This window comes from Enhydra lutris, unplaced genomic scaffold, assembly GCF_002288905.1.
Source record: "Enhydra lutris kenyoni isolate GAN:26980312 unplaced genomic scaffold, ASM228890v2 scaffoldscaffold12, whole genome shotgun sequence".
NCBI lineage: Eukaryota > Metazoa > Chordata > Mammalia > Carnivora > Mustelidae > Enhydra > Enhydra lutris.
The window spans coordinates 19,409,336-19,481,424 of record NW_019154096.1 but is presented as its reverse complement, the minus strand read 5'-3'; the positions used below and the strand labels follow the sequence as shown (position 1 = coordinate 19,481,424).

General features: G+C 34.3%; 1 pseudogene; it reads left to right on the top strand.

Moving 5' to 3' along the window:
• Positions 1 to 71,450: 71,450 nt before the first annotated feature.
• The window catches only part of LOC111145144, a 1,076-nt pseudogene continuing 437 nt past the window's right edge, over positions 71,451 to 72,089 (top strand).

Below are 72,089 nucleotides of genomic sequence, written 5' to 3'. Positions count from 1 at the left end.
GAGGAATATTACCCAGCTATAAAAAAGAATAAAATCCTGCCATTTATGACAACATGGATGGACCTACAGAGTATTATTCTAAATGAAATAAGTCAGACAGAAAAAAGTAAATACCATGATTTCACTTATATGTGGAATCTAAAAAACAAAACAAACAAACAAAAACAAACACAGGCTCATAAATTCACAGAACAAACTGATGGTGCTGTGGAGAAAGGGGTGGTGAAACAAGTGCAGGGAATTAAAAAGTATAAACTTCCAGGTATAAAATAAATAAGTAACAGATGGAAACTACAGCCAATAATAATGTCAATAATAATATAATCTTTTCATGATGACAGATGGTTATTACACGATCATAGTGAGCATTGAGTAATGCATGCAACTGTCAAATCACTATTGAACACCTGAAACTAATTCAGTATTGTATGTGAACTATGCATCAATACAATTTTTTGAAAAAATATTAAAAAGTAATAAATACAGATATGTCAAATCAGATATTATAGCCCATCATAAAGCACTTCCAATTTCACTCCCCCATGGAAACTCCTTCAGTCTTCATAATTCTAATATTTATGGTGGTCTTCACTTTACTCTACATTATATTTTATTGTCTCTATTCTTAATTTGCCACTTAAACAAAAATCCACTGGCTCTGAACAATTAAAGACAAAAAACCTGAGTCAAACTGACCACTATTTTCCCTTGACATCTTTTGATAGTCAGTAAATATACCATGTTTAGTATAATTTCATGTAGATTAATTTAGCACCTTAAGAAAAATATATAATAATATAATATAATATAAGTAGGTAGTATAATGTAAATATAACATCATAACATAATATAATGTAATAATGTAAACTATTTTATTGCACCTTATAAATTGTTCCATTAACTTATATCAGTATCTCTTAATTCACCACATCCTCACACTGGAAAACAAAGGTCATCATATTTCTATATAAACTCTTCTTGTTCTTTATATCTTCCTTTCCCTTTCTCATTTCTGTCATTAACATTTTAAATTACTAACATATTCTACATCTACTTTCTTCACTGCAACCATAACTGTTTCAAATATTGATTCTTCCATAGGTTCTAAAGTTGAAACCCATTAGCAACACTTATACCATTATGATAATGTAAATATTATCCACAGCCAAACTAAATAAAAGTATAAGCCAAACTAAATCAAAACTATATATATTTACCCTTACTCCAACATATTGACATCACAAAAATGAAAATGTTTATTTCTATTTTTAAATTAAATGCATGTATATTTTTAAAAACACTTTTGCAACAGTTTGAGACAGCTAATTTTAACAAAAATTTTCTGAATTTTTTGTTTCACAAATAATTTACTATGAAAAATGCAGTTCCATGTGGTTTGAATGGGAGAGTTAATCATATGTATTCCTTTTTTCTTTTTTTTTTTTTTAAGATTTATTTATTCAGTTGACAGAGAACACAAAAAAGGAAAGCAACAGGGAAAGGGAGAAGCAGGCTTCCCACTGAGCTCCCTGGGAACCTGATGCTGGGCTTGATCCCAGGACTCTGATATCATGACTTGAGCAGAGGGCAGAAGCTTAACTAACTGAACCATCCAGGCACTCCAATAATATGTATTCCTGATAGAAAAAGAGAAAACAGTGGTATGGGAGAGAATGAAATAATAACCGTATTGGGTTTGTAGTAGATTCTGAGCAAATGTTTATAAATGAATAAATAAATTTATTTTTTCAAAATAAGTTCCAATGTCTAGATACATAAACATTTTAAATCCAGGAATAATGTTCTATTATACTAAATGCAGCAGGTGATAATATATTATGTTTTATATACTTTTGATATAGAGAGACTAAAAAAGAACCAACTGGACTTTTTAGATCCAGGGCTTCAATTACATTATTCAAACCCTAAAAAGCATTTACATTAGAAATATAAAAGTATCATGTTATAAGAATATTTGACACAGGGCACCTGGGTGGCTCAGTGGGTTAAGCCTCTGCTTTTGGCTTGGGTCGTGGTCTCAGGGTCCTGGGATCGAGCCCCGCATCAGGCTCTCTGTTCAGCAGGGAGCCTGCTTCCCTTCCTCTCTCTCTCTGCCTGCCTCTCTGCCTGCCTCTCTGCCTACTTGTGATCTCTGTCTGTCCAATAAATAAAATAAAAATCTTTAAAAAAAAAAAAAAAAGAATATTTGACACAGATTTAGTAACATAATATTATCTAATTAAAATAAAGGAAGATTTCTAGGCAGATACACATGAAAATTAAAGCTAAATTTAAGAAAACATTGTAATTCTTTTTTCTTTTAATATTTTACTTATTTGACAGAGACACGGCAAGAGAGAGAACACAAGCAGGGGGAGCAGGAGAAGGAGAAGGAGGCTTCCTGCCAAGCGGGAAGCCCAATGTGGGGCTCAACCCAGGATCCCGAGATCATGATCCAAGCCAAAATCAGATGCTTAACAACTGAGCCACCCAGGCACCCCAACATTGTAACTCTTTCAAGCAGTAGAAATTATTAATGTTTTCTTTAGATACATGCTCTTGATCTCCAAACAAAGCGTAACTGAGGTGGGAACCAGATAGCAGCTACTTTGAAAAATGGCAAGGCATAATAATACAATTGCTTTCTTTTTATGAAATATATTTTTAAATTATTGATGGTTTTAAGAATTAGTAAAAAATAAAACTATCATTTGTTATTAAACCATACAAGTGGTTATGAAAGGAATATTAATGGCAATAAGATCACCTCTTTGATTTCATGTTAAAAAGTCTGAATGGAGGGGCACCTCGGTATCTCAGTGGGTTAAGCCTCTGCTTTTGCCCCAGATCATGATCCCAGAGTCCTGGGATCGAGCCACGTCTAAGGCTTTGCACTCAGCAGGAAGTCTGCTTCTCCTTTGTCCTCTGTAGCTCCCTTATTTGTGCTCTCTCATTTTCTCTCTCAAATAAAGTAATCAGATCTTACAAAAAAAAAGAAAAAAGTCAGAATGGAATTGTAGATAGAGAAGGCATTTCCTCCTAACCCTACTATATGGAAATGCCTCCTGAGCAGTGGTAAAATCATTGACCCTGGACAGAGAGACAAACCTTCTTGAGTCCCTGGTGATGGAGGTGAGAAGCTCCACAGGAGAGAGGTGGGGGCAAGGCAGGGGGTATAAAACAGTGATCTTGCCATATCATATTTGTAGTTTTAGAAAAATTAACAAATGCCTGTAAAATATATGGGAAATAAATGTACCCATAAAATGATAGGGATATTTTTTCCATGTAACATGGATTACTCCTTATAATCAATGTGATTTCACTTTCTGACTATGCATTTTCAAGAATTTCAACCATCCTGGTATCTTCTGGATTGTTTTCATCTTTATAATCACTGTCTAGCTCACCCTATTTTAATTGATTTAACACATTGCTAAAACAGGACATTCAAGAATGGGCTAGATAGGAGGGCCTGGGTGGCTCAGTCAGTTAAGCATCAGCCTTCTGCTTGGGTCATGATCCCAGGGTTCTGAGATCAAGCCCCGCATCTGATTCCTTATTCAGCTGGGAACCTGTTTCTCCCTTGCTTCCTGCTCCCCCTACTTTTGTGCTCTCTTTCTCTTTCTTTCTCTTTCTTTCTGACAAATAAATAAATAAAATCTTTAAGAAAGAAATGGGCTAAGTAACCTGTAGCTGAGATACCATTCATTGGAAGAAAAGTTCCTTTTCACCCTGTTTTCTTTTCTGTTCTTGTTTTGTTTTGTTTTCTGTTAGTTTGTTTTTGAGAGAAAAAGAGAGAGAGCACAAGGGGTGGAGCAGAGAGAGAAGGAGAGAATCCCAAGCGGGCTCCATGCTCAGTGTGGAGCCCCACGGCGGGGCTGGATCCCATAACCCTGAGATCATGACTTAAGCTGAAATCAAGAGGAGATCCTCACCTTGGGATATTTAGAAACAGAAAAGGAAGGTCTAGGAAAAGAAAATAGAACATGAAGTGTATGGAGGGATTAAGAAAAAAAAAAAAGAAATGTAAAATCATCATGGGAAAGATTTGTAGTCTAACACCCCCTATGGGGAAATTGTGTGGTAGATGCTCACTCACCAAGCAGTGTATGCTCCATGCACAGCAGGCACTCACTCAAGGCAGTTGACAGACTGGAAACAAACTTCAAAACTTTGGAGTCCATTTAGCATGTCAAATTGAGAATTTATCTCTAAATACTACATTTGTTTCTAGTTAAGACTGAACGCTATTTTCACCTATTCAAAAAATCACAGTTGCAACAAATCCCTACAGAATATTTCTTCACATGAGTGATTTTTTAAACCTAGCCTTATTTTATTTTATTGTGTTAGAGAGTTATAGACTACGAAAGTGTTTTTCTGTGGATGACTACTTTACGGAGTTGTGAATACCCAAGAGATGCTTTCATAAATGATTTAATTCCTAGAATTAAATACACAGAGTATTAAGATTACCTTTACAAATTTAACTAACATTGGGATGTCTGGGTGGCACAGTCAGTTAAGCATCCAAATCTTTTCTTCAGCCCAGGTCATGATCTTGGGGTCATGGGATTGAGCCCTGCTTTGTTCTCTGTGCTTAACTTGGAGTCTGTTTGGGATTCTCTGTCTCCCTCTTCCCCTAACTCCACCTCTTTACCCTTCTCAAATAAATAAATAAATAAAGTTTTAAAACATAAATTTAACTAAAATTATGAAAAAAATACAAACAAATCTAGGAGAAAAATTGCTATACTTTAGATAAAATACTGATTATTGTTACTACATTCTGACATAGAGAATCTATGTAAAAAAATAGAAAATTCAAGCTTTAGATCTATTAAATACTGTAACACTCCCCAATTTATCATGGCCACAGAAGTACCTGCATAGAATAACATTCTGCTGATATTATATAATAATGTGTAGGGTACTCACTCATTCTAATTTTTTTATGTTAGCTAATGTATTGGTTCATTAGAGTCAAGAGATGCTTGCTATGTAACCATAGCAAATACATTTCTACTGCAAAAATGCCTTGTTGCTGGCAGTGATTCTGGTAATTTTTTCTAAGACTTCCCTAAGAGCAGGACTATTTAAAAAAAAGTACAAGCAGGATAAAATCTAGTACATTAGTCACTATTAAATAAATATCTTAAAACAGGTCACAATCTTAGCACTCTACTGATACTGTAGTATTATAGTAACAAAACAACTTACTACTGGATGTTATTGTTAGCTTTTGCTGTGTGGCAAACTATCCCAAAACTTAACGGTTGAAAATGTTTATTAGCTCACAACTGTGTGGGTTTTAAGTATAGGCTTGAATCAGTTGAGTGGTTTTTCTATTGATATTGCTGGGACTTGCACATTAATCATCAGTCAACTATAGGCAGATTTGTCCATAGTGAACTAGCTCATGTGTCTGGAGTTAGTGCTAACTATCAACTGTAGTTTTCCCAGCAGGCTAGTCTGGGCTTATATTCCTGATGGTGGTCACAGTTTTCACCAGAACAACAAAGTATGACAAATGCCAGAACAGAAGCACTTTTCAAGTCCCTCCTTGTGTCATGTGTACTGTTGTCCCATTGCCCAAAACAAGTCACATGGTCAAGCTGAGTATAAATGAACTTTAGTCTCTCCAAGAACATGAATGTGGACAGTTGTAAATAACCCAAGGGCTATTACTGTTACAACCCATAAACTCAGGATCATGGCTTCAATAGTAATTAGTAATAAATAGTAATAAAAAACAAAACATAACAGATCTGTACAGTGCCCTAGTTGAACCAAATTAATACATCAATACATGCATTTTTTTCTTTATCCATTCATTTAATATATTCAATTATTGATTCATGAAATTTAAGGTAAAAAGTAGAATTGAAACTCACCAATTAGAATTAAATCCTAAGACAAGCTTTCTATTCTTTCTTTCCCCACTCCAATTTAAATATTTGCAACTGAATGCTTAGGTATACATCAGAGAGAGAGAGAAAAAAAAATGGCTATCCTAAAGTAGCACCCTGAATCCACACACACTCCCAACCATATGAAATTAGCACAAAAAGAGCCACAATAAAGCACAGGAAAAAAGGATTGTAAGATGCAGAACAGCAGATGGTCATCTTAACTCAAATACACAATAATCCCATAGACAGCTAGCTATGCCTTTACCCAATTAGAAAATACTCTTCATATCAGTAGGACACCAGACAAGGTTAGACAAAGTGAGACTAGGTTTAAGAAAGAAGTGAAAAATTTTATACCCAATATCATTTTTAAATTATAAAACCCAAGCTGCATATACATGGGCTTAGGTAAAATGGTAAAACATGAAATGTTTTGCCCAGAAAGGTTGAGAAAATGTCACTGTATACCAACAACTCCACACCTAAGAAATTATCCTAAGAAAATTATTCAACACAGTGTTCTCCATCTGTAATAAACTATTTTGAGACACTGAAAGCAATTTTAGAGAAATGGTTTAAATTATAATTTAACATCAAGGTAATTAGGTAGCCATTAAGGTAGTAATTACGAGGATATTCAAACACAGGAATAAGTAACACTGAGTGAAAATGCTAGTATATATAATTGTTGCTATGTGTTTTATATACACAAAATTATATGTATAAATGTAAAAAAAAAAACTGGTGAGTTAGAATGGTTGACTTCATGGATAATTATTTTAAAAGAGAAAGTGCCTATATCTCCATATTAAATTTGACATACAATAATACTCCTTAAAATAACTATCCTGATTCTTTAACCAAATTCATAAAAGTAATCTAACATAAAGGCAGAATATATGAAACTAGGTTTATACCTCAACTGTTTCTATTCAATATCATTAGCTTTGCCCTGTGCATTAATTGTTTACATAGTTTGGTGGGTCAATCTATTAAGGTTAGTGTATTCTCTTTTTTGCATAGGAAATTACTCAAAAAATAAAGTAGAAAAGAGGAAATTATAATTATACTCATAACTAAAATTACTACTGAAAACTAAAAAAAAGAGTTCACATAGTTCAAATCAAGCAAAATTCTTATTTAATATGAATAACCAGGATAATTGATTTAATAGCTTACTATCCCATGTACGCATGGTCTGAGAAGAAAATACACCCAAAGCTTCACTTATATCAGGCATGAGATTTCTAGACAAAATATGCTTCTCAAATATCATTAAGTAAATTTCAGCTTGACTTTCAAAACAAATTATTAGTATTTCCAGAATATCCATCTCCTCTGCCCTGCTATAGAATTACTCAAAATGTAACTCTAAGTTATCAAGCTTAGGAAATTGAAATGTAAATTTAGATGTGGACTGTTTTCAGCTCAGTTAGGAAGCATGCAATTGCAATTGAATACTCAGCAGAGATACTGCTAGAGCCCGAAGGCCTTTCAAAATTTTTGTTAAGCAACTCACGTAAATGATTAAAGCATATGGCAGCGCTGTCTTTTCTTTCCTCCATAAATAAAAGAAATGTTAGTAGTATTTAACTTTGACCCAGAAACACAATGCTATTCTCACTGCAGAAAGGTCTGTGCCATTTCTGAAGTTTAAAACAGATATTTCAGATCAGACTTGCATTTTTTTAATTGAAGGGGAACACTGAGCAACCTATCTTATGATAGAAAAAAAGACACTGGACTGTTTAAGAAAGTATAATGTTGATTTACTATTTGATATGTGAAACTTTTATGTTTTATTCAGCACAAAGAAATGCAATTGAAAATAAGCAAAGTGGATAGGAGAATTACTCAGTTGTGGTAAAGGTTTCAGAAAGTGAATTCTTATCTTTTGTAGAGGTTTGAGACATCTCTGAACACCAAAAATTTAAGCTTGTCAACATGTTTTCCAGAATTTTGATGCGTCAGGAGTCCTATACTGTACTAACTCCTGAGGAAATTCAAAGAATTTAAACAACTCATTCAAGTTTGTTTGAAACAAAAATAAAAGTGACATAACATTAGTTTTGTAATATGAATATCTAATTGATTAGCAAGGAGGGGGAGGAGGAGAAAAATGATTGATTGGAATAATAAGCATTTTACATTTTTTTGCATGTCTTGAATCTGAAATACACTGATATTTGGGAAACCTTCCATTGTTTGGATCCAGAGTGTGATTTTAATTATGGTTCTGACCTCTTAGCTTCTATTATGCCTGCCTTTTATAAACCTTGCTCCAGAAATCCCACCAAAATTTTTTGCAAAATCTTGCACCTTTGAAATATATTCTTCATCTCTTTAAATTAGAGTTGGTTGTCCTTTGCCTCAAAAAGCCATGAATTTGAAAATATTAAGTCAGAGTTCATTGAAGGCAACAGACTTGGAATCTAGTATTGGTCACCAGCCTAGGTTTCATTCAAGTTTAATGAGTATTAAAAAAAAATAGATTTGGCATTCTATGATTTGCAAGGTGAGCCATGTAATATACTTGTCTATAATGAACTGTGAAGACCAAACTGAGGATGGATGAGAGAGACTCGCCACTACTATAAGAGAATATGCAGGCTATGAGAAACATAATCCCTCTGGAGTGATGGAGCTGAAACTAACAGTCCTGACAGCTTAGAGAAATAAAATAACAAGATCAAATTGCCATAAAGGTTTGCACAATGTGGTTGATCTCCCTCATTCCTGCTATTCACCCTGACAAAAACATCTCACTATTTACCATGAGGAAAATAGGCTTAGAATAACAGCTGGGCCAGGGAGTATATAAGCAACATAGTCGCAAGTGTGAACCAGATCCAAACACACAAGCAACCTAAAGCAGACCACTCATCCATGCCCATCCTAGATTAGTCTAACTATAGTTAGTTTGCTGCATATGAGCATGGAAATCATCTTTTTAGGTAAGCCACTGAAGGTCTGAGATAATTGTGCAGCATTATATTGGCAGTAGGTGGATAACTCAACGTTAGATTTGGCAACTTTAAATCACATGGCTATTTTGCCAGTGCTGTTGCAGAGTGCCTGGAACAAAATCCTGATTATAATGGATTAAAGAAACCTGGGAGGACAGTGCAAAAGCATGTGCAGCAAACTCTTTGGAGAAATTTATATGTAAATCTAGAGAAAAGAGATGGCATGAATCCATAAATGAATGTGGAGTAAAAACTTTTCTTTCTTTCTTTTTGTTTCAAAGTGATAAAATCATGGGCTATCTTTCACAATTGAACTTGAAAAAAATATTTTCATTGTCCATATACACAATGGAATACTACTCAATCATCAGAAAGGATGACTACCCAACTTTTGCATCAACATGGATAGGACTGGGGGAGATTATGCTAAGTGAAATAAGTCAAGCAGAGAAAGTCAATTATCATTTGGTTTCACTTATTTGCGGAACATAAGGAATAGCATGGAGGACATTAGGAGAAGGGAAAAATGAAGGGGGAAAAATCGGAAAGGGAGATGAACAATGAGAGACTATGGACTCAGGGAAATAAACAGGGTGGGGAGATGGGTGAGCCTAGTGATGGGTACTAAGGAGGGCATGGGTTGCATGGAGCACTGGGTGTTATATGCAAACAATGAATCATGGAACACTACACCAAAAACCAATGTCACCACTGTATGGTGACTAACATAACACAATAAAAAAAAAAAAAATCATTTCTGAAGCAAGCCTGCATTCATAGGTAATATCAGGAAAATAAAAGTGTTTTATTGATTTGGTCCACATCAACTAAAACTGAGCCCTGGGGATGAAGAAAATTTCTAAGACTAAAAACTGTGTTGTAACAGTAGCATAGTAATCTGTGTAATCTTTTCTGATTTTCTCCACTTAGTTATTTAAAAAGAAAGCCATTAGGGAGAAAAAAAAATTCCCTGTTATCAACTCCCCTTTATATCACTCCCAGGGATATCTTAGATTTAGTGCAAAGATTCTTGCTGCAAAAGTATCTTAAGAGATTCAGTTAATAGAAAATTATGTTTTATATATATATATATATATATATATATATATATATATACACATATATATATCAACTATTAAATACATGCACAGAATATAAACACAGAAACATTAAGCAATGTTGCTTTACAGAACTAAAATGTCAGTGTTTACCTTTTCTTGAGCAGATAGGCAATTTCTTTTAGAATTTGTAGATGTTGAGTCTGAGAAGTGCTCAGAATTCCTCGTCCTTGGCAGTACACACAAATACAATAAGAGCAAAAAAATTCTCCATTTACCCTTTACAGCTCTGACTTCTTCCCTTTGGTTTGGTTGGCCATCTGCTGTACAAATGCCCTGCCCTAGACAGGGCATGTAGATGAGATGTATGAATAAAATTTATAAGCTTGTGGAGGATCTCTGGACTCAGAATGGTGAGACGATTAGAGTGTGAGCCCTTATCGGGGAGGAATTATCCAGCTTTCACCCAAACCATTGATATCATGTAAGCATGAAAGTTACAGATATCCTTCCTGGGAGATAACTTATCTATTAGGTTTAAGCTTGGATTGTTTCTCTCCATTGCTCTATTGATTTTGATCTTGAGCAAAGAGGTCCTTTTCATTTTTCCTATGTTATCCTAAGATTTGAAATGGTGGATATTCAAATGGTAATAAGACCAGCTATCCTGTCTGTCTCACAAAGTAATTCTAAGGATTACCTGATTTCTAAATGAAGAGCAGGCAAGGTGTGGTTTTCATATACTTACCCTCCAAAGATGATATTGCGGTTTACAGATATGTCCTTACCCCACAGGACAATGTATTTGACAAATATTTATTGCACACACAGTTGAACTAAATAACATAATTCCTGTATTCATGAAGCTAACATTTCAGTGGTAAACAAAATATAAACAAAGGAACAAATAAAATAATTATAGATAGTGACAAATGTTACGAAAAATAAGCAGAATAATATAATTCAGCTAGTGATGACAGGAAGTTGCTATTTTGAGTAGTTGATCAGATAAGAAGTCTTTTTCAGAAGTAATTTAACTGAAACCTGGCTTATGAAAAAGTGCCAGAGAAGCAAAATCTGTGGGAAAAGCATTCGGAATCAAAGGAACATCAAATGAGGATGCCCTAAGAAACAAATAACTTTGGCATGTTTTATATTAAAAATTCAACACTACTGAAATGTAGTGAAAATGGAAAGAATGTAAGATTAGAAAAATAGGGAATAGATTCTGTTTGAAATTTGCAAGAAGAGGGATGCCTGGGTAACTCAGTTATTTGAGCATTTGACTCTTGGTTTTGGCTCAGGTCATGATCTCACGGTCTTGAGATGGAGTCCCAGGTTGGGCTCCCAGGTCAGCATAGAGTCTGCTTAAGATTCTCTCCCTGTCCCTCTGGCCCTCTCCCAATGCATGTGTGCTCTCTCTCTTTCCAAAATAAATAAATAAATCTTTTTTTTAAAGGGAGGAGGGGCGCCTGGGTGGCTCAATTGGTTGAGCATATGACTTTGGCTCAGGTCATGATGCCAGGGTCTTGGGATTGAGCCCTACATGGGGCTCTCTGCTCATCAGGGAGCCTGGTTCTCCCTCTCCCTCTGCCTACTTGTGTTCTCTTCTCTCTCAAATAAATAAATAAAGTCTTTAAGAAAAAATTCCAAGAAGAGATATGGTATTAGGAGAGTGAATTCACATTGCTACATCATTATAGACATAACAAAGGCTGCCTCCATATGACAAAAACTAAAATGAATATCTGGGATGAAAATAAACAATGTGGGAAACCCTATGTGTGAGGCTTGTCTATATTATTCCAGATAGCTGCCTTTGGGGGATGATCTTTACATTCCATTTTATTTTTTTAATAAGCATTTTTATCTTAGAACAGTTTTAGACTTACCAGAAACTTGAGACAGTAGTACAGAGAGTTTCCATATAGCTTATAGTCTGTTTCCCCTATTATTAACATTTTATATTTCAATGGTGTCTATATCATAATTAATAAATAAATAGTGAAACATTATTATTAACTAAATCTATAATTGATTCAGCTTTCCTTGGTCTTTCCCTAAAATATTTTTTTCTGTTCCAGTGTCTCAGCCAGTTTACCACATCACATTTCACTGCCATGTCTCCTCCTGACTCTAACAGTTTTTTGGACTTTCTTCATTTCGATGACTTTGAGAGTTTTGAGAAGTACTGGTCAGCTATTTCATTAAATGTCTATCAATGTGGATTTTTCTGATTATTTTTTTCATGATCAGACTATCACTTTGAGAGGAAATCCATAAAGGTTAACTGCCATTTTCATTGCATAACACCACCATGATTTATCACTATTGATGTTGACCTTGATTACCCAGCTGTGGTAGGGTCTATTCAGGATTCTCCACTATAATGTTTCTTCCTTCCCCGTTTTCCATCCTGTACTCTTTTAAAGAAAGTAACTACTTACAGCCCATATTTATAGAGTGAGAAGTTATGTTCTCCCTCACTGAGGGAGGACTTTGAGGGAAGAGTATCTACATAAATTATTTGAAATTGTTGTATGTGGGAAGTTTGTCTTTTCTCCCCACTTTGTTATTCATTCATTTGGTAATATTAGTATTAATGAATATTTATTTTATAGCTTGGGTTTAGAATCTAATACTACTTTATTTTGGTGGTAAAATGGTTCGTTCCATCTTTGGCTATTGGCAGTTTCTGTTTGTTCATATTTGACATACCCTATCATTACAAGTTATTGTGTGTTTTTTTCTTCCATATTTTTACTAAAGTTCCAGGAAGTTAACACACAGTGTAAAACTAGTTTCGGGTGTAGAATTTAGTAATTCAGCACTAACATACAATAGCCAGTGCTCATCACAGCAAATGCCCTCCTTAATCCCCATCACCTACTTGATCCATTCTCCCGACCCCACCCCCTTACCCTCTGGTAACCATCAGTTTGTTCTCTATAGCTGACAGTGTGTTTCTTGGTTTGACTTTCTCTCTCTCTTTTTCTCCCATGTTCATTTGTTTTGTTTATTAAATTCCATGTATGAGTGAAATCATATGGTATTTATCTTTCTCTATTTCCCCTAGCCTAATACTCTAGCTCTAGCTCTATTCACTCGCTGCAAATGACAAAATTTTCATTCTTTTTTAGGGCTGAGTAATATTCCATTATATATTGATATATTTGGTTATTGTTAATGATAATGCTGCTATATACATTGGTGTGCATGTATCCCTTCAAATATGTATTTCTGTATCCTCTGGGTGAATACCCAGCAGTGCAATTGCTGGATCACAGAGTAGTTCTACTTTTAACTTTTTGAAGAAACTCCATATTCATTTTCACAGTCGTACCAGTTTCATTCCCACTAACAATGTAAAAAGTTTCCCATTTCTTTGCATCCTTGCCAACATATGTTGTTTCCCGTGTTGCTAATTTTGGCCATTCTGAGAGGTGTAAGTTGATATCCCATTGTAGTTTTTATTTGTATTTCCCTGATGATGAGTGATGTTGAGCATCTTTTCTTGTCTCTGTTAGCTATCTTGATGTCTTTGGAAAATGTCAATTTATGTCTTCTGCCCATTTTCTAACTGGATTATTTTTTGTGTGTGTGTTGAGTTTGATAAGTTCTTTATGTATTTTGGACACAAACCCTTTATTGGATATGTCATTTGCAAATGTCTTCTCCTATTCTGTAGGTTTCCTTTTAGTTTTGTTGATTGTTTCATTTGTGGTCAGAGGCATTTTATTTTAATGAACTCCCAATAGTTTCTTTTTGATTTTGTTTCCCTTGCCTCCAGAGACATATCTAGTAAGAAGTTGCCATGACCAGTGTCAGAGAAGTTACTGCCTATATTCTTTTCTGGAATTTTGATGATTTCCTATCTCACATTTAGGTCTTTAACCCAATTTGAATTAATTTTTGTGTATGGTGCAAGAAAGTGGTCCGGTTTCATTCATTTGCATGTTGCTCTCTAGGTTTCCCAATACTATTTGTTGAAGAGACTGTCTTTTTTTTTTTTTCCATTAGATATTCTTTATGGCTTTTTGAAGATTAATTGACCAGATAGTTGTGCTTCATTTCTGGGTTTTCATTCTGTTCAATTGATCTATGCTTCTATTTTTGTGTTAGTACCATACTGTCTTGATCACTGGTGCTCTCTAATACAACTTGAATTCTGGAATTATTTTGCCTCCAGTTTTGTTCTTTTTCAAGATTGCTTTGGCTATTCAGGGTCTTTTGTGACTCCATACAGATTTTAGGATTGTTTATTCTAGCTCTGTGAAAAATGCTGATGATATTTTGATAGGGATTGCATTAAAATATGCAGATTTCATTGGGTAATATAGACATTTTAATAGTATTTGTTCTTCCAATTCATGTGTATGAAATGTCTTTTCATTACTTTGTGTTATTTCAGTTTCTTTCATCATTGTTTTATAATTTTCAGAGTACAGGTCTTTTACCTCTTTGGTTAGGTTTATTCCTAGGTATCTTACGGTTTTTGGTGCAATTGTAAATACAATTCATTCCTTGATTTCTCCTTCTGTTGCTTCATTATTGGTGTATAGAAATGTAACAGATCTCTGTATATAGATTTTTTATCCTGCAACTTTACTGAATGCATGTTTCAGTTCTCACAAATTCTTGGTGGAATAATTAGGGTTTTCTATAAAGAATTTCATGTCATCTGCAAATAATGAAAGTTTGATTTCTTCCTTGCTGATTTGGATGACTTTTCTTTTTGTTTTGTAATTGCTGTGGCTAGGACTTCCAGTATTATATTAAGTATTAGTAGTGAGAGTGGACATTCCTGTCTTGTTGCCAACCATAAGTAAGAGCTTTCAGTTTTTCCCCATTGTGGGTGATATTAGCTGTGAGATTTGTGTATATGGCCTTTATTATATTGAAGTACATTCATTTTAACCCTACTTTGTTGTGGATTTTATCATGAATGGATGTTGTACTTTATCAGATGTTTTTCTGCATCTGTTAAAATGAAGATATGATTCTTACCCTTTCTTTTATTAATGTGATGTATGTATTGCATTGATTGATTTGTTAATATTAAACCACTCTTGCAGCCTGGAAATAAATGCCACCTGATAATGGAGAATAATTCTTTTAATGTACCATTGGATTTGATTTACTAGTATTTTATGGAGAATTTTTGCATCTATGTTCATCAGAGCTATTAGCCTATAATTCCCTTTTTTGTGGTATCTTTTTTTTTTTAACATTTTCTAACTTTATTTTCTTTTTGGGAGTTCTCCAACTACAAATTTTTATTATTATTATTATTTTTTAAATAACCTATAATGTATTATTTGCCCCAAGAGTACAGGTCTATGAATCATCTGAATCATCAGGCTTACACACTTCACAGCACTCACCATAGAACATAACCATCCCCAAAGTCAAAAAAAAAAAAAAAAAAGAAAGAAAGAAAGAAAAAAAAAAGAAAAAGAAATCTTACCATTTATGGTATCTTTATCTGGTTTTGGTATTAGGGTAATGATGGCCTCACAGAATGAATTTGGATTCATTCACAGAATGAATTTGAAATAGTTTGAGAAGAATAGGTATTAACTCTTCTTTAAACTTTTGGTAGAATTCATCTATGAAGCCAACTGGCCTTGGACTTGTGATTATGAAGGAATTCTGATTACTTATTTATTTATTTTGGGGGGCTGGTTATCAGTCTGTTCAAGTTTTTTATTTCTTCCCATTTCAGTTTTGGTAATTTATATATTACAAGAATTTTTTCCCAGTTTTTCCAATTTATTGACATACATTTTTTCATAGTATTCTCATTTTTCTTTATTTCTATGGTGGTATTTGTTAATCTATTCTCTCTTATTTGTGATTTTATTTATTTGGGTCCATTCTCTTTTCTTTTGGATAAGTCTGGCTAGGGGCTTATCGGTTTTGTTAATTTTTTCAATGCTAGCTACTGGTTTCATTGTTCTGTTCTATTTTTTATTTATTTATTTATTTATTTATTTAGTCTCTATATAATTTATTTCTTCTCTAATATTTCTTATTTCTCTCTTTCCTCAGGCTTTAGGCTTTATTGTTCTTTTTCTAGTTCTTTTATTTGAGATTTTTCTTAGTTTTTGATGTAGGTCTGTATTGCTATATGTTTCTCTCTTCAGATGGCTTTTGCTACATCCCAAAGGTTTTGGACCATTGTGTTTTCATTTCCATTTGTTTCCATGTATTTTTTTTATTTCTTCTTTGATTTCCTGACTGACCCCCTTCATTCTTTAGTAGCATGTTGTAATCTCCATGTAATTGTGGTCCTTCCAAATTTTTTCTTGTGGTTGACTTCAAGTTTCATAGTGTTGTGGTAAAAAAAAAAAAATGCATGGTATAATCTCCATTTTTTTTTTCATGTTAGGGCATGATTTGTGGCTTAGTATGTGATCTATTCTGTAGAATGTTTCATATGCACTTAAAAAGAATGCATATTCTCCTGCTTTAGGATGAAATGTTCTGAATATATCTATTAAGTCCCTCTAGTCCAGTGTGTCATTCTAAACCATTGTTTCCTTGTTGGTTTTCTGCTTAGATGATCTGTCCATTGACGTAAGTGTGGTTTTAAAGTCCCCTACTATTACTGTATCACTATCAATTAATTTCTTTATGTTTGTTCTATACATTTGTGTGGTCTTATATTGGGGTCATAAATACTCACAATTGCTAGATATACTTGTTGGATGGTCCCCTTTATTACGACATAGTGCTCTTCTTCATCTCTTGTTACAATCTGTTTTAAAAGTCTAGCTTGTCTGTTACAAGCATGGCTACTCCAGCTGTCTTTTGACATCCATGAGCATGATAAATTGTTTTCCATCTCCTTGCTTTCAATCTGCAGGTGTCTTTAGGTCTAAAATTGGTCTGTTATAGGCCGCATATGCATGGGTCAAGGTTTTTTGTTGTTTTTTTGTTGTTGGTGGTGGTGTTGTTTCAGACACACTCTGCCTTCTGATTGGAGCCTTTAGTCCATTTACATTCAAAGTAATTATTGATATATACTTATTTTGTGCCATTTTATTACTTGTTTTGTCATTTCTGGAGATTTTCTCTGTTGCTTTCTTGTCTTTGTGACTTTTGGTCTTTCCTTCCCACTCAAAGAATCCCTTTTTTTTTCTTGCATTGATGATTTAGTGGTCATGAACTCCTTTAGCTTTTATTTGTCTGGGAAACTCTTTATATCTCCTTCTATTCTGAATGATAGCCTTTCTGAATAGAATATTTTTGGCTGGAGATTTTTCCCACTCAGCAAATTGAATATATCTATCCTTCCCTTCTGACTTGCCAATTTTCTGTTGAGAAATCTGCAGATAGCTTTATGGGTCTTGCTTAGTAAATTAAGGACTCCTTTTGTCTTGCGGCTTTTAAGGTTCTTTGTTGCTATATTTTGAAATTTTAATTGCAAAATGTCTTGGTGTTGGCCTGCTTTTGTTGATTTTGATGGGAGTTCTCTCTGTCCCCTGGATCTGGATGTTTGTTTCCTTCCCCAGATTAGGGAACTTTTCAGCTATTATTTCCTCAAATATATTTTCTTCCCTCTTTTCTCTCTCTTCTTCTGGGATTTCTATGATACAAATGTTATTACGTTTGATGGAATCACTGAGTTCCCTAAGTCTACTTTCATGTTTCATAATTCTTCTCTCTTTTGTTCGACTTCATAATTTTCCATTATTTCGTCTTCTAATCACTTATCTGTTCTGTTTCTTCCAGCATTGTGTCCATTACATCAAGCCTGTTTCCAATCTCAGTTACTGCATTTTTCATTTCTGACTGATTCATTTTTACTATTTTATCTCTGCAGTAAGGGTCTTCCTGAAATCTACCATTCTTTTCTGAAGCTCAGTGAGTATCCTTGTGATGTTGCTTTAAATTCTCCATCAAGCATGTTACTTCTATCTGTTTTGCTTGGACCTTTGGCTGTGACCTTATCTTCTTCTTTCATTTGGGATGAATTCTTCTCTCTTGGCCTTTTGTCTTGGCCTTTTCTGTTTTTTAGAGAAGGCTGTTGGAACACCTGTGTGGCTTATTGGGTTAAGTTTCTACTCTTGATTTCAGCTTAGGTCATGATCTCAGGATCCTAAGTTCAAGCCTCAAGTCGGGCTCTGCACTGGGCATGGAGCCTTCTTGAGATTCTCTCTCTCCCTCTCCCTCTGCCCCTCCCAACCCTCTCTCTCTTACTCTAAAAGAAAGGAAGAAAGAAAAAAGAAAAAAGTCTTATGTTTCCTGTCCCTAAGAGTGATGGCTTTATGAAGAAGAGGTCCTATATTGTCCAGGGCCTGGTGCTTCAGGTAGTGTCTCTAGTGTGTTCTATGTGCACTCTGCTGCTGTTTTGCAGCTTTATCTTTCAGGCTGCTATCTCCTGAGTTTTCCTTGTCTGCAGTGGACATTGTTTGGACCTTGACCAGAGTGTGGTGAGCTATAACTAGGTGTGCTGTAGGTCTGGCTTGTTAAATGAGACCTGAGGCTACTTCTACTAGTACTATCGCCTTGAAGAACTCTCTGGTTAGGAGAGGTGGTATTGGCAGAGGTTTCTCCTGGTCTTCTGGGGGAGGGGCCCACCTCAATCAGACTGAGGCAAACTTTAGTGAGAAGAGCAGTACCAGAGAAGTGCAGGGGTGTGAGACCTTGTGTGAGCAGGTTAGTCCACCAGTGTGGTGCTCTGCTGTGTACCAAAGTTAGTTCTGTGCTTATGCTGAGGGATAGGGGAGAAAAATGGCACCAGCCAGCTCCTTTAGCCCTTGAAAAGTGTTTCTATGCCTTCTGTTCTCAGGGAAGCACTCTAAGAAGATTGAATATTCTCCCTGCAATGTGTCCCAGACATTTTTCAGATTGCGATTTTTACACTGTCTGTCTCTGTGTTGTTTGCCTGACTTATCTCCAGGAAAATCATAGTGCACTCTGCTCTCTATCCTGGCCAAGACTGCTGACTTTTAGAACTCCTGGCTTTTGGTACATGGTGTGGGCAGGGGCCTGAACTGCTCTTCTGTGGGAAGGTCTCACTGCACTAGGACTGTGGGAAGTTTGACTGAGGAGGACAGATGCACCATTGCACAAAGATGTGGGACTTGGAGCAAGCAGGCTAGGTAGCTGGTCTTTGGGCTACCAGCCCTTGGCAGACAGATGGCTCTGCACCAATGCTGAGGGGTGGGGTAGGGACATGGCTCTCACCAGCTCTTTTGTCCCAGGAGAGGCATCTCTGTGAATATGGTCTCTCACAGATGTGTTCCAAGAAGAGCGGATGATAGCCCCACTGTGTGCGCCAAATGTTCCTCAGATCATGCCATGCCACTGCCATCAGGTTACCTGCCTACCTTCTCTTCAGGAGCAGGGCAGTGCCCTCAGGGCTCTATCCTGACCCAAGCCTGCCCAACTTTAAAACTCCAGTCTTCAAACCCCAGTGGTTGCAAGAATTCACAAAAATCAGCCCCTCTCATTTTCCTAGCAAATGGTTTTGGGGAAATGTTCTCCCTGTGGATTCCCCTGTGTGCTCCTCTCTTTCTTGTCTTTCTCCATGACCAAGGCTCCCACCCCTCTATAGCACCCACAATCCATTTCTGTGGCATACATCTCCACACTTGCTACTTTACTCGATGTGATCTCTTTTCTTCTAGCTGTGGAGAGTGTTCTGTCAGTTCTCAGGCTGATTTCTTGAATATTTAGAATGACTCGATAGTTATGTAGTTGTGTTCGAGCCATGAGAGGAGTCTAGGGTCCTGCTACTATACCAACATCTCAGCCCCCTCCAGCTGTGTTTTTTATTTAGGGGAGGGGGCGATTTCCTTACTTTCAAGCACCACAAGATTCTTCATGCTGATATTGTGTTTCCTTCTCCAGTCTTAGGATCAGCCATTTAAGCTAGAATCTTTGTATCTTTTTTATTTCTGAATGGTATTATAAAACTAAGATCTGGCATTTGGTGGGATCTTTTTTATTGATGTGTTCTTGCTTTTAGGCCCTCTTGGCAAACAGAGCAAGAAAATATATGTGCATATACTAATGTATGAAATATATGCACATGAAGTGATATATATATATATATATACTCACATAATTATAATTTTTATATATGTAGCCACCTGTACTATTATATAGCTGATTGTGAATTTATACTGATGTCCCCAACTCTAACTCATTACTACATGGACAATTCTAGCCTCCTCCCCTTCCTTATGTGTAACCTCATACTCTCTAACAGTGAGAAATGTAGATCCCACAATTTACCATCATTTACTTAATTTTTCAGTTCCCATAAACATTTATAATGGTATCAGAATTGTTATCCTGTACTCCTCTGGGAAATAACATCATCAACTACAGTGCACTGCTTAGGTAAGATCTCCCTTGCCTTTAATATTACAAATTCTGCTTATTTCTTAAATTACTTAGATCTACATTTTTCCTCCATCCTCTCCAGTGAGGTTACTTTACACATTTATAATACAGTTGTATTTCCTTCTTGCATTTTATATATTCTCTCTTACGTTCCTTTGACTTCCTAAATGATTTGTTTAAGATTGTATATACTGAGATTCACTCTTGTACTACAAAGTTGTATGGAGTTTGACAAATGTAGTGTCATGGGTCCACAATTACAGGATCATACAGAATATTTTAACCACCCTAAAACTTCCCCTGCACTTCATCTACTCAATCCTTCTATCACCTGAAAACCTGGCAACTTTCAGTCTTATTATAATTGCTATAGCTTTGTCCATCCAGAATGTCTTATAATTGGAATCATAGTCTAATATCCAGTAACCAGTTTTCCTTAGGGAATAGACCATTGTTACGGAGAACTCTGTGGCATATTTCATAATGATTAGTCTTCTTCTCTCCTACCAGAGCTGTAAGGGAATCTTTTTTGAATCTTTATTACAAGAATTTAGTGAGACTCCTATAGGTAAAATCCAAGAAAGGAATAGCCTTTTTAAGACTGTGACTCCCATAAGTTTCTCACTCACATGCTGGTCTATACTCCACCTCTAAGAATTTGCCAAAATTAAGATTTAGTGCTAAACCAGTTTATGGCCCCAGTAGCTTCTGATCCAGATTTCAGAGAGGAACTTTGCCTTCCAATTTCAGTTCGCTGTTGGGTACAAGAAGATACTGATTTTTACTGTTTCGATTTATATTATAAACATAGTAATAGCAACTCTAAGTTCTTTCCACATTGTAGTTCAAACTGGAATTCCTTTATTTATTTTTTCATTAAATAAGTTAATATCTTCTTAAATTTTTACTCTTTCTCTGACTCTTCGACACCAAGATATACCCATTAAATTTTTTTTATTTCGTGTTTTTTTTTTAACATGCTTAGCATAATGCCTACATTTCCAAGGAGCCTAAATAAATTCCTCCATCTTTATGTCCCACACTGCCTTTTTGCCTTTCCTTTTGTTTGTACTTTTTCTCTTGTTTGTTCACATTAGAAGTTTGTTAAAAGAATTACCTGGATGAGTGATTAACTCATTGATAAATAACAAATGTATAAAATAAAAATAAAAATTCAGTTTTTATCTGTCCAATAAAGAAATGCCATGCTAATTTAAGTTTTAAAATGAGTTTTATACTTAGGCTTTTTGTGACATAAAACAATGAAAATAATCATCATTTTAGTCATCATTTAATCTATGCTATAGGCTAAAACAACCCTGTGATGTTAGCAAGGTGACATCTTACATAACAAAACCTATTGTCATCACCCATGGAGACTTTATGAAGGCTAGTCTGGGAACTAAATGAGTAAAATAGAGAGTACTTTTTGTTTTATTTATTTAACAGACACCCTTACTATTTGCTGACCTTCACTGTGAGAGTTGCAATAAATTTAATAAGGCTTGAGAGAGAATTTTCATACAAAAACAAAAACATAATCTATTTCTAAATAGTGATAAAGATCTTCCCAAAATTTAAACAATAAAAGGTAGACCTCGCATATCATTCATTCTAATTTTTCCTCCAAATAAGTATGAATAGCTTTGTTTCTAAAGTATAATAAAGACCAAATAAATAATTCTAAAATATAGCATTGTTACTCTGATCCCACATTCAAATTCATTGTTAATAGATGTTACTTTATGGCAAAGCTGGTCCCATGAAATAAAAGTACATATTTTAACATCTGAGTCCCTTACTGACTTCGACCTTCATTGAACTTTTAATTAAATCAGGCTGTTCCAAAAATATTCATGTTGTCTTCAGATGAATTGGTGACAGAAAAGCTCAAGATCTCTGCACATCTCTAACAAGGAATAAATTTCCCATAATATCACCAAAGTCAGTAAAATATTTTATTTTTAAAGATCCAGGTTCTCATATTATCAGGCAGTTTTAAAGAGATGACTTTGGCAAAAGTATTAACTCTTTTAGACTATCCAAGCTCTGAATGCATTGAAGCAAAAAACACAATTTTGACTTAGGAACAGAATGTAATATAAGGTTGTATATATTGACAGGAACTCTGTGCCCCAAATCACTGAGTTCTAATCTGACGCTGACACTAATTTACTGATACAGTTTCTGGGTCTTCGTTTATGCATACATAACAGATGCACTTGTGTGCCTGTGCACACAAATTTGATTCAGATGTATACTAAAACTACTGTTTTTGTTCATCCCACAGATTTACCAGACTTTCCATGTCATCCACAGTAGCTGGGTTCATACGGTAAGACATGTTCTTTGAAAGCCAATATGTTATTGGTGTCCTTAATGATAGCTAGGTCATCTGTTGATCCTAATAATTATGCTACAAAAGCTATGGTTTCATTTTGATTATAATCAACAATAGCTCCATCTAGTGAGTTATTATTTGACATTGATTTTCCTTGGGTTTAAATAAGCTGTTATTAGAGAAGAGGAAATACTTTTGATTAATCTGTTCATTTTTGTTTGCAGATTCTCTCTTCAATTGTGTCCTTCTTCCCATGATGTTTCTTACATGAGAAACACCACATCTTTCATCTGTTATGCCCATTTTCCTAAGGATAAGTTAATTCATGGGTGGAGTGGTAATCATCTTAAATGCATTGGTTCATGCTGTCCTGTTTAATAGAGTTAAAGTGTTACAGTATTACTGTTCTCAGGTCCTTGCCCTTTTCCTCCTTTTTTGGACTGCTGAAAACTGGATCTCTTAACAAGCCCAATTCCAAGAAATTTTGGGGGCAAAACAGAACCTGCGTTCTTAGAAACCCAACTGTAAAACTCATCTCTCTTTATCTCTTTAAAATGTGTCCTCATTTGAGAAAGGTAATATATCCTATTGGATAAAGTCAGTAAATACTGTCTGCTATGTTCTATAAATACAATCTTCCTCATGGGCAGACTCCAAGCTCTAACTTATAGATGTATAAATATATATGGCAGCAAGGAATAAATGCTCCTGGCTACAGTTTTAAGTCAAACTTTCCAATTCAGATTTACCACCCTAAAACTAATAAATGTTTTGATTTTCCCCAATCTAATGTTTTCTTTTAAAAACCCCAACTTGAAAAAAATTAAATATTGTGAATATAGAAGTACATTTCTCTTATAAATTACTTGAACAAGAGTTCATTGACAAAAACTTGGGGAACTTAATTCTAACCACATATTTATTACTTACATAATTATATTTTAATAAGACTTATTGAAACATTAACTTGTTATAAGACAACAAGTTGATCTAAATTACCTATTTGATTCTGTATATTATTTTGTGATGTAAAGCACACACATCTCTATACATACGCCAGAGGAAATTACAAATAGGTCAATTAAAAGCTCTGTGATGGCCATACACGTCTCTAATAATTCTATTTAAATTGTATTATTTTTTTCTGTAGATATAATGATCCAAAGTATAACTTTAATTATTTTTTCCACTTGTGCTTAAACAAAAGCACTTACTTTTGTAGTCCATATTTTAAATGTGGTTGAATATAAAAATGTTGGTCAAATGTATTCTTTAAAAAAAAGAGAGAAGAAAAAAAACTCGTTTAACTAATGCTGATGGGAAATTCAGTGGAATAGATAATTTGATTTAGATATAACACTAGAACAATTTCTATAGGGAGAATTGGCAACACTAATTACAGAATCAGTTGCTACAAGTTGGTGAATTGTTGCACTGTAGAGATAGTGTGTGGTCCTAACAACTTCATCAAGCTCTGGGCTATTGCTAAGCTGTCACAGCTCTAAGCTGACTATGCAGACTGATTATGAGCTCCAAGGACACACAAAATTTGATCTAAGCTTAGTTTAGTGACTACGCAGACCTTGAAAGCAAGTTGATTCCATCATTCTCCCTTGACCACTACCTACCCCAGTCTCTGTATCTCTTTCACCTCTGCTTTGTTATTCTTTCTTTAAGAATTCATTTCTTTTTCTTCCTGAAGCACAATGGGAAAATTGTCTCCCAAGTCCAAATTTCACTGCTAAGCACTAATTGTGAATTGTTGGGAGAGAGTATAGGATTGTTAGAGCCTGATTTAGGTGTTTACTTTAGTCTGCCTTCAGGGTTGGAGAAAGGAGGGGAGAATGGCAAGGAGGTGAATCTCAAGTGGTTTAATAATACAAAAACAGTTGCCACTTACGTCTGAAGCTGCCACTCATGTCTGAAGCTTACTACAACCATAATGCTAATGATGGAGAGTAAGATTTTATTTTAAAAATATATATTTAGCTGCATTTTCTATTGCTTCTAGTATAATCATGCCATGTCTGTTTTTTTTAAGTTCTTTTATAAACAAAGAATAGCAAGATTAATTTTTTTAAGATTTTATTTATTTATTTGACAGGCAGAGATCACAACTAGGCAGAGAGGCAGGCAGAGAGAGAGGAGGGAAGTAGGCTCCCCGCTGAGCAGAGAGCCCAATGAGGGGCTCCATCCCCGGACACTGAGATCATGACCTGAGCCAAAGGCAGAGGCTTTAACCCACTGAGCCACCCAGGCGCCCCAGCAAGATTAAATTTAACAGACTATCAATTTTATCAGGTTGGATAGATTTTTTTAAATAATCAGAGATAATATCATTTAAGGGAAATGAGCATGCTTATACAGTGCTAACACAACTCGAAACATTTCTAATCTTCTTTCACTGGTAATTGGTAATATGCATTTGAGTCCTTAAGTTGGTGAATTATTTCAATAATTTTACCCAAAGGAAAACTAAGAATGTATATGCTAATATAGAAAGAAAAATACATATTATATTGCTATTTATTTTATAATCTATTTTGTGGTGCATTATCCACAATGCTTTTGAAATTGAGTGGTCTTTAGTTTTCTTATGATTGGCATTTGCATAACAATGTGTTCATATTTTACATGACAAATTGTATATCTTGATCTGTTTTGCTAAGGACCTAGCCAGTTCTGTTCATTATTTCAAAAACTAAACTTTTATCTTTAGTCTCCTCTATTTGCTTCCTTTTTAAATTTATTTCTACTCTTATTGTTGCTACTTTTTTTCCTTCTTTTTATCTCATAGTGAATATTGCCTTCTTTTCTAGGTTCACAGGGTGGGAACTTAGGTCATTAAATTCAAACCTTTTATTTTTTCCTTTTGAAAGAAGAAAAATATATATTTATAGCATAAATTTCCTTCCTAGTTGTTGCTTAAAATGCATCTCTGAGTTTGATTTACCATGTTTTAATTGCCAAACAGTTCAGAACATAGTTCAGCATATTTTCTGATTTCTTTTGTGATTCCTCCTTTGACCAATAGGTTGTTTGAAATTTTGTTGTTTATTTTTCATATATTTGGAAAATTTTGATATCTTAATTTTAATCTCCACTGTAATATGCTTTTCTTGACTTATAATTTTATACTCAGAGTATATACTCTGTAGTGTTTGACTTATTCATGGAAACATATTGTATGCTGCACCATATGATCAGTATTGGTGAACATTTTTTATGAATTTGAGAGAATAAGCATTTTGTCCTTATTGTGTGTAGTGTTCTGTAATAATAATTAGTTCAAGGTGGATAATTGTGTTGTTTACATTTTTTATATTATTGACCTTTTTCCATACTTGTTTTTATCCATTAGTGAGAGGTGTTAAAATGTCCAGCTCAGATAATGCATTTGCATGTTTTTGCCTTTGGTTTTCTCAGTTTTACTTACTGTATTTTGAGGTTCTGCTTTGGATACATACACATGTATAAGTGTTCATTCTTCCTGAAGAATTGAGCCTTATATCTTTACTGCTGTACCAGTTTTTCTCTGGTAATACTTGTCTTTAAGACTATTTTCCATGATATTGTTAAAGTTCCTCCAGACTTCATATGCTAACTTTCTGCATGGTGTATACTTTTTTATCATTTTTAAAAATTTCTTATTTAAATTCACTTTAGTTAACATACACTGTATTATTAGTTTCAGAGGTAGAGTTCAGTGATTCATCAGTTGCATAAAACAACCAGTGTTATCACATCATGTACCCTCCCTAATGCTCAACATCCAGTTACTTCATCTCCTCAACCTCCTCCCCTCCAGCAAACCTCAGCTGTTTCCTAGAGTTAAGAGTCTGTTATGGTTTGCCTCCCTCTCTGTCTTCATCTTATTTTATTTTTCTTTCTTCCCCATGTTCATCTGTTTTGTTTCTTAAATTCCCCATATGAGTGAGACCATGTGGTGTTTCTCCAACAGACTTATTTTGCTTAGTATAATACACTCTAACTCCACCCACATTCTTTTAGATGGCTGAGTAATATTCCTATATATATGTATGTAGATCTCATATCTTCTTTATCCATTTTGCTTTTCACCTGTGTGTTTGTATTGAAATTGAGATTGAGTCTCTTATTGAAAGTATAAAGTGTTTTTTTTTTTTCAATCTTTTCCTTTACGTTGGAATCTTTAGTCTATTTACATTCAATGTAGCTCTTGAGATGTTTGAGTTTGGGCTTACCATTTTGCATTTTTCATTATGGATTCTCTTAGGAATTAGAATATGCATTACCAATAGATCACATTGTATTTAAGATTAACACATCATTTCACATAAAATGTAAGAAACTTGTAATAGTTTTTATTTCACTTATTTACCCTGTCTGTTATGCTGGAGTCATCATATCTAGCATATGATCCCACATAATTATAAACTTAAAGCATTGTTGTACTTTTTCCTTTAGTGGATGCTTTTTAATGAACCTACATTTAAAATAATTATTTTTATATACCTACATACTTATGATTTCTGAAACTTACAGTTAAATTCCTATAGATCTTAAAATCCATTTGGCATCAATTACTTTCATTTTGAAAATGGTTATTTAGTATTTCTTATAATTTAAACCAGCTGGTGGCAATTTCCCTTTTTTCTCCAAAAATGTCTGTATTATTATAATTTTAAAAAATTAAAGTCTGTTGAATTTCACATTAACAGTATTATTTTGATGTTTCTTGCACTCTCTAAAAATCATTCCACTATTTTATGTCCTCTATCAATTCTAATGGAAAGTCTGCTGTAATGAATTATCATTTCCCTGTATATATCTTACTTCTGTAGAAATCCTGTCCCACAACGCACTCTGTTTTCATATATTTTTAATTTTTTTAATGTTCTTCAGGTTAGGTAATTCTACTGACCTACACTCAAGCTCTCTGACTCTCCTGCTATCTGCAATCTTCCATTAAATAAATTAAAAATAGTTGTTATAATTATAGTTCTAGATTTTACATTTGATTACATTTTTAGATTTTATTTATTTATTTGAGAGAAAGAGAGAGCTCAAGTGGGGCAGAGGGGGAGAATCTCAAGCAGACTCTGTGCTGAGCACAGACTCCAGTACATGATTTGATCTAATGACCTGAGTTGAAATCAAGAATCATTCTCTCAACCAACTGAGCCATCTTGGTGCACCAATTAATTTTTATAATTTCAATTTTTTGCCAAATTACCAGCCTCTTTATGCATAATGACCATATTTTTCTTTATGTCTGTTAATATAGTAAAAATGATTTTTTTAATCTTTTAATTCAATACATAAGTTATCTCAGGTCAGTTTCAATTGATTGTTTTATTTCCTGGGTTTGTGTCAGATTTTCTCAGTTCTTGGCATGCCAAATAATTATTTTTCTTATATGCCATGTACTATGGATGTTACATTACTGATAATGGGAATTTCTTTTTCTTGATTTATAAATTGCAAATTTTGCTCCAACAGGCAGTTAAGTTTACTTCTTTCGAAGTATCATTTTTTTATTTTGTTAGGTCAGTTCCAGAGTTGTTTCACTTCTGGTGAAGCAACCATTGCCTTTCAAATCATTGTTTCCAAATACACATTTGCTTTAAATATTTTTCCTGTATCTTAAGCTTTAACAATTGATTTTAATATACCTAGGCAGGATTTCCTTGAGTTCTTCTTACTTGGAGTTCACTGAGATTTCCAAGTCTATAAATTTGTCTGTCACCAAATTTGCCATTATTTTTTCTGATTTCTTTTCTGTCCCATTATTTTCCCCTATCCTGTAAGACTCCAATTACATGCAAGGTATACCTCTTGGTTTTGTCTCATGGATGCCTACTTGAGATTCTGTTTTTGTTTTTTTTTTTTTAAAGATTTTATTTATTTATTTGACAGAGAGAGATCACAAGTAGACAGAGAGGCAGGCAGAGAGAGAGAGGGAAGCAGCTCCCTGCTGAGCAGAGAGCCCGATGCGGGACTCGATCCCAGGACCCTGAGATCATGACCTGAGCCGAAGGCAGCGGCTTAACCCACTGAGCCACCCAGGCGCCCAGATTCTGTTATTTTTTTAATGTGTTTCCTTATGCTCTTTATGTTGAATAATTGTAATGTGTTTCAGATTAGCTGATTCTTTTCCTCTGCTATCTGCCTCTATTCTGCCTCTGTGCTTCAGTGAGACTTTTCAACAAATTTTCAGGTACTGTATTTTTTAGTTCTAAAAATAGATCTATTTTCTTCTTTGTGTAGTTTTCACTTCTCTGCAGATAATTTCTATAGATTTATTTATTGCAAATATTCTTTCTCTTATCTCATGGAACATGGTTTCAATATCTGATTTGAAATTTCTCAGACAGTTTCAACATCTGATATGTCTGGTGATGGTTATCTGTTAATTAATTTTCCCTTGAAAATTGGCCACATTTTCCTGGTTCTTTTTATGGTGGGAATGTGCATTGTATCCTGAATATTGTGAATATTCTATTGTGTAGGCTCTGAGTCCTATTATCCTTACCTGGACAATATCAATATTTTTGTTTCTGTGGGCATTCATCTGGTTACATTAGACTGCATATTCTCTCTTGCCTCTGTAGGGGGTGGCTCAAGTCTCACCTGCATCACCTAGGCCTTATTTGTGTCTGTTCTCAGCATGCAGAGAAGTGAATCTGGGGGATGCCTGGGTGGCTCAGTCAGTTAAGTGTCTGCCTTCAGCTCAGGTCATGATCCTAATGTCCTGTGATCGAGTCCTACATATGATTCCTTGCTTGACAGGGAGTCTGCTTCTCCCTCTGCATCTATCAGCCACGCTACCTGCTTGTGCTCTCTCTCTCTGACAAATAAATAAATAAAATCTTAAAAGAAGAAGAAGAAGTAGTAGTAGTAGTGAACCTGAGACTTGAGTGAATATTACAGATACCCCTTCTCTTTTCCTAACACTCTACTCTTTTGGTTTGGATTTGGGCTGCACATGTGTAGATCATGGGTTAGACTAAAGTTCATGTCAATTAAAACATGAAAAATCTCCTCTCTAGATTTCTGTCATGTGCTCTCCAGCACACTGAAGTCCTTTTTCCTGATTTCTCTGGCAAGAAATATGGGACTCTCTTGGATTTTAGTCCTTTGTGCCACTGCATCACTCCTTGTGTGAAGCTTGTGCTTGGAGCAAAGTTGCAGGGCAAAAATAAGACATACAAACAAAAACAGAAAATTCAGTCTTGCACAGGACTTTTTCCAAGTTTTTACTCCTTTCCAGTATTGGTACTTTTATTTATTTCCAGAATTTTCAGATGGTTGTTGGTTTTGGTATTGTTTTATTTTGTATATTTTTTACTTGTATTCAGTGGAGGGGACAAGTTGTAGTAAGTTTATCACCATAGTGGAGATGAAACTGTTAATTTTGTTTCCTGATTTTATGCATTTGTAGTTTCAAAAACTTCTGCTGTAAGTTTATGCAACCTATACATTTTAAACAAACAAAAAAAATTACTCATACAGTTTTACTCAGCAATACAATTTATAGTAATTCATCCTTGAATAATTAAGAATGTCTATGGCTATGTGTCAAGATTTCCTTTCAAATGTTTATTTTAAAAATGAAAATAAAAGAAACCAGCTCATAGGAAATTACTTGAATAAATGATAGTGCATACATGAAGCAAAGTACTAGTCAACAATTAATATTTGTGTTGAAAACATGAATTACTTCAAAGGATCTGCACTTAGTTTTAGGTAAAGCATGTATGTTAATACTCAGATATGAATAGCATCTAGTTCACAAAGGCACATCTATTGTGGTAGACACTGTCCTTTGGATCCTTCCAAAGTGATTCCCAAAATCTTTTTATATTCCCTTGCCTTCCCATCTTATAAAGGTTGAAAAGGTTCAACATTAAGTTTCCTTGACTTTCCTATAAAACAGTAGGTCTGCATGACCTAGTTCTGGCATGTAGTCTTGAAGAGAAGCATATTTGGGACCTCTGGGAAAGCCTTTTAAAGTCTCTTAAGAGTAAAGATAGAAAGCTCAGTCATGATGCTGGCTACCTGCTGGCTTCCCACCTGTAGTTGAGATCCAAAGGATATGACATGGAAGCTGAGCTGTATGATTTGAAACTACAAAAAGTCCAGGAATATCATAGAAGTGACTCCATACCTGATTTCATAAATCTGCTTAACTATATCTGGAGCTCTATCTACAGACTACCAGTTAAGTAAATAATGTGTTTTTTTTTAATGTTTTAACACTGTTTATCAGATTTTTCTCTTACGAACCACTTAACCTCAACACCAAATTACACACTACTTCTATAGCTATGCATTGTTTTAGAAATCTCTAAAGCATTTTGTAAAAATGTGTTTACATCTGAGTAATAGGCAAGCTTTTAAATAATGTTTACAATCTGGTTCATGTTTTCTAATTTTCTATAAAGAATTATTATTTTTTTTTTTTTTAAGATTTTTTATTGTTTTTATCTGACACAGAGAGAGAGAGAGAGAGAGAGTGGGAGGGGCAGAGGGAGAAGCAGACTCCCCGCCGAGCAGGAAGACCGATGTGGGGCTCGATCCCAGGACCCTAGGATCATGACCTGAGCCGAAAGCAGACACGTAACCGACTGAGCCACCCAGGCGCCCCACTATAAAGAATTATTTTATAAAAATATAAGAAATGCTGGGGCACCTGGATGGCTCAGTCTTTAAGCATCTGCCTTCAGCTCAGGTCAGGATCCCAGGACCCTGGGATCCAGCCCTGCATCAGGCTCTTAGCTCAGCAGGAAGCCTGCTTCTTCCTCTCTCACTCCCACTGCTTGTGTTCCCTCTCTCACTGTGTCTCTCTGTCAAATAAATAAAACCTTTAAAATATATATATGAAATGCTCAATTCCACTTAAATGAACTCTTTCTATGTTGATGATTAGTTTTTTAAAATTTTTTGCTATTTAACAATTTATATTAATAAATATATTAATTTGGATTTTTCCCATAACAAGTATAGTTCAATATTTTCCATATGTTTGTGTTAGGTATAATTCCTCTTTAGCAAATTCAAGGTTTATAACCTTTGTTCATGTTAATATGTAAATGTAAATCCATGTAATAAGTATTTAGATTTAGAAACTATCAGAAATAATCAAGATTATCTTAAAATTTTTATGCAAGTTAACCTCAGACAAGATATTACTTCAAATACCAAAAGTTATAATCTGGTTTTTATGCCTGGATGAAATAGTGAACTAAAATTTTTGAATAAAGATTTTTATAACATAAACTGCTATTACTAGCCACACATGGCATTAAATAATCATCTAAGCATATTTTATGAATCTGTTATAGAATCTGACAGCATGAAACTCTTTACAGTGTTATACTAAAGGTGAGAGAAAAAGTAGAGAGAAATCATGAGTAATGATGGAACAAATTATAAACTTCTTAATTGTTTAAAAATTTATGCTTTCTTTTTAATGCAAACACACCTTATTTATGTATATATATATGTATATATATATATACACATTAAAATAGCAAAAATATGCACCGCCATATTAAAAAATATATGCCCACTTTCATTTAAGGACTTTTAACTTGATTAGCTTTTTTAAATTCATTTTTGTTTAATGTACTCAACTCTATATATCCCCTGAAACTCCTTAGTAACAAAATTAAATACAGCATAGTGTAAAAACAAATATTGATGTATTTTAGGTCTAAAGATTTGTTCCACATTTTTCCTTTAATTTAATGTAATTCTTTTTCCTAAGAACAAAATCAAATATATGACTTTCTAATTTTTTTCTTAAAGGAAAGCCAAATTATATTTTTTTATTCATTTAAATATCAAGATCTTAAGGACTTAAGGACTTGAATAAAACTCTTATATAATACTTATAAGCATATATTACACACATTTACTCTTGCATTTACTATTATTTGACCTTCAAAAATTATTTTAACTTGGTCAAATTTCCTTCTTTTATCTCTGGCCAAGATTTCCACTCTTAAGAATTTAAAAAGGTGTTTCAAATTTTCACAAAAAGTTACTTCCATATCATAATTTTTCAATAATTTTACACACACACTAACCATTTAAAATGTACCTTTTGCCACAAAAAACTATGTTTTTTCCTCAACATTGCAGATAATCTGTCCCAAGCCCATTTAAAGAATAAGTCTTCCTTTCCCTGTTGCCTTCTGTAACATATAACAAAGTCTCTAGACTACTTTGTTCCACTAACGGCAAGCTTTCTCTTTTTTTACTCATCTCACTATATTATAACTATTCTCCGAATACCTTATTCCTACCCTTCCTAATAGAACTCTGGTCTAGAGAACTCCTTTAGATGACTATAGTCCAATAAATGATAATCAGATCCATTTTGGAACAAATTCAGTAATTCCAAGGAATTTTAAAAGTTCATGGATCTGGCTTGGTGTGTGCATTATAGTGGTTCACATAGACAAGGTCTATTTCAAAATGTACCAAATAACACCATATGATTAAAAATGAATTGCATACACATCCAAATTTTGCAGTGAATCCAAGCAAATTTAACAGCTTTTGTTAACCAAAGTGTCATCTGCCATAACAACTCCCACAATCATAACACACAAACTGCAGACAAAACTTCTTTCATGCTCCAATGTGTGTGTTTATGCCTTAGGATCTGCTAACACTTCTCAAGTGGAAAACATTTGCTGTTGAAACAAATAGTTCTGTAAATTTCCGACTGGGCTGTTAAGACACTGACAATTCTGTTGATTTTAGTAATGATCATGATTCATGTCTCATCCAAGTAAAAATATGTTATTTTTCCATAGAGAAATCTATATTATCTAAGTATTAAATTTAAGAGAAAACATACCCCTTTATATAAACATTATAATCATATACTAACTTACTCACTTATTTTTTGAGTACATAGTGTTTGTCTACCCTGTGCATAATACAAAAATGAGTGCAAAAAAGGGTAAATAGTTTGCATGATTCTACCTTCAGATAAAGAGACTGAACGTTCATGAGAAGAGAATATATATAGTAGAATGCATTATGTATACTTACACTTACATCTGATGAATGCCTGCATAAAATGACATCAGCTCCATCCTAAATTTAGTTCACACAAAAAATTCTACTAGAAATTCATATGAGAATCAACAGTTAAAGATGGAGTATTTAGACAGAAATATTGAAACTTGTAACTCTTGAAGAGTTGGACTTCAATAAAAGGAGAGTTCTGTAGGCAGAAAATTGCAAGAAAAAGGTATATAGTTAAGAATGCATATGAAATGTGAAAGAGAAATTTAGTAGGACAGTTTGGCTAATGTGAATTGTTCATAGAAGACTGGGATGTATTGTTGGATAATATCCTTAGAAACCAAAGTGAAGAGTGCTTTCATGTTACAACACTGTTTCACTAAGAATATTAGAGATGCAAGATACCAACTAAGAGACTGACATGTGTTTAGTATGGACTGAATGAGAAAGCGAAACAAGGTTGCCATAGCAGTGATCTAATCTTAACATTGCATTAGATTTTCCAAGAATGCTTTCATTTTGTTTGTTTGAGACAAGAGGATTTTGTTTTTATTAATTAATTTTTGAAAATGGAAAAAACTGTAGAAGCAGGAGAATAGGCACTTCAAATCAGGCCAATGTAAAATGAGTACCAATTCAGTTTGTGGGAAATGTCTAAATGAAGTCATATGAAAAGGGCTGTTTCAGATTTAAAAGGTACATCATCTCTTTAACAATACTACCTTTACTTGAGTTTACATTTCAGCACTCCAGAAATTGACTATAATTTTAAGACATTTTCTAAAACTTATTTTCTAGATCTCCAGTTTTCAAATCACTTGGTGATATATGAAAATGCAGATTCCTAAAGCCTATTTCATGCCTGTTAAATTGGTATACCTCCAGATGGAGTACAGGAATTTACATAAAAAAAAAAGTAGGTAGTTCTTAAGGGCATAAGCACATATTCAAACTTAGCCTTGTGTAAGTTTTCTTTTTACTGGTGTGTGTGTGTGTAGACACCCCTCTGCTATGTTATTGCTACTTCTTGACAAGTTGTAAGAAACTTGTCTTCATGTGTATATGCTATTACTTAGTTTACTTAAGCTTTAAAACATGGGAGTTTAAGAACAGACACCTTTCAAACTATGAGAATGTAATATCAAAATGATATTTTTTCACAATGGAAGAGAAATCATTAAAAAAACAAAACAGGCCTTAGAGTGGTGTTGGTGTTTACCTGAATCATACCATTAACGTTCTACACATGATGGTAAGTCTAAATTACCTACATGCTACAGAAGTCCAGAAATGAGTCTTTGATTGCCTTGGCAGGTTCATAGAGTCAGACCACATACTATACCTTAAACTGAAGAGCTGTTTTCATTGTTAATCATCCCAGAAAGAGGACAGTGAAGGTAGAAAATGAGGACTGGAGGCAATGTTCATCTAGCAAAAAATGGATACATCGCCATCTCTGGGGCTTGATTATGGAAAAGATCAAGCAATTGTTGGTTAGAATTCAGCTGCCTCGTACCATAGCTATTCTGCAAGTTACCTAGAGAGGAGGCCTGTCAGGGAATCTGAGGAAGTGTGATTTCAGTGATTTCTAGAGAAGGACATCTGTACCCAGCAGAGAAGCAGCATGAGAAATCACCAACAGAGGTAGTAGTGTGGTTGCAGAATAATCCAGTGTTAGTGGAAAAACATGAAAGTTAAATTTCTGAGTACTCATGAGGCAATACCATACAGCACAATGAGCGGAGCCATTTTTTAATCACTATTTCTTATTTGGGTTTGAACTTGTATAGTTTGAATTTTTAAACTATGGATTTATTTTGGAACAACATATTAAGATCTATGGCTTTAGTTAGACTTAATTATCCTAATTTAAGTTAAAACATAATATTATGACCCTATTCAATAATTTTCAGAATTATAATGTTCCTCTTTGGCCAACTCTGGCAAATACAGTTCATAATATTTAAGAAGCAAATAAACAGATTTGCACAACTTTTCCTCTTAGCATGTAAACAAGTCTTTTAAGAGGGTTGTTCCATGACCCAAGATTTTATTTGTATATGCACACTACCCTAAATTTGCAGGTGGATACTAAACAATCATCCAGATAACTTTCATTGCTTTAGGGTCTACTGAGAACATTCATTATGACTGAAGGAACATTATCACACAACAGTAGGTTCCCTTATATAATTTCCCCCATGTATTTTCTGTAGTATTATAGGAAGGACAGCTTCTAAAAAGTTTCCCATTGGAAATCTGGGGTCAAGTAAATTCGGAAATAATGCACAGCTGGACCCTAACAATACACTTGCTTTGATGATAAGTATAGTAAATGCCCTGAGAAGGCCAGACCTAAAGAGTCTTCTATGAATCTGATTATTCCAACATAATCTAATTGAAACATGGAAACCCATTTTCATGTCAAATTTATCAACATATTAAGTAACATTTTAGATAATTGTACAAAAATGCAAAGATTATAGGCCTTGTTATCACAAATGTGTAATTGAATGCCAGCACAGCCTCTTATACTTGTGACCTGACCTTTTTAAAACAATATATTATATATTATATTGTATGTGGTATCCATATTATATTATATACCCGCAAATAAAAATGAATACCTCCCAAGGAGGTGTTTTGTTTTGTTTTGTTTCATTTTGTTTGAAAATCAGTTGAGGGGTGCCTGGGTGGCTCAGTTGTTAAGCATCTGCCTTTGGCTCAGGTCAAGATCCCAGGTCCTGGGATCAAACCCCGCATTGGGCTCCCTCCTCTGTGGGAAGCCTGCTTCTTCCTCTCCCACTCCCCCTGCTTATGTTCCCTCTCTAGCTGTCTCTCTCTGTGTCAAATAAATAAAATCTTAAAAAAAAAAAGCAAAGAAAATCAGTAGAAATAATGTATATAAAAAATCTAGCACATTCTGGTCAATATAGTTGCTTGAAAAAAATGCTAGTTTCTTAGTCAACTTCAGAATTTCCTAACCAAAAACTTCTAAACTTTTCTTAAATCAATGTTTTGGACTTGGTGAAAGATCAAACGAGCAGGATCTCAGTAAATAAAATAAATATATTTAAAGGTGCAGATAGTACTAATATGAAATAGCACAAAATATAGAAAAAATAAAGAGATAATGAGATTGCATTAGCTTTCTTTAATAAAGGAATCTGTTCATTTCCTTACTTTCTAAAGAGAAATGAGCACTAACTGAATGAACAGAAAGTTACTCCAGGTAGAAATAATTCTACATTATCACATTATTAAATTCAATAGGTTTAAAAAAAAAAATCTTGGGGAAAACAATTCTAAGGAAAGACAAGTTACTGCCCTCTTAAAAATATGCAGTTTATTCATTTAACGTCAAAAGAGCTGGACACACAGGATTCTTTTGCAGTAACCAAAGAAGACCCAATTAAAATTTGCAAACCTATTGATCCTATTTCTGCTTTGGTTGACCTCTCTTGTGCATCTCTCTCATAAATAAGATGACACAGAGAAAGAACTATTGATTTTTGCATGATCTTTGCTTGCCTTTTTCTCCCAGTACACTCAAAATGGTATCACTTATTCTCAAAATAAGGCTCCTAGTATAGACAAGGGTAGACTGGATTTGACAATTATCAGAAAAAAAGCAACAATATAACGAACCCAATCATTCCAATAATCTTTAAATGTCTCTTCTCATTTTTAAATACCTGACAGGGATGTAAAAATTGAATTTGAGGTAAATCACTGCCTCACCATGTAATGCACAAAGGTTATGTGAACAGTGCTGCTCCTTCTTCTTTTAAAAAATATTTTGTCTTTCAGAAAAATCCTACTGAGAATCTGCTCAATAAAGGTTATGGGTAATTTCACAGAAGAAAGTTGTCTCAGAATTCCTATTTCCTCTGATACACCTCTGCTCAAGTTTTTTGCTGCCTCTAAGAACCATGTTCCCATCCCTCAAGTGAGATCTTACTTGTAACACTAACAATGAGAAGGACAGTGATGAGAAGAGTCTTGGATGGGAAATTAGATTTGGAAGTTAATCCTTTATAATCCTAGCTCTCTTCCCACTTTACTATATGAATTTTGGCAACACACTGAGCCTCTCTGAGCCTCAAATTTGCTATCTGTTATGTAGCGTGGATATTTAGACTCACTTTTCTATACCTCTGTACCATATTTCTCTAAAATATTGAGTATATATACTTTTATTCAAAAGCCCGATCTCTCCTTTACAATAAATCAAAGAAGATTTAGCAGTAAATGATTAAGTAGACTGAATCATTGTAAAGTAATGTGTTAGTAATAGTAAGCCAACTCCTGGATCGCCACAGAATCCCCACTTCTGGGACACCTGGGTGGCTCAATCAGTTAAGTGTCTGCTTTCAGCTTAAGTCATGATTCCAGGGTCCTGGGATCGAGTTCCGCATCAGGCTCCTTGCTCAGTGGAGAACCTGCTTCTCCCTCTCCCTCTGCCCCTCCCCCCAATTCTGCTCTCTCTCTCTCTCTCTGACAAATAAAGAAATAAAATCTTAAAAAAAAATCCCTACTTCCAACCAGATAAACATGATAACACAAAAAAAATTGAATAGAAGAAGAGAGTCCTCAAAAGTCAAAGGATTACCCAATGGTGAGTCCTGAAGAACATACAGCTAATGAGTGTTGAATATGGCAGAGAAACAACATTTAACAAATGACTAAATTGACACAAGATATATATTTATATATTACATATGTAAATATATTTATATATAATTATATTAGATATATAATATATCATATCACTTATATTGATAATCAGCATTATATAATATTGCAAATGTGCTAATACCTACTAATGTAAGAGTACCAATTAGGAAAAATAATAATGATAATAAAAGATTACAGACCAAACAAGAACTTTCATCAGAAAGATTGATGAAACCATTACATATGATTTCAAATCCCTGAAATTTCTTCCTTCTCCTTGGATTTCTTACCTTGATTTCGATGGTCACCACCACACTTTGCATAACCCCTCTCTAAACTGGTGTCCCATTTTTATAAAGTCTTAACATAAAGATGATTCCTTAATTTTTTAAAAAAATCCTCTTAATACAGTGATATAGAATGAAACTCCAGAATTATCTCCCAAAAAAGAAAGACCAAAAGGGGAAAAAAAAAAAAAAACAAAAAATACACATGTTCTCCAGTTTATGTTAATTCAACTTACATTATCTCCTCACCTGTTCATCTGTTAAAAAAAAAAAAAGCATTCTATCCCTTGTACCGCCAGTACTCATGTGTATTATCACTATAAGTTAAGAATTCATTTGTGAAAAGGGAATGTGATAAGTTGAATATAAGGTGAAAAAATGTTTAATTTAACAAATGTAATATTTAGTAGAGTTAAATAAAATATACTTATGAACCAAATAGAACCATGCAAGAAAGATGCCCACTACAGAGAATCAGAGGTTAAAAATAGAGGAAAATGGTTAGATGGGGCCCTAAAGACTGTCTGAAACCCTAGATCAAACAATGTCTGCAGTTATCACAAGCCTATTATTCAAAACATGCGTGTATGTGTGCGTTAAACAGGATAGACTTAGTCACCTGAAACTGGAAAGTTTCTGAGAAACACACATCTGTTTTGGCGATATGATTATGAAGATTTGAATATATATCTACCTTTCTGTATTTTTAAATTTATTCTACAGTACATTTATGTTTTATGGTCAGGTTGATGTCTTATATGTTATTAAAAGCAGCTGGTGGATAGTCTAAGAATCTTTAAATCAATAACTTCAAAAATCCAAGTTGATAGTCAACAAAATGAGTACTGTAAGTCCAGAAAATATTCACACAAGGACTAGAATAAGGCTGTCAATTCCACATGTCAAGGAACCATAGTAGTACCAGCAGCATACTTTTGTTAAGTTTTATGCACTTCTATGGCCTAACAAAAAGACTAAGTAAAGTTTATAGAGGACATATGTGAAGATGGTCCTTATTGCAGTATTTGTGAAAATGAGAAGTCAGAGGCAATTTGGCGGTCCAACACTAGGAGAAGAGATGGACTGTTTTGTACATGCTGGAATATTATGCAATAATTAGAAGCAAAATTATACATATAAACACATAGCATCACATAATAATATATCTAGATCTTTAAAACCTAAGACAATACAATTGAGAAACAGAGTGACACACATCACCATGTAATATACACACACACATTCATATAACTATATTTAATGAGACATAATGGTGAGAAATTGTTATATATGCATATGTATGTATATAAATCATAGATACTCATAATAGCAATATGAATTTTGCAATAGTATATGCAAATAATATGACACCTTAGAAAGTGTAATAGTTGTTTATAGCTAAAATGGAGAAAAGAGAGTAGAATATAAAAATAGAACATAATGAATGAAAAAAGAAAACCAAACTAATGAAGAATGAAGAGAGGATCAGGCATCGGGCTAATGATGATAATTTGCCTTGAAGTAAAAGGTTCAGTTTTAACTCAAATGTCTGCCACTGTGCTCTCTCTTAAAATAAAATGAAATATTTTCAGTCATCAAATTACTAGCATGTAGTTAGCCAAAGCAAGTAATACCAGCACAAAATTACTCACTGTGAATATAAGTAAGAAATCATTTTAACACCACAGAGCTAGTGCCAGCATTCATGTGTATAGAAAGATGGTGATATGTCAGAGTGTGAGATATGAAAAAGTCCAGAGAGTAAAATAAAGACCATAAAACCAAAGTAAGAAGAGTCCGAAAGGTAAGAGATGGCATAGTGGACAATAAGACCCTCAATTTCTATTTTTTTAAAAATCACTGTTGCTGAATTTTACTGAATTTCTTATAAAAAATATTGAATAGGCAAAATGATTTATCTTGGTTTGAGACAAGATGGGACAAAGACACAGTGACCACAGTTACTGTGAATGAGATCAATGCATGCCGTCTGTTGTACTCGAAGTTGGATTGTGTGCACAGAAAAAAAATAGTCAGGCACAGATTTTTAAAATACCAATCAATTTTTAAGTTAAAATTTTAATCTACCTTTTTAAAACTTTTTTAAAACTTTTTTTAACTTTTTTTAAAAGTTAAACTTGAAATCTGAATGACTCTGTAAATCAAGGGAATTTTAATATCGGATTTTAAGGTAACTTTGATTAATGTCTGGTCCCATTGCAAAACTTAATTAACTAAACTCAATTAACATGTAAAATGCATTTATAATTTTAATATATTAGCTTTCTTTTTAATTATTTAAATTGTTTCACTTCCAAACTAAATTTTTCCACGCACTAAAGTAAATCTTATAAATTGATTACATTAAACCTATAAATAAGCTCATTAGATTTCCTTAAATGTTTCAATGCTGTATATAGATTACTTTTTAAAGTTTTTACTTAAATCCCAATTAGTTAACATACAGTGTAATGTTAGTTTCAGGTGTACAATATAACGATTCAACATTTCCATACAACACTTGGTGCCCATCATACCTGCGCTCCTTAACTCATATCACCTATTTCACCCGTTACCCAACCCACTTCCCCTCTGGTAACCTTCTGTTTGTTCTCTACAGTTAAGAATCAGTTTCTTAGTTTCTCTCTCTCTCTCTCTCTCTTTCCCCTTTGGTCATTTGTTTTATTTCTTTTAAGTTTTTATTTAAATTCTAGTTAGTTAACATACAGTATAATATTAGTTTCTGGAGAATTTAGTGATTCATCACTTACATACGACACCCAGTGCTCATCAAAACAAGTGCCCTCCTTAATATCCATCATCAATTTGGCCCATTCACCTGCCCACCTCCCCTTCAACAAGTCTCAGTTTGTTCTCTGTAATTAAGAGTCTATTTTATGGCTTACCTCTCTCTCTGTTTTTTCTTTCCCCTATTTTGTTTTTTAAATTCCACATATGAGTGAAATTCTGACTTATTTCCCTTAGCATAGTACTCTCTAGCTCCATCCACATCATTGTACATAGCAAGATTTCACTCTTTTTTTTATAATTTTTAAATTTTTTATAAACATACAATGTATTATTAACCCCAGGGGTACAGGTCTGTGAATCACCAGGTTTACACACTTCACAGCACTCACCATAGCACATACCCTCCCCAATGTCCATAACCCCACCCCCCTCTCCCTACCCCCCACCCCCACAACCCTCAGTTTGTTTTGTGAGATTAAGAGTCTCTTATGGTTTGTTTTCCTCCAGATCCCATCTTGTTTCATTTATTCTTTTCCTACCTCCCAAACCCCCGACATTGCATCTCCACTTCCTCATATCAGGGAGATCATATGATAGTTGTCTTTCCCTGATTAACTTATTTCGTTAAGCATAATACCCTCTAGTTCCATCCATGTCATCACAAATGGTCACTCTTTTTTTTATAGCTGAATAATATTCTGTTGTGTGTGTGTGTATACATATACATCTTTTTATATATGAATATATACCACCTTTTTTTTAACCATTCATCAGTCAGTGGATACTTGGGCTGTTTCCATAATTTGGCTATTGTACATAACTTACTCAGTTAGGGCAGTGCTTTAGAAATTTCCCTCAACAAGGAGAGCAAACTAAATCCTCTCATAAACACCATAAAAAAGAAATCCCATTTCTTTCAAAGGGGTAAGCATTGAATCCACACCCTTCAGGTTCAAGTCACATAAATCTTAAAACTATAGTAAAGTGATCCCTAATATCATTTACCACTCCAGTTGTGTTTGTATATATTTGATTCCCTTCCTAGCTCTTAGGAACATTGACATATTTTCTTAGCTTAATCTAATTCTGTCATTACAAATTGGAAAGTTATTCTACTGAAGAATGAACAATAATAGCCCATTTGTCTTTGAGTAGTTTTTTCAGGAGTAGAAATTCTGGCTAGAATATGCCAATGGCTATGTCATGTGGCCAAGAAATAGCTATTAGAGCACCAAAGAGAATCTGGATCCTCAAAATGGAGCAGAAGGGGGTTTGGATTTTGGACAGTCAGAAATGACAAATGTTTGTCAAAGCCTTCCTATTTCCTATATCCCTTGGTGTTTCTTGGTTATTGTTATAGCTGTCTATGCATGTTATATCCCAAAACATGTGAGATTTCCTATTGACTCTGGGAACATTCCTATCATGGCTCTTACCTGTTAGCTACATTTATCACTATTCCTTTTATGCCCCATAGAGTATACTGAAGTGAGATGACTTACCTTCTTCCTAACACATTCCTAAAACATTTCACTGGTGTCTTTTTTCTTAGTGTTGTGGGTTGGAAATTAATAAAACAATTTATTGTTTGTTTTTTAAAGCTGTGTCTAAATGGCTAGCAGAATAGGTGTCAAGAGCAACAGCAAGAAAAATCACTGAAAAGTAACTGAAGTAGTTTAGGAAAGAAATGATAGTTACCTGGTTTGGCTATACAGAGCCTATGATGAAGTTCTCATCAACCTAAAAGCTAATTAAAAATTAAAAATCTAAAAAAATTAAACTTTAATAGTTACATTAATCAAATTAGATATACCAGCTACATTCTGAGGCTATGTTTTTGTTGGTGGAGGTGCCCTTTCTTTACAAAATGATGATGGTTATTAAATATATGTATTTATCACCTTCACTAAGCAAAAATCATTTAGTAGGAATTCTATGTCAGTTACCTCTTTTGGAATTTTCCCTCTCCTGGTTATCTAAAATCTGTGTTAATAATAGTTAAGGTCTGGGACACCTGGGTGTCTCAGTCAGTTAAGCATCTGCCTTCAGCTCAGGTCATGATCGCAGGGTCCTGAGATCAAGTCCCACATCAGGCTCCTTGCTCAGTAGGGAGTTTGCTTCTTCACCTGACTGCTGCTCCCCCTGTTTGTGCACACTCTCTCTCTTTCTCTGACAAAATTAAATTAAATTAAATTAAATTAAATTAATAAAATAAAATCTTAAGATAATAACAATAACAATAATAGTGGTCAAGGTCTACTTTATAAGTTGAAGCCTGTCTTTCTCTACAAATAATAAGAATAATTCCAAAGCTAATAATAAATCCTTTGCAACAGGAAAAAAAAATGCCACAAAAAAGATATTTTCAATTAATCCTTTGTGTTTTCTCTTTAATTAATGTTTTGATTTTCTTCTGTGCCTAGAGGTGACTTTGTTTTCTTTTGCTCAGCTTTGTTATTAAGAATTTGACAGAATTTTGTAAAGAAAATAAACAAGCCTACACATATAGAGGATAGTGGCCCAGGTTCTATTTAGAAGGATATATATACTTGATCTAAACATTTGTCTGCTTTGAAAATCATATTATACCTTCAAGTTAAAAAAACTGGAAACCAAATAAAGAAATGAGTGTGCCTTGAAAATCCTGCTCTCTAGTTATGGCTTTGCTCTTCAAGAACTGAAGACCTAGATTTAGTTTCCTTATTTTTAAATGTATTATTCTAAGTATTACTGAAAATACACTCCTGATTCTTGTTTGGAAATTTTCAAGAACACTGACATGTAAGGATCAAAGTAAATCTTTACGTAGTGGGTGGGCAAGCATATTAGTGTACTCTGGGAAACAAGTGGAGGGTTTTAAAAGGGTGGGGGATAGGAGGATGGGTGAGCCTACTGATGGGTATTAAGGAGGGCGTGAGTTGCATGGAACACTGGGTGTTATATGCAAGCAGTGAATCATGGAACACTATATCAAAAACTAATGATGTATGGTGATGAACATAACACAGTAGAAAAAAAGAAAGAAAAGAAAGAAAGAAAGAAAGAAAGAAAGAAAGAAAGAAAGAAAGAAAGACAAACTGTACATAATCCAAAGAGCAAGTGTCACCACTATTCAGGGAAAGAAACAAAAGCAAAGATCACAGAAGCAGAATGAGGTGCCAGACCTGAGGCTAGTTATTAGAAAATAAATTAAAGGGGTGCCTGGGAGGCTAGATGTTGGATTCCTGGCTCAGCGGGGAATCTGCTACTCCTTCTCCCTCTGCCTTTCCCCTGCTCATGATCTCTCTCTCTATGTCTCTCTGTCTCAAATAAATTCTAAAGAAAGAAAGGAAGAAAGAAAGAAAAGAAGGTAAGGCACTACAAGTTTAGGAAATCAGAAATGGTTTGAAAAGTTAGATTACAAAGCACCACTAGAACAACTATTTTTGGAAATAGGGTGTGAGAAGAAAAACAAGTATTTTGTTTATATTTATATTTGAATTTGATAGTGAGGTTCTAGGACAGTTCCTTTGACTTAGGAGCACAGAGCTAGTGGGGCCATAATTAGAGTCACCCTTGAAGAACAAATAAAATGTCAATGCAAACAATTGCAATTATGCAATTATTATTTTCTCTATGTGCCCAATGAACACTTATATCAAAATTAAATGTATTCACATTAGAGTTTCTTTCTTTGACTCAAAAAGAATTATTGCGTGTTCTCTCCAGGCAAGGAATATGTCTAGTGTTTGGAAATAGAATTAAAAATAAAATCTTCTCCCAACCCAGAAACTCTCTCCACAAAATTAATAGAGGAAGAAAATACTTTTATTATGGAATAAGCATTAAGCCAGAATCCCATGCTCATCACAGGCAACCCACTAAGAAATTGCAAAGACAGGAAGAAATACCACCTTTTTATAAAACCAAGCAGATACAACCCATTGTAAACATGCTCTCAAGATACATGATAAAGAGATAAGAACCTTAAGAGGACTTGAAGCACAATTTGCCACACATTAGTTCTTTCTAATTTCACCTGGTAACCAGGGTGACCATTTGTATTAGTTAATCGGCTTTATGCAGAGGAAAAATAAGCTCTACATATCTTTATTACAGGAGGTAGTTTTATAATTTGGAGCAAAGTGTTCACCAAAGTGAGCCTCTTATTCAACCACAGAAACAAGGAGATTGAGGCAGTATCTTCCTTGATGATTGCATTTCAAAGAGATGGCTCCCAGTCCTTGAAAAGGACACTTGTGGTCAGAAAATTTACAAAAGAACTATCCACCTTTCAAAAGGATATAATACATACATTTCAAAAGAGGGGAAGGTACTTCAAAGTTTCTAAAGTAAATGCTCCAAGAAAAGGGAAAAAAGAATTGTCACTTCCATTATTTTCAAATGGGAAATTAAGTCTCTTACTTGTAATTTGTATTTGTCCTTACACCAGACACTATGGGACAGCAATGAAAAAGATAAAGTGTATGCCCTTAAGACATTCATAGAAAAACCATCTGAGTTGGAAACAAAATTACCATGTTCACTATCTATCCATCTCCAGTTTATAAGATAAAAGCCTCCTAAATGATAGCTGCAACAACTTTCATTTTCACCCAGAACAAACCACAAATCTCATTTTTTGTACATGCACTTTAGCATATAGTAATGAAGTTAAATAATAGATTACTCAATTAACTGTATCTTTTTATGTATTAATTTCGAGTTGATAAAATTAAGTTTCTGGGTTCATGATATCTAATGAAAACAAAATCCAATTTTGAGGAAACACTGTGGAAAATGTCAGTTGTGATTTAAATGTTTCTGTATAAACAATCCTGAAATTCCCTCTACTTCAAATCATACATATGTTATGCCCCAATAATGGGTCCGTGATTAAAGGAGCGAGACTGATATAAAGTGAAGGTCAAGCAAAGCTTTATTTCATGCCAGGCATCAAGAATCTAACCGAACGTTCGGGGACGCACCTCTTAGAAGAGAGGGTGACCCTTCTCTGTTTCACAGTCTAGCTTTTAAGGACAAAGGCCATGCAGTCAGGCCTGGCCACGCACAGGTGACCAATGAGATTGTAACACACACAGGAAACTCCACAGTGATGCTAGGTGACCAAATGAGTTACAATTTACTCTAGTAGACATTTGACCCAGCCTATCACCTTGGTTGGGATTGGCACCCAAAAGGCTCCCAAAGGGCGGGGCCCATACTCCTTGGTAACCAGGGAGACAGTCTGCATCCCCCCACTGATCTGATGTCTCCACCTGTCCTGACCCACCTTTGTATCTGGGCTTTGTTACCTGGAGCTGGTTTCTGGGACTTGTTTTTAAGTGAATCCCCTGGGGGAAGGAGAGCAGGGACAGTTTAACTTTAATGAAAGCCTCTTGCTAAGTTGGTCCTTACACATATTCATTTCTACATCCACTGAATGATTTATTTATTTAAAAGAATTTTTAATGATAATGTGTACTGGTCACAAAGTCACTTGTTAAAAATAATAAGTTGAATATATTGAAATAATATTAAAATTTTAGATTCAGACCAAAGCAGATTCCAATTCTATTATTTTTTTCTCTAGTTGTATGAATTTGAGCAAGTTTTTTAATCTTTCTGATGCTCACATGTTGTCTACAAAATGGTGATACAACATGTGCGTTTTATTGGAGTAATGTAAGAATTAAATGCGATTATACTTTAAAAAATTAACATAGTATTCAGTATCTAGAAAATGCTCAAAATGGTAATTATTGCCTTCAATTAATATGAAAAAGATGTATAGAATATGATGAAAAAGCAATTCAATGTTTTTGAGTGATCTGTGTGATGAGGGAACAGAAGGCTGGCTGAAGACAAAGCATAAACTGATACTCCTAGGTAGGACATGTGTGACATTCTTCCAGGAACCTCCCAACTATCTTAATGTTAATACCTTGCTAGAGCGGGGGTGGGGGGGACACAACGGTTAACCTGACAATGGCAAGGTTTCTGGTATCTGATAGGTCCTCTTTAGCATATGAAAATTCTATTGAAAACTCCCTTTTTCCTCACCCCCCCCCCCAAAAACCCCTAAGTTTATAATCAGCCACTCCTCACAATCCCCGGGGCAGCAGCTCTGCAGTCCTGTCCCCATGCTTTAATAAACCACTATTTTGCACCAACATGTCTCAAGAATTCTTTCTTGGTCATGGGCTCTGGACTCCACCCCACTGAACCTCACTTGTATTCTAAAACTTCATCATATGGGAGAGGGAGCATCAAGGAGAAGCCACTGGGGACAGAATCTATTTGACCCAGCTATCCAGACTGGTTAGGGAAAAGGATATCCAAACCGAAGGGACTGGATTGTGCAAACAACAACAACAAAAACTACCTGAAGATTAAAGTTTTTTCATGCATCCCAGGTTTTTTTATTTCAAACTATTGGTAGTGACAGGCCAGTGATGTTATTTTCATAAGCTGTAATAAAAATTACCATTAAAATGGAATAAAAAATGGAATAAGATAAAATAAAGATAAAATAAAATAAAGATAAGATAAATGGAATAAAATGAAAAAAGATTTAAAAACTTACAAAATACATAATCTAATTGTTTTATTAGATTCAGTAGTCATTGTTTAATAAATGTAGCCAGAATAGGTAAAATGTAGCAAAAAAGGAAACAGCTGTAAACACTTCATATATTTTTATTGAAAGTGATTAACATAGTTACTATAACACAATTTTTATTATTCCTCTATCGTAAGTAAACAGAGAGTTTTAAGTAAAAAGCAAGTTCTCATATTCAATGGTTATACACATTTTAAGTGAATGATGTGCATACAAATATTTACAGTATTTCATCTGATAAAGGACCTGGATTTCTACATGTTAAGTTATATTAAGTTAAATTGATGATAATACTTGCATAGGCTAATATATATTTAAATATATCTCTTTTTTGTTTGAATAATGCTTGGAATGGTCTCACAGAAGTACATCAATAAAAATAGTAGAATTTTTTTTATAATTTTGACAAGCTCAATATATTCATCTTTAATTTTCATCCAAAATGATGCAAGTGATGTTGTATTTTCAAAATTTATCTTCAATTCCCATCAGTAGTCAGTTTCACTAATGTATCCTATATAATTGATTCCATAGTTAAATTTGAATTACCTTTCCAATAAAAGAAATAAAATCTGGAACTCCCTATGTATGGATTTTATTTTGATGGAAAATAAACATGGTATATCAAATGGTGAAGGTGTTCATCAACAACCTTTTAGCACATATCCAAAGTCAAAGCATCATCCACTTCACTTATAACTATTAGTAAATTATAAAATGTGTTACATCAATCTATAAATACTGTTCTCAACTTTTAACTTTTGTATGTGTTCTTGACTTTACTCATCATTGAGAACATGTTGTTTTTATTTGCATGGAAGTAATGAATAGTTAAACATACCAAATATATCAGACCAATAAGCAAGTCTAGCTGTCTAATTCACTTCCTTAAAAAACTCTGACAAAACTAGTTTATCTTGAAGAATCATTTAGAGTTTGTTCTATATGTCAGGTACTATCAATAAAATATTTTTCTCAATTAACCATCATATTTCTACTGCAATACTAGTGTTCATGATCATCATTGATATTATCATATAATTTAAAATTAATTAAAAACATAACATATAGACTTTACATAATTCACACATAAACCAACCATAGAGTTGACAGTTGACAGCTGAATTTTTTTTCTTTTTTGGCAACACTTTCTCTGTGAAGAAAATATTCAATTTACATTCTGGCATAAGCTTCTTATTCTCTGGATGACCATCTCACAGAATGTACTCTTACGTAAAACTTAAATACCAAACTACATTTGTCAACAATGTTATCTTTCACAGTTTTATACAACTCAGGGCTAGTTGTGTTTGACAGCACTTAGTCTGAAAAAAGTTCTTCAGTCATACCCCCATAATGCTTAGATTGCATAAATTCTGAATTACCAAGTTACAATGAATTCATCAAGTTATAATAAAAAAATATTTTGTGGGGCACCTGGGTGGCTCAGTTGTTAGGCGTCTGCCTTTGGCTTAGGTCATGGTCCCAGGGTCCTGGGTTGGAGTCCAGCATCCAGCTCCCTACTCAGTGGGAAGCCTGCTTCTCCCTCTCCCACTACCCTTGCTTGTGTTCTCTCTCTCTCTCTCTGTCTATTAAATAAATAAATAAAATCTTTAAAAAATTTGCTTGGTCTATTTTCTCTATATGTTGGTCTCTTATGTCATTAGGCAATTCTTGAATATGTCAAGTTACAGTGTTATTGGAAAATGGTCCTTGAGTCACCTGCTCTGTCATTGTAACATTTCCAGATAAACTCTTTGATACAGTTGTTCACTAGTTTCTCAGTTATTGTATATGGTGTTTTGCTTCTTAGGAAACTGAAATGCCACATTAAAGCCTGAAGAACAGTAATGTTTATTATTGAAAATATTGAATGTCTGCTACTGTCAGCTTTTTATTTCCATACTGTTTCTTTCAAAGAGTTCTTATGGTATTGGATGTATTTCTTTATGTAAAATATATATATATATAGATATATATATATGTGTGTGTGTGTGTGTGTGTGTGTGTGTGTGTATATCACTTAAATGTTGATGGCTTAATTGCTTCAGCAGCTAATTCATCTCAGCAAATAACACTTTTTTTTATCACTTCATCACCAGTTATAGCTACAAAATAAATTTAATACATAAGAAATAATTGTTCTGACTAAAACTTGTTTGACTTTTCTTGATCTTCATTTCTGGAAAGCAACTTCCATTATTACTATTTAATATACAAATGAAAGAAAAGGTGTGTCATTTCTTAACAAAAAAAAAAAAAAGTCCAGTGAGTTTTCTTTTACTATGTGTAGATCAGGCTTAAATTTCTTCTTCATTTCTTGAAATAACTTCTATTATTATCATGTGATATATACTTAAAGAAAAGATGTGTCATTTCTTGACAAAAATATTCTTGTAAATCTTTACCACCTGCAAATCAAGATTAAAGTTTAATTCCTTAATTTATCCAAAAATGGTAAACTATAAATTTAAAATATGTTTGATAAAAATTTAAGTAATCTTTAAAATAAATAGCCACACATTTTCCTTTTATTTTTATTGAATTATTCTTGAAAACTAACTTTAAAATATTGCAGGTTGTCCCCTGGTCCTACTCCACACAACTAAAATGCAACTTATGTCCCATGTGACTCACCAGACAAGTTGAATAACATGTGGATTAGTCTATACTCAATTCAGTGAGACAAATTCATTGATTACAAGTATTACCTTATAGAAATAGCAAATTAATAGTTTTAAATGCTTACTCAATTTTTGCTTATTACAGACTTATGAGAACCAACACAGGTAAGCATCAGTCCTCCTGTCACCTTCGAACAGCATTGGTAGAGTTCCAAGCACTCAGCTAGAAATTTCCAGAACCAGGTTTCAGCAATTAGTTGTTCCTGAAAAGATTCTCAAATTAGGGAATGTGGGATTAAGGAAGAAAATGAATTGAAAGAGACAATCTCTAGATTATCTTTCCCTTATATTAAATTGTAAAAGCTATTTCAAAGTTTGAAAGGGACTATTTTTTTTTTTTTAATTTATTTGATAGGGGCACATGTGTGGCTCAGTTAAGTGTCTGCCTTTGGCTCAGGTCATGATCTCAGGGTCCTGGGATTGAGTCCAGCATCGGGCTTTTTGCTCAGCAGAGAGCCTGCTTCTCCCTCTGCCTGCCACTCCCCCTACTTGTGAGCTCTCTCTCTTTCTCTCTGACAAATAAATAAATAAAATCTTTTAAAAATAAATAAAAATTTTAAAACAATAAAAAAATTATCTGATTAAGTTGATGTGTTATACTTTGTAGATTTAAAGTGAACAGTGTGTTACTTTGTTACATTTGTACACCATAATGTGTTTGCCATTGAAGTAATGTTTATCATATTACATTTTTATAGAACAGTATTACTGTCTATAGTCCTTATGTTATGCATTACATCTCTATGGCTTATTTAATAATCATTGCATGTTTGTATCTTAAACACCATCAATCTATCCCTTGGTAACCAGTATTTTACTCTGTTTTTATAAGTTTGACTTTTTTAGAATCCACACAAAAGTGGTATCATACAGTACTTGTTACTTGTCTTTCTCTGTCTGACTTAATCTCACTCGGCGTAATGTGCTCAAGGTCCATCCATGTTGTCACAAATGGCAGGATATCCTTCTTTCTCATGGCTAAATAATGTTCTATTGTGTATATATGCCATATCTTTTTTTTTTTTATCTGTTCGTCTTTTGGGATAGGCATTTGGGTTGTTTCCATATCTTGGCTATTGTATGTAATGCTACAATCAACAAGAATGTGCATATATCCCATCAAAATTTTGTTTTCATTCCCTTTGAATATTATACCCAGAAATGGAATTGCTGAATCATATGGAAGATCCATTTTTAATTTCTTTGAGGACTCTCCTTATTGTGTTCCATAGTGGCCTGGACTATTTTACATTCCTACCTACAGTGTATAAGGATTTGCTTTTCACCACATCCTCACCAGCATTTCTTGTCTTCTGTTTCTTTTTATTTTTTCTTTTCTCAGAGAGAGAAAACACACACTGGAATGCATACATACACACTTGAGCATTGTGGAGGGACAAAAGGAGGGAGAGAGAATCTTAAGTAGGCTCCATGCCCATTGCAGAGATTGATGTAGGTCTTAATCTCAGGACTCTGAGATAGTGACCTGAGCCAAAATCAAGGGTCTGATGATTAACCAACTGAGCCTCCCAGGAGCCCCTCTTGCCTCTTGTCTTCCTGATGATAGCCATTCTAACAGTGTAAGGTGATATTTCATTATAGTTTTTATAATTATCTTCCTGATGATTAGTTATGCTGAACATCTTTTCATGTGCGTGTTGGCATTTTGATGTCCACTTTGTAAAAAATGTTTATTTCATTTTTCTGCCCATTTTTAATCATATTTTTGTTTTGTAATTAAGTTGTATTCATTCTTTATATATTTTGATTAATCTTTTATTGGATATATGGTTTGCAAAATTTTTCTCCCATTCTGCAGGCTGCCATTTTATTTTGCTAATTGTTTCTTTTGCAGTGCAGAAGATTTTAAGTTTGATTTAGTCCCATTTGTTGATATTTGCTTTTGTTTTGTGCTTTTGGCATCATGTCCAAGTGATCATTGCCAATATCAAAGAACTTCGTTCCTGTTTTCTTCTATGAGTTTTATAGTCTTATAGTTAAGTCTTTAATCTACTTTGAGTTAATTTTTGTGAGTAGCATGAGACAGGGTTCAATTTCATTGTTCTTCATGTGTCTCTCTAGTATTTGTTGAAGAGACTATGCCTCCCCAAATGGGTGTCCTTGGCTCATTTTTCAAGTAAAAGTAGATTGTATATCCTGGAATTTAATTCTGGGTTCTCTATTCTGTTCCTTTGGTCTATGGGTCTATTTTTGTGCTCATGTCATACTCTTTGTATTATTATGGTTTTGTAGTATAGTTTGAAATTAGGAAGTAAGATAACTCCAGTTTGTTTGTTTGTTTGTTTGTTTCCTTCAAAATCGCTTTACTATTTGGGATCTTTTATGGTTTCATACAAATTTTAGGATTGCTTCTGTTTCTATGAAAATGCTTTTGGTATTTTGATGGAGATTGCTTTGAATCTGTAGATGGCTTTGGGTAGTATCATCACTTCAACATCTATTCTTCTGATCCATGAACATAGGATGTCTTTCTATCTGTTTCTGTCTTCTTCAGTTTCCTTCAGCAAAATCTTATAGTTTTCATTATACAAATCTTTCACTCCCTTGTTTAAAAAAACTCCTAAGTATTTATTGGTTTTGATGTTATTGTGATTGGGATAATTTTATTTCTTTTTCTGATACTTCATCATTAGTCTAAAGGAATGCCACTGATTTCTATAAGTTGATTGTGTTACATGCCATTTTATTTTGAAATTGATTGATTGCAACACTGATTAATTGCAACAGAGTTTTACTGACTCTTTGGGGTCTTCTATTTATACAATCATATCAGCAAATAGTGACAATTTTACTTCTTCCTTCCCAATTTGAGTGTCTTTTATTCTTTTTCTTGCCTAATTGTTTTAGCTCAGACTCCCAGTACTATATTGGTTAGGAGTGGTAAGAATGGGCAACTTCACTTATACTTGATCTCAAAGGAAACCCTTTCACTTTTCTTCATTAAGTATAGTATTAACTCCAGGCCTGCCATATATGACCTTTATTATGTCAAGGTATATCCTTTGTATACCAGATCTGTTCTGTGTTTTTATCAGGAAAGGTTGTCATATTTTGTCATATGATTTTTCTGTGTCTATTGAGACAATTGTGATATTTCTATCTTTCATTTTAATCATATGATGAATTATACTTATCAGCTTGCATATGTTGAACTATCCTCACACCCCAGAAATAAATCCCGTGGTATATAATCCTTTTAATGTGTTCTTGAATTTAGTGTGATAATATATTCTTGAAAATTTTTGCATCTGTATTCATCAGGGATATTGATCTAGTTTTCTTTTGTGTGTGTGTGGTATCTTTATTAGTTTTGGTATCAGAGAATACTGGCTTCATTGAATGAGGTTCAAAGTGTTTTAGAGGGACTATTTTAATATTGAGTTTTGAAATTGCTTCTGTCCTAATGTCTTTCATTGTCTATTCACCAGACAATGAGTGAGATGATAGTGCCTTAAATTGGACATTAGTTTCTTAGAAAAGCCTCCCTATTGTTGACAAAATAAATCAATTTTGAGTTGATTATTGTGCATTGTGTATAGTAAGGGTCTAAATTCATTTTTTATATGTGTATATTCAGTTTATTTGTTGAATAAACTATCATTTCTTGTTATGTATTCTTATGTTTTTATCCTGTTGTGTTTTTATCAAGCATCAGTTGGCTCTGTATGTGTGGGTTTATTTCTGGACCCTCTATTCCATTTTATTGGTCTATATCTTGATACTAGTACCATACTATTACAATTATTATAGCATTATAATGTATTTTGAAATCAGGATGTGTTATGCCTCCAGCTTTGTTCTTCTTTCTCAAGAATATTTGGCTATTTTGGGTCTTTTGTAGTTCCATGGGAGGTTTAGAATTATTTTTTCAACTTCTATAAAAAATAATGCCACTAGGATTTTTTTGATGGAAATAGCATTGAATCTGTAAATTACACTGAGTTATATTGATATTATCAATATTAAGTCTTTCAACCCAAGAGCATGAGATATCTTTCCATTTATTTCTGCCTTTTTCAGTTTTGCTCTTCAATGTTTTACAGTCGTCAGTGTATAAATCTTTCACTTCCCTGGTCAAATTTTTTAATAAATATTTTATTCTTTTTGATACAATTGTAATTGGGATTGTTTTCTTAATTTCCTTTCCAGATGGCCTATCATAGTGTATAGAAACACAATAGATCTTTGTTGATTTTGTATCCAATAACTTTATTGAAATTGTTTATTAGTCCTAGCAGTTTTTTTCTGCATGCAAATATGGGGGAAAAGCTTTTTGACATTGGTCTTGGCAGGGATTTCTTGGATATTACACCAAAAGCAAAAGAAAAACAAGCAGAAGTAAACAAGAGGGACTATATCAAATTAAAATGACTTTGTATAGCAAAGGAAACAATATAAAAAATCAAAAGTCAATTTATGGATTGGGAGAAAATATTTGCAAACACTCTATTGGATAAGAAGTTAGTTTCCAAAATATATAAAGAACTCTTAAGACTCAATATTAAAATAACAATAATAATAACATGATTCAATTTAAATTAAAAAATAGAACTACCATATGAGCCAGTAACCCTCTCTCTTGAGTATATATTCAGATGATTTAAAATCAAGATCTTGAAGAAATATATGTGCCCCTATCTTCATTGCAGCATCAGCCACAATTGCCAAGATACGGACACAATCTAAGATTATGACAGATTAATAAATAAAATCGGTCTATGTACAGCATAGCATCTATAGCTAACAGTACAGTACATTGCACTTAAAAAGTTCTTAAGAGGACAGATTTAACGTTAACTGTTTTTACCACAAAAAAATCAACACAAGAACAAAGGGACACAAAGAAACTTTGGGGGGTATTTAATATGTTTATTACCTTCATTGCAGTAATGATATTATAATTGTTTGTTTATGTACAAACTCATCAAATTATATACATTAAATATGTGTAGTTCTTTATATATCAATTATGCCTTAAATATCTGTTTTGTGATAAAAGAAAACAAAATAAATGCTGTAAATTAGCAAGGAAAAAGAGATGGAAAAGCTATGTTGTTTGTTATACCTACCTCATTATTTCAGCAAATTAATTGCTTGAGAGTATTTGCTGTCAGGAGCTAAATTTACATATAGAATTATTTTTTCAGATAAAGCATGTTACCAAAAAGAAAAAAAAAAATAAAGCTGTAATAACAGAGTCCTGACTGTAATACTTAAAGCAATGGATTAACTTTGAGAACATCAAGTGAAATAAGCCAATCATGAAATATAAATACTGTATGGTTTCATTTATACATCTAGAGTAGTTAAACTGATAGAAACGGAAAATGGAATGGTGGCTGCCGAGGTCTGGGAGGAAGGAGAAATGAGGAGTTGTTTAATGGGTAGAGATTTTCTGCTTTGTGAAATGAAAAACTAAAGTAAATATACATGACATGATGGAACTATGCTCTTAAAAATGGTAAAAAGGTGGGGCGCATGGGTAGCTTAGTCAGTTAAGCAGCACAGCCTTCGGCTCAGGAAATGATCCCAGGGTCCTGGAATTGAACCCCACATATGGCTCCCTGCTCAGTGGGGAGCCTGCTTCTCCCTCTCCCTCTGCCTCCTGCTTTGCCTACTTGTACTCTCTATCTCTGTGTCAAATATTAAAAAATGGTAAAAAGGCAAATTTTATATTATGTGTATTTTACTACAGTTTATACAAAAATTATTGTTTTTATTTCCTCTCATACTTCATTTCATATGAATTCTCAGTAACTTTGATCTCTTAAGTCACAATGATTGATGTTTCTACTAGTTCACATAATGTAGCTTCCAGAAACAAATTTTTATTCAGCTATATTAAAAAGATGAAAAGTAATTGTGAGGACCACATTAAGTTATGTGTACCAGAAACAAAATGAAATAAATCAGGGATCAGTATAATATATCTAAATAGTGTTTGTGAAAGATATTTTAACTCAAAGCCCCTTTATCAAAGGGCGGAATTTGGGGAGGGTTTTTTGTTTGTTTTAAGATTTTATTTATTTATTCGAGAGAGAGCAAGAGAGCACAGAGGGAGAGGGAGAAGCAGACACCCCACTGAGTAGAGGGTTATACATATGCTTGATCCCAGGACCCTGAGATCATGACCTGAGTCAAAGGCAGACACTTAACTGACTGAGCCATCCAGGTACCCCAGGATGGAATTTGTTGAGAGTGAAAAGAGAATACATATTTTTATTATATAAAATAATATTAGTATGTTCATTATTGGAGTATTGTTTCATTTAATCAGCAATGTGTTAAGCAAAATGGGATAAAAGAATGAGCAACTTCTACCAGGTTATTCTGTGATAATTATATATTCTCAACCTATTTGAGAGTCACTATACCAGTAAGAAAGTAAGTTTGGCATTTTGCTCTCATCTTTTAGGAAGCCAAGGAAAATGTGATGTGTACAACTCCCATCACATTCTGACGATCAATTGTGTGACTGCTGGATTCCAAAGAGCAAAATATCAGTGCCACTATGTAGTATTTTAAAATTTTGGCTTCTTGTTTTTATACAAAGAGATTTATAAAGTATTGAATTTATAGAAGAAAGAATTCAAGTAACTTAAAATAGAAGCACAATATGTGACAGACTACTTGTTACCTAACCCATTATCCATTGTCTTTATAGTAAAACAACCGCAGTTTTATTCAGTGCAGTATGTAATAGGCAAAAGGAATCTATTTCTAGGCTCCCTACCAACCAGGTGAGACCATGTGAGGACGTCTGGGGCAATGTAGCTTAAGCTGATGTGTTATGTTACTTCAAGGACACACCTGTAAGAATAAGCTGGCACAAATCCTTTGCTACTTTGAATCATGTTGATTGGATAGTATGAGGTCTTGAATTTAGTTTTTGTTTTTGTTTTTAAGATTTTATTTATTTATTTGAGAGAAAGAGAGAGTGCTTGTGCACCAGCAGGGGGAGGGGCAGAGGGAGAAAGAGAAGCAGAAGCCCTGGTGAGCAGGGAGTCTTACAGGGAGCAATCCCAGGACTCCAGTATCAGGACCTGAGCCAAAAGTAGATGCTTAAGGACTGACCCACCTGGGCGCCCCAGTGCTGAATTTAGTTTAAATAAAAGTTCACTTCTTGCTTAACTAGTGATTACTTTAGGTTTTCTGTCACCTAAAGACAAACCTAATCCTAACTGTACAAATTCAAAGCAGGGTATAAAACCATGATCACTAGGGCGCTTGGGTGGCTCAGTGGGTTAAAGCCTCTGCCTTCAGCTCAGGTCATGATCTCAGGGTCCTGGGATCGAGCCCCACATCGGGCTCTCTGCTCAGCGGGGAGCCTGCTTCCTCCTCTCTCTCTCTCTCTCTCTCTGCCTGCCTCTCTGACTACTTGTAATCTCTATCAAATAAATAAAATCTTAAAAAAAAAAAACCATGATCACTAAATGGAAATAGGATGAGTAGAAGAGTCTTAACAACAAGGCAAATAAAAATATGTGTTATTAGAAGTTTTATTATAGATTTAATTAGTATTTTAGTTTTATATTTATTGCCATATATTTATAGAATCTAATTGTTTTACAAGGCTTGTTAACAATAGAAAAAAAGCAAAGCAGAAGCAGAAGAAGAAGAAAGGCATTTCACAATCCCTTCTCCATTTCCGATTCCATAGAGGCAACAATTTTCAATTTTTTCCAATAAATTATTTCATTTTTTAATGAAATATACCTAAATAATGAGCATTTTCTTTCTTTCTTCCTCCCTTCCTTTCTTTCTTTCTTCCTTCCTTTCTTCCTTCCTTTCTTTCTTTCTTTCTTTCTTTTTCTCTTCCTTTCTTTTCTTTCTTTTCTCTCTCTCTCTCTCTCTCACTCTCTCTCTCTCCCTCTCTCCCTCCCTTCCTTCCTTCTTCTATCTCTTCTATTTCTTTCTTCTTCAGTTAGGACTGATCTTTTGATCTTTTATTTTAGAAGATGAGAATTGAGCTCTCCTTCAACCTCTTATTCCACAAAATACACAAAAACATTTCATCCACAAAAGATATTTGTTTATTAAATTCGGCTGGATCAGTATTCAATGTGTACATTAATATGGCTATGTCAACATTAGTCATATCCAAAACATGTAAAGCATTATACTATAATTGCTTTTCCTTTCCTCCACATTTTTTTAGCCTCAAGATAGTAATTCTTATTTTGTACATTTATTTTCCATCTATTTATTGTCAAATCTCCACTAATGTTTCCTCAGTTTTATAAAATTCCTTCCAGAAACACCTGGATGGTTCAGTCTATTAAGTGATCAACTTGTGGTTTTGGTCCACAGCGTTATATGAGGGTCATGAGATGGAGCCCCAATATTGGGCTCCATGCTCAACGTGCAGTTGGCTTGAGATTCTCTCTGTCCCTCTGCCCCTCCTGCTCATTGTCTCTCTCTCTCAAATAAATAAGTAAATTAAAAAAAAAAAACTTATTCTCAAAATACATTTACAAAAATTAATTAATTAATTAGATAAATAAATGAAATTCCTTTCAAAATTGTCAAACTCATTCTCTTCAATCAATTCCATGTTTTTTACTGGAGAAAAATCCAATGGAGCTTCCTGACTGGCTTTAATCTGGCCAGGTTTCTCTAGAGGCAGGCTGATCAATTTCACTTTGAGATATACACACACACATACACACACATATAAATCATTTCACCTTTTTTTAGTGCTGCATTCTAGCTCCTGAAGAGCTTGAGTCTCTCTGGGTTATTGCAACTTTTTATAAAGAATATTCATTTGCTTCCAGAGGAAGGTGTATATGAGGTAAATTCGTTGAGTTCTTGCATGTCTACAAATGATCTACTTTCTATCTCATGTTTAATTGACTTTATGAAAATTGGCTGGGTAAAACATTTTAATTAGAAATGAGTTTGTCTTGAAATCTTGAAAAAGCATTTTAATTGACTTCTGGATTCCAGTTTTGCTAGTGAGAATTTTAAGCTATTCTTTTTCTTGAACATTTCACTTTCCCTTTTCAGAAATTTTAGGTAGTTCTTTCTCTAGTGTTTTGAAATTTTATAAATAAATTCCTTGTTTTAGGTCTATATTAATCTTTTTTATAGGACACTGAAATGGGGCTTATCCAGTTGGAAATTCTTCTTCCTCTGTAACCTCTTTCTTTGCTGCTTTTCTTTTTCTTCTTTGTTTAGGTCTCTGAATTTTATTTTTGACAAATTTCTTCAACTCAGTAGCCACTGGTTATTCATTTACATTTCAGTTTGTATAGGCACGTTTTGTACCTATAAAGCAACATTCTAACAGGTCCTGATTGTCCATTTCATTAAGAAACCCTCAATATCACTTTTTTAAAAGTGTTTTTTAATCTTTTAATCCCTTTTAAAAGATTCATCAGGTTCCCAAATGGAGATTTCTCCAATATACTGTTTTCTGGGAATGGTGGAGAGAGATTATGTATTTAACTGTCAGCCTTTGGGATCCTGGTAAAGGAATAAACTTATAGGCTTTTAATATTTATCATTAACATCTTACTTAAACATATGCTTACATCACACTAAGCTCAAGAAGGACTAGGTCTTGCCTTAAGAGAGCCAAGCAAAGGTTACATTGTGAGAGACCAAAGCTTGGAGGGAGTCATTGCCACCCAGCTTAACTTCAGATTTTAAAAGTTTATAGATATGCCAATGATAGTTCTTCAGAAAAGCTGATGTACAGATATGAGGAAGATCATGTATATCATTTATTTTGAAATCAGAGGTACTTAAGATTAATATTACAAAGTCATTAATTTAGACAAAATGGGAAAATGCCACTTCATTTTTTTTTTAAGATTTTATTTATTTATTTGACAGACAGAGATCACAAGTAGACAGAGAGGCAGGCAGAGAGAGAGAGAGGGAAGCAGGCTCCCTGCTGAGCAGAGAGCCCGATGCGGGACTCGATCCCAGGACCCTGAGATCATGACCTGAGCCGAAGGCAGCGGCTTAACCCACTGAGCCACCCAGGCGCCCCCACTTCATTTTTTATTTATCAAAAATAAAGTTAGGATTTAATGCAGATGAAATGAGGATATGGGGTCTGATTTTGGACAAGCGGTGTAAATATTAATGGGCTAGCCTCTCCTCCATCAAGTTCAACCACTAGTAAAAGAGAAAGTAAAATTCCCACAGATTTTCTGACTCCCCTATATGGCTTCTATGTCAAGAACTGATCTTCAGTGCAGAACTAAAAGTAGTTGTTCGAATGAAAAGACATTTCAGGTTATTCATCCAATTATATGAAGTGCATTTTTGGCCTGTATCTATACACCACATTTTCTTGATTCTAAAATACATTCAATTATAAAAGACACTATTGATTTAATAATAGTTTTTACATAAAAACAACTTCAACCACATTAAAGGTAAATAGATACTGATTGAAAGACATATTTCAATTTCAGAAACTAAATAAGAAAACTTAGACATCTTATCCTTGAGAAACACAGAACAAAGCTTCTACTTCACTGTACTTGCAATTCAAGCAAATCTTCAAATAGAAATAGCATATATGATTTCATCTCCATAAATAGTACTGTAAACATTCCTCTAAGAAAAGGGCACTGTCAAGTCCTCTTCATACAGTTGGCCTGTTACAGTAAAAAGTATAGGGTCTTTGGCTTGTCTAAGAACTAAAAACAACTATAGAAGAACTTAAAAAATGTTCTGAGAAATACAAATGTTATTTTATTTTCTCTAAATTGGAAAATTTGTAAATATATTTGCCTGGTGATGATCTTAAATATCAGTGAATTTTTCTCCAATTATCTTTATAATTACTTGAAAGTTTGACATTTCAAATATGGCACGGAGTGCAAAAACTTACAAAGACTTGTCCAAGCTGGGAGAGTCTCAGGCAAGGTCAGCTTTATGCAATAATCAACAATATCTCGGTCATTGAATGGATAGGGTGGCAGATGTAATTTTCACAGCTTTAAAACATCACATATAGCTGGGTACATACATAGAGCTGGATATATATATCTGCTTTGGATTTGAGACTTTATCCCCAGCAAGCACTCTGGATGAAGAGATAGAAGAAAATGTCTGTTTATTATTGTTTTCATCACCATTTTTGTGTTTGTTTCTTCCATTATAGAGTAATTAATATGGCAACCATAGTCCCATATTTAAATGATTATTTGAAAAATGCAAAAGCTTTAGCCATTTGCCAAATCGTATTCTATTATGGAATAAAATTAGATTTTTTTTTAAAACATCAATTCTATTTCTTTAATTAAGACATTTACATGGAGCATTTTGTTTTGTTTTATCTTTATTTTTCTGAAAAGTGAGAGACCATGCAAACCTAGGAGACTTGTAAAATATTTTCTGTTTTTATGCTCCATGCTTTAGGAACCCTATCCATTAATTACACAGTAGAGTGATCAAGAGAAAATGGAATAGCTGTACCCAATCAGCATGACTTGCTTGGGTATGTTGTTCATTCTGGCTTTCATTGTTCAAGTCCAGAGTCAGTCATTTGTTAGCAATTCATACATATCTTCAAAGGCAATGCTGAACAAGAAAGAAGTAATATCACTGTCTGTATCTCATTGCAATTACATTTCTTATATGCAGCCTATCCACAGGATGTAGTAATTACAAGATAACATATCATTTCATAACCAACTATATCTATTTTTGCATAAATCCATTATATATTTTTTATTACAAGAATTAGATATGCAAACAGTTCATTTCTTGCAAAAACCAGTGCAACTGCTTTTCCTATCAACTCAGTGCTAGACTAAAAGTTATTTCAAGAGCAGACAGATGCTGGAATAGAGAATATAGGGTTCATAGCATCAGCCCCCATAACATCTGGTACCTTCAAGAGTGTTTTTTTACACATTACTATATTTTTTCCTACTATATATTTTCTCATCATTTATTTTTTAACTCACCTCCTCATTCATTTCACCCTCATCCTTTTTGATATATTTTTCTTTAATCCAAATATGCATCATTTATTCATTCACTCAATAGCTGTTTTTTTCATACCTACTCTGTACAATACTTTGCTTTAGACACTGTAGATAGCACAAATAAGCGGCACCTGGGTGGCTCAGTCAGTTAAGTGTCAGCCTTTGGCTCAGATCATGATTCCAGTGTGTTGGGATTGAGCCCCATATTGGGCTCCCTGCTCAGTGGAGATCCTGCTTTTCCTTTTTTCCCTGCCTGCCACTCTGACTACTTGTACCCTCTCTCTATCTCTCAAATAAATATATAAAAATGTTTTTAAAAAAAGATACCACAGATAAAATTCCTTTCCACATTCTGGTAGACAAAGACAGATAATTTTTTAAAATCAGTTATTAGTATGATTACATTTAGGGAGGGAGGAATGTATGGGCCTTGACTGTTTTTCTCTTCTCTCACTGAGCAGGCACCAAAATGTTGTGTAAAGCTATGTGCCAATGAGATTTCAACAATTTCCTCCTCAGACAACTAGCTAGAAGGAACTCTTGGGGCTTCCAATGTGGGTCAGATATATTTTAATACTAATATTTAATATTTATATTTTTTCTAATATATTAGAAAGAGTAACTGTACTTGTGACTTCAAGACATAAGGGGGCTTCATCTCCCAAAGGTCCTTGGAACTTGATGATGGAGCTGTTTGTGAATGCTCAACTTCAGGGATTAGTGGGGCATATAGAAAATGTCCCTATAACCTATTGAACTGTGTTCCCTAATCAAGGCTTCAGCCTCTAAGAGAAGCAATAGCAGAACAACAACAAAAGAAAAACAAAAACAACTGAGCAAAGCATATGACTATGACATTATTTCATTTTTTTTAGAAACCATTGCTATGATTCTGCAAAAGACTCCATACAGCACCCAGATCTGCCCCAAATACTGTGACTGCCATTAAATCAGCAGTATCTTAAAAGATAAGCAGCAGAGAAGCACCACACACATATAAATAACCTCCCCGATTATCAACATACCCCACCAGAGTGGTAAACTTATTACAACTGAGGAATCTACATTGACACATTATTATCAACTGAAGTCCATACTTTACATTAGAGTTCATCTTGGTGCTGTACATTCTACACATTGGGCAAATGTATAATGACATGTATCCACCATTACAGTAGCATTGGAGTATTTTCCTGCCCTTACCTTACAATTCTCTGTGCTTAGCCTACCCATCCCTCCCACAACTGCTGGAAATCACTGACCTTTTTTTTTTTTTAAAGATTTTATTTATTTATTTGAGAGAGACTGAGTGAGAGAGAGCATGAGAGAGGAGAAGGTCAGAGGGAGAAGCAGACTCCCCAAGGAGCTGGGAGCCCGATGCGGGTCTCGATCCTGGAAGTCCGGGATCATGACCTGAGCCGAAGGCAGTCGCTCAACCAACTGAGCCACCCAGGCGCCCATCATTGATCTTTTTATTGTCTCCATAGTTTTGTGTTTTTCAGAATGCTATATAGTTGGAATTGTACAGTCTGTAGCTTTTTTATATTGGCTTCTTTCACTTAGATATATGCACTTAAGGTTCCTCCATGTCTTTTCATGGTTTAAGAGCTCATTTCTTTTTAGCACTGAGTAATATTCCATTGTCTGGATGTTTCACAGTTTATTTATTAATTCACCTAATGAAGGACACCTCGGTTGTTTCCAAGTTTGGGTAATTATAAATAAAACTGCAGGGCTTTTCGTAGACCTAAGTTCTCTACTTCTTTGGATAAATATCAAGAAACACAATTACCAGATTAAAATAATAAGAGAATGTTCCGTTTTTTAAAGAAACTCCCAGGGGCACCTTGGTGGCTCAGTCAGTTAGGCGGCTGCCTCCGACTCAGGTCAAGATCCCAGAGTCCTGAGATCAAGCCCCATATTGGGCTCCTTGCTCAGTAGGAGGTCTGCTTCTCCCTCTCCCTCTCTGCCTGCCGCTCCCCCCTGCTTATGTTCTCCCTTTCTCTCTGTCAAATAAATAAAATCTTAAAAAAAAAAAATGAAGAAACTGCCACACCGTCATCCAAAGTGTTTGTAACAGTTTGCATGCCCACTATTAATACGAGACTTACTATTGCTTCACATCCCTGTGATCATTTGGTATGGTCAGTGTTTTGAATTTTTGGCCATTCTACTAGGTATGTAGCGGTACCTCATTGTTTTCATTTGCAATTCTCTGATGACATTTAATGTGGAGCATCTTTTCATATGCTTAATTTTCAGCTGGATATCTTATTTGGTGAAGTGCCAGTTTTTAAAATCTTTGGCCTATTTATTAATCAGGTTGTTTCCTTATTGTTGGGTTTTTTTTCCCTTATATTTTTAATCTTCTTTCTGTTGCATTATGCTGTGAGTTTAGAGAAACTTGGGCCAGACTATAAATTACACATTTTTCCAGGAGTCGAGTGGGAACCCAAGAATGTAAAGAATTATCTTCCTTAGTGGTGACCTGGGGCTAAGTATAAGAAATATCATTAACATAGATTTTATAAAGACAGTGACTCTATTATTTTAAAATCATATTACACAATCAGAGCCAAAGGTACTTTTTTTAAATGACTTACTCCAATTCCTCATGAAGCAAGTACTCTCTTTTCACCAATTCTAATTCATGGTCATCTCGTCTCTGGTTGACTATCTCCAAATATGGAGAACACAAAGCCTCTAGAAGCAATCTAGACTATTTGTTGTAAGGCAATTCTACTTGTGAGAAATCTCTTCCTAATGTCGATCCCAGATCTCTCTCTGTCTTAAGCTGGATTCAGAAATAGACTTTAAGATGGAGATTCATGTGTAGATTCATGGCAAAATGCCCCCTAAACCAACACATCTGGGAAAGTAAAGGAAGTAGGATTGGTGGAGGGGGCAGTTTAACTGTGGTGATAAGGATGCAGTTGATCTCTTATGGAGGTCTGGAGTTGGCCTTTTTAAGTTGCTCTGCCTTGAGTATAGGAAGATAGGAGGGTTCAACTCCCCATCATCTACCAGCCATTGGATTTGACCTGTCTCTGAGGAGGGGACATGACCTTGAATGAACAGACTCTCTTTAACTGAGGACAGTTATCAAAAAGCCATCATCACTCCCAATAACTGGGAGTGTGACCTTAATTCTGAACAGTGTATTTAAGCTCAACATCAAATACTACCTGTAACTTTTCCCCATTTTTCCTTGCCTGCCTTCCAGAGCTGATGAAATTTAACTCTTCTTCCACATAGGCCAAGAATATTACAGCACTCATTTTTACCACTCATAAGTCCCTTATTTTTTTCTTTTTTGATGGTTGCAATTATATAAATTGTATATTTGTTCCTAGAATTGGATGGATAACATGGATATGTCCTCACTGCCTACCATACAATGAGATGACTATTATCCATTTACTCCTGATACCTAAATGTATCCAAAAATGACATTACTTTTTTGAAACTTCCACTACATGACTAACACTCATGATAGTGAATATTTGTAAGTTTTCCCCATTATTTCTATTTTGATTTATTCCCTTGCTCTGCTCTTCTAACAGATAGTTTTATTGTACCCAAGGGCAGAAACTCATTATTTCTAAGAAATTCCAACTGGCCTAATCTTAAAATGTATAAATTTTCTGAAGATCTTGTCTTATTCTTTACCCATAGCACCTAGCCTAGAACACAGTAAATGCTCAATTGATGTTTTTTGCCGGAATACAGGAAGTTTAATTTCTAACTGACATGTAAGTTTCTTTAGTTAAATCTGAACCCAGATAAAGACACTAAGTTCTTATTCATGTGAAATGTGGCCTTTCTATTGTTACTCACATGCTTTATATCAGAGAATTGATGAAATATAATGAAGACAATGGAGCCAGACAGTCTCATGATTCTGGCCTTACTTGCTTCAATTCCCTTGAACTTTCTTGTGTGTAAGAAAGCAGCTTTGTTAACGGACTCCCTTGTGATTTTGAGGACGGAAGAGAAAATTCCAAACCAACTCTTCACTTTTAATTTAATTATATTGATGGAGCCTTACACTGAGAGTAACACTAGCTATCAATCAACTTTACCTACTTCTGTGCTCTGGAAAAACTCATCTCAGCTCTTTTTTTCTCCTCTTTTATCACTGTCTTCCTTTTTGTGATTAAGCTAAGATAAACCATCTTTTCCGAAGAGAAGTCAGTATTCAGTTCAAATTCATTTTTGGTGGCCAAAGCAATGGATGCATTTTCCTCATGATGTAGCTCACCATTTACTAAGTTTCCATTTGTATTGTTTTCCTCAAGATTGGAACATATTTATGATCAATGTCCTGTTTATGAGGAATGATTACTTCTTAGCCAAGGGGTATCACATAGGAAATTTCAAAAAAAGGGGAATAAAAAATAGTTTGCACCAGGCCCAGTTAATGGAACAGCTAATTCCTCATCCTCTATTTTGGCCGGAATATCTGTTTTAATTATAGCACAATATTTAGGTATTGATGAAAATGTCACATATAATTACAATCCCATATAATTCAGAATTATTATAGTGAGATGCCAGGAGATGGTAGGAAAGCAGCAATTGCCTTTCAGGTAGTGCCTTGTGTTTTATAAATTACATGTAGTCAAAGTAATTACTTGAAGTTCCTTGTAAATTAAAGCTACATTTTCGATAGCACTAAAAAAGGGCCAGAAAGTGACATTTTCCTTGTAACCTATTGCTTTGTGAATGCTAAGTTTGGTAAAATGAAAACTTTTTTTTTTTTTTCTCAATGTGAAAAGCAAGGGTACTTGGGTGGCTCAGTCAGTTCAGTGTCTACTTTCAGCTCAGGTGGGATCCCAGGATCTTAGGATCCAGCCCCACATCTACTGGGTTCCCTGCTCAGCGGGGAGCCTGCTTCTCTCTCTCCCTCTGTCTGCCACTCTCCTTGCTTGTGTGCTAGCACTTTCTCTCTCTTTGTCAAATAAATAAAAATTTAAAAAGAAAAAAAGAAAAGCAATGTTCTAAGTGCTTTATATGTAATAGCTTATTTGCATCTATGTGTTAGGAATTATTATCCTTATTTGATAAATGAAGGAATGGAAACATGAAGTCAAATGTTCACAGAGCTAGCAAAAGTATTGTCTAGATTTGAGCCTAGGCAGTCTCATGCCAAGTCCATAATCTAAACAATGTATCCTACTGCTTCTCTGATGAAGGAATTATTTGGACATTAAAGATTAATGCAAATTTCCCCCTGGCTCTTTTTTCTTATTATTAAAATGTTCTTATTATTTTTAAATCAATGTCATTATCAACCATTACTTTCCTATACAATATCACACTCTTTGTTATCATCAGTCAATGTTTAATTTACCAGTGTTATCTGTCAGGATTCCACTATGGAATGAATAACTTAAATGAAATGACATATTACTTTGAAGATTCTAGTGTACGAGCATCTTTGGAGTCTCTAGGTATAATCAGGAGTCCAATATTTGCCATTGATTTTGTGACTTTGATGTATCACTTGATAAGTTTAGGTTTTAGAATTTCAAGTCTTAAAAAAAGACAGGTCAATTAAGAATAAAATTTTACTTCTGAATCACTGAAATGTATCACTGTGCCTTTATCACAAACTTCATAATTATCAATGGTAACACTTACTGAGCACATCTTACAGGATTTGCAAGTATTATCTCATTCAATCCTCACAAACTTGGGAGGTGTTAGTTTCAGTTGAGAAGACTGAAGTTCAGAAAGGTGAAAGTAACTTTCCCCAAACCCCACTAATCACCACGCCCCATTCAGTGGTAAGGTGATGATAGAGACTGGCTGGAACTCTAATTTATCTGATTCTGAAATTCTCATAACTTTCCACAGCAGGATGGCTCATTAAATGATTAAGGCAAATAAAATAATAAACAAATTTTCTTGACAGCTGGATCATTTCTATCAGTCAGGGTCCAGTAAGAACATAGAAATCACACTGGTCATATAAACAGAAAGAACTGAAGATGAAGAATTATTAATGTATAATTAGCATATAAAATTGTTGCTTATGTAACTGAAAGAGTATAAAGAGAAATGTAATATATCATGGAGGTAGCAACAGCAGGAAGCAACAACCATTCCTGTGGTCATGGGAACAAAAGGAGGGAACAAAGAGAAGATATTGGAAAGGAGAACCCCGTACAGCTGAAACTCAGAAGTCCAAAGAGAAGATCTCGCTTGGCTGGTGCTGGTTTTCAGAGAGTGGGAACAATGAAGCTGGTTTGAGAATGTTGGAAAAACTGCAAAGTAGATTTGGCTATGGGAAGGACCTGCTCTAAGGAAGAACTGCTGATGTGGGACTTCCACCAAGATGACACACAAACCAGGAGAGACAACAGGAAGAAGCAAATTCCATCTCTCTTGTCCAGGTGGTAGATCTTTACTTCCTTTCTCTACCTCTATTTTTTACCCTCTAATACCTTAAATATATCCTTTCCCATCTGGATCTTCTACCACCTGGAATACCAAATTATGATTTATAAGAAGGAATAGAAAACGAAATAAAGATTCAAAAAGGAAAAAAAAAAAAGGGAGAGGAAATGCGAAAAAGTATTCTCTTACCTAGTAAGTTCAGACTTTATGATTCCAAAAAAACAACTTGTGTATTTGAGATAAAATATTGGGTGACTTTTCTCTTAACATTCTTAATGGAGGGTAGAGAGAAAAATATGTCACATGTATCCAGGGTCTGTCTTCAATACATTAAGTAGACAGCAAAATAAATTTTTTGTATGGTCACATTTGTGTAGGTTTCATAAATATTTTATTATTAAACTCCATTTTCTCATATAATATCCTTGTTGCTAAAATTATTTTTGCCTTTAACAATAGTACTTGACAGGTATACAATGTAGGATAAATAATCAGTGTGAAATCTTATGTTCTTTTATGAGAACCCAGCCAATGCCAAAGCATATAGATCAAATTTGTGTCTTTCCCTTTCACTGATGCTGGAATATAGTTCTGAAAGCAAATATAATCAATACCCATTTATTATGTTCCTACCATGTGTCAGGGTCTAAGCATTAGGAATTAAAATTAGAATAAAGTAAATAGCATCTAGATATGGAAGAGATTAAAGGAATTATGGGAAATATTATGTGCAACTCTATGCCAATAGATTTTAATATCAAGATGAAACAGGAATAGAAATATTTAGGGAAGTAACAATTATAAATGATTCAAGAGGAATCAAAAAAATACTAAACCATTGTTAATCATAAAATGATCAATATTTGTCAAAAAGTGAAAATCAAAATAGGTGGAAGACCCAAATCTTTTAAGAAACATGTTTTAGTTCACTTTTAAGTTTATAGAACTTGGCTAAATTAAAAGGTATAAATTCATTGGCAGGAAAACAAGATAGAAATACTCAAAGTCATCTCAAATTAACATATAAACACAGCATACATCTATCTTTTTAATTTAATTTAACTTTATTTTTTTCAGGGTTCCAAAATTCATTGCACCACACCCAGTGCTCCAACCAATACATGCCCTCCATAATACCCACTACCAGGCTCACCGAACCCCCCACCCCCATTCCCTCCCAAACCCTCAGTTTGTTTCTCAGAGTCCACAGTCTGTCATGGTTTGTCTCCTATTTTTTATTTCAATTACTGGAAGGAAAACCATAGTTACTGCTCCTTTGTCCTTCCATTTGGAGGTAATATTCATTAGTTTAATATGACTGCTATATCAATTCACCATCTCACTTACCCATGAAAGGAATACATTTTCTGTTGACTGAGTTCATTTAGGCTAAGGAAATAGGCATGATTAGACCCCACATATACCCTTTGTCTTTCTTTGAGATGGGTGTGCCCCTAAAAAATATCTATCTGATGTGTGATTTGCAATAAGCTAACTATCATATTTTCTGTGACTTACAGCACTCATCATTTCCCAGCACCATCAATGACTGCCTAGGTAAATCTAATTCTGGGACGCAGATTTGGGAAGTTCCTTATTTTATAACATCTAATACATAGCTTTCCACTAGCCTTTACTGATAATAAAGGTGGTACTTTAACTTTATCTGCCTAATGTGTTTTCTCCATTAGTGATGTTACTTTTGGAACTTCATCAAAACCGAACACTTCTTAACACCTTTTACTTTGGACCTGAAAATTTATTTTAACATTTTTTTTTGGAAGAATAAATATACCAACTAAATAGCAACTAAATGTGAGGAAAATAAAATAGAAAGGAAAATTTGGGTGCCTTTCTCTATCAGATACTAAAATATAAATCTCTGATAAATAAAATGTATTACTACCAAATGATCGGACCCGTCACATAAGTGGTATATTAGGTGATCATAGGTAGTGTAGGACTCATGAAAAACATCAGGTGGAGGATGAACATGAAAAGTTCCTATGTGCAATTTCCTTTTGCTTTTTTTAAACATTCTTTATGCTACATTATGAAAGTATTAGTTCTGAAGTCCACTTTTAACTATCACGAAATGAATTCAGGATACTAAAAGACTGTGCTTTATGTTGCCAGAAGTCATCCTCTTTGGGGTGCCTGGGTGGGTCAGTGGGTTAAAGCCTCTGCCTTCAGCTCAGGTTACGATCTCAGGGTCCTGGGATCGAGCCCCACAACAGGCTCTGCTCAGCGGGGAGCCTGCCTCCCCCAACCCTCTGCTTGCCTCTCTGCCTACTAGTGATCTCTGTCTGTCAAATAAATAAATAAAATCTTAAAAAAAAAAAAAAAAAGAAGTTGGCCCGTGGACGCTGCTGAGTAAGCATCGTTAAAGTCTCCCCTCCCACCGCCTTCATGGCTAAGTCAGAGTCTCCCAAAGAGCCTGAACAGCTGCGGAAGCTCTTTATCGGAGGTCTGAGCTTTGAAACAACCGATGAGAGTCTGAGGAGCCATTTTGAGCAATGGGGAACACTTACGGACTGTGTGGTAATGAGAAATCCAAACACCAAGCGCTCCAGAGGCTTTGGGTTTGTCACATATGCCACTGTGGAGGAGGTGGATGCAGCCATGAATGCAAGGCCACACAAGGTGGATGGAAGAGTTGTGGAACCAAAGAGGGCTGTCTCAAGAGAAGATTCTCAAAGACCTGGTGCCCACTTAACTGTGAAAAAGATTTTTGTTGGTGGCATTAAAAAAGACACTGAAGAATATCATCTAAGAGATTATTTCGAACAGTATGGGAAAATCGAAGTGATTGAGATCATGACTGACCGAGGCAGTGGCAAAAAGAGGGGTTTTGCTTTTGTAACATTTGATGACCATGATTCTGTAGACAAGATTGTCGTTCAAAAATACCATACTGTGAATGGCCACAACTGTGAAGTAAGGAAAGCGCTCTCTAAGCAAGAGATGGCTAGTGCTTCATCCAGCCAAAGAGGTCAAAGCGGTTCTGGAAACTTTGGTGGTGGTTGTGGAGGTGGTTTTGCTGGGAAT